Source organism: Sturnira hondurensis, unplaced genomic scaffold (assembly GCF_014824575.4).
Source record: "Sturnira hondurensis isolate 20B ecotype Veracruz unplaced genomic scaffold, ASM1482457v3 Scaffold0004474, whole genome shotgun sequence".
NCBI classification, from domain to species: Eukaryota; Metazoa; Chordata; class Mammalia; order Chiroptera; family Phyllostomidae; genus Sturnira; species Sturnira hondurensis.
The window spans coordinates 10,582,640-10,654,728 of NW_028077105.1; positions in this window are offsets into that span (position 1 = coordinate 10,582,640).

A 72,089-nucleotide genomic window follows, 5' to 3' on the forward strand; every position below is an offset into this window, starting at 1 on the left:
TTTTCATCTCCAATTTTCATACTATTAAGATTCTTTTCTGTAGATAGCCAAAATACTTCAAGTATCTAGGGAAATGTAGCAGAGTTTCAAGAGTTTGGCACTAAGCTGGAGAGCTTATTGTATGAACTACCTTGGTCCCTCCCTTAGCATCTCCAATTTTTTTAGCCTTATTGCATATAAGCCAAGCAGGCTAATAAATTAGGTTGGGAATACATTGTCCAGAGTATTATAGTAGGAATCATTTTTCTGGTATAACATATAGAGAGAGAGTTCAATAATAATTGCTATAATAATGTCCTCAATACAATCCATGTACCTAAACAGAATAATACAGTATTATTACCTAAGTGTAACTTAGGTCCAAGTAGCAAAAAAGCAGTGAGTTTACTGGGAGTATATCTAGAGGTTCTAGTGTCAGGAGGAGGGAAAATGATATGCGTATTGAGTAAAAGACAACAAGGAAGCTACAGAAGACTGGGCAGCAGGAATATGGCTGCAGTCATGCCTCAGAAACAATCTGATACCAGGCTACTTCCGCTGCCGCAGTTGTAACGAATATGACCTCCTGCTTTCCTGATACTGATATGTGAGTTGCTTAAGATTCAACAAGCAAGAAAAGAGCATCTGATTTACTGAACTTATCTTAGGTGTCCACTCTGTGGAGAAACAAGGGAGGAATAATAAGTCTGTTTGGCTTCTGTGATGGTTAATTTTATGTATTAACTTGGCTGGGCAGCAGTGGCCAGATATGTGGTCAAATCTTATTCTGGATGTTTCTCTGAAGGTGTTTTTTTTTTTTTAACAAAATTAACATTTAAGTGGGTTGTACTTTGAGTAAAGCAGATTATCCTCCGTAATATGGATAAGCCCCTCACCCAATCAATTGAAATCCTTGATAGAACAATGACTGTACTCCTCCCAGTAAGAAGGAATTTGGTCAGCAGATTGCCTTTGGGCTTAAAATGCATTTTTTCCAGAGCCTCCAGCCTGCTGGACTAGTCCATTAGATTTTGGATTCACCAAAAACGCAGAACAATGTGAGCTAGTTCCTCAAAGTAAATCTCTTTCTCTCTGTGTCACACTCACACGCACATGCTGTTGTTTATATTTCTCTGAAGAACCCTGACTAATACAACTTATTTTGTTGGAGATGGCCAAAACCACTGAAAATTTCTACAAAATGAGAGATTACACAAATAAACTGGGATTACTCATAGGAATGGAGGGACTTAATGATGAACAGTCAAAAAGCAAGAAATGTTCAGTATATAATATTTGAAGATAGTGTCTAAATTCTGAGGGAGAAGAACTCAGATATATGGAGTTAATGTGAAAATAAGTCAAAGGAGAATGTTTGCTAAAGGGAGGGGGAGAAATGAATTGGATAATAGGAAGGAGAAAGTTATTCTACATCAGGAGAATAACAATGGGCACATGATCTCCTATTGAGGTGGCAGTAACATAATGTACGGAGGAAGTCATGCTGTGTCAGACCTTTGTAGAGCCTGAAGTCTTCTACTTTCTGTCTCTGAGAAACCAGCTGCCACGTAAGAACTGCAACTACCTAGACACCGCTGTGCTATGAAAAGTCCAAGCCACATAGAAAGGCCCTGCAGAGAGGGCAGGGGGAGGAGAGGGAAGTGGGGAGGGGCAGAGAGAGAGAGAGATTGAGAGAATACACACAAGGAGCACCTAAATACAAAACATGAGCAAAGAAGCCTTCCAGGAATGTGCTATTTAAGCTGATGTCAAGCTCTTTTGGGCGCCCAAACTTCAACTCATAAGCCAAATAATATGGTTGTTTTGTCATTATCGTTTTGGGAAGTCTGTCAATACAGTGGTAGATTCCTGTGTTGATATAATTCATTTGATGTGGTATTTTAAAAGACTGGAAATCTAGAACAAAAGTCAGCTGAACAAATGACGTTCCCGAGGATGAAGTTCAGAGGTTACAAAGGGCAAGGACTGAGGTTGAGAGATGCCGGTATTAGTGATAATGGTAAAAAATACCCATTATGTTAGTGAAGGGAGTAAAAGCATTAGAAAGATCTACATTGCACTGGAAAACACATTGCCATAGAAGCCCAGGATACCAAACGGCACAGTGGGGACCAATTTATGCAGCAGAAAGAACAAGGGCTCAATGAAGACAATTCCTTTTGTCAAAGTCAATATGGATCTTGTATGGAATAGTTATATTACAGTGAATAATGACACTAAAATGAAGCAGTAATGAAATTTGGTTTTGATAAATGTTCAATAGTTTAGTTATGATATTTTAGAATACTATCAACTATAAATGAGCCATTTTAAAACAAAACTAATGTTTTATCATTATAAATTCATTTTTATAAATGATACATTTTATAAATAAAACATGTATACAAATATATTTTATGTGATAAAATAGTATAAAATTTATTTAAAAATTTAAAATTTATAGAGCTTATAAAACAGAAAAAGAGTATTAAAAGATGAAATTTGGATTTATGGTTCAAATTTATGACCTGTCTTAAATCAAATCAGTAGCCCATTCATTTGAATAATTTGTTTTGGTACTGCAATCTTGAGCTTCTCTGTAGTACTTTCACTTGTCCAGTGTTACAGAAGTGGACATGCACAGGTATAAACAATTAAAGAGACCAGTGCAAATTTATGAACTTCCTAGTGACTGTCACATTTGCAAGAAGTTCAAAATATACAGAGATGGCAAAAGAAGCTTTACAACAAAGTCTGCATAAAAAAATTTTACTAGGAGTCAAGATGAGTACTACAGTTTCTCCAGTAAATTAAAATATGCCACCTACTGTATTATACATTTTCTAGTTTTTATAATTGTCAAAAATATCTTGAAAAATTCTTTCCTATCAAACATTCATGTGACTCTTAGAAAACCTTCTACATTGACTTCTGTGGAAAATGTACTGATTCAGGTTATACAAACAGAAATCTTTAAGGCACTTCACTGTCATCAAAATTATCTTGGATAAAAAGTAATTTCATTTGGGTAGAAAAATTGTGTTCTCCATGCTCTAGTCTATGCTTATTTTATCTTTAATCACTTATAGTTTCACTACATTTCCAATAGATATTTAATTTTTTTCTTGTGAAAATTAGGGCATTTCTTTCTGTATTATCATCTTCCTATAAGTTTGCCTTTTTTGGAAAAAGACCTCGATGGCCAGCTCTATGGCTCACTAAGTTCTGCTCAATACCATGCAAGGACAATGGGATAGTCTTTCAGTTTGCTTATATTATTAGGTATTATGTCAGTATTAAAGATATCAGAAGGCATTTTAGCCTCATAGATGAGGCAGACAGTATCTAAATAAGTACTGTGACACCTGTTAGTCTCAGTCATGACTTTGGGTATCATTAACAAAGAAGCATGTTGGGGCTCGAGTGGAGGCTTGACCATTTCTACTTCAGGGTTGGAATTGCCCTAATTCTGCTGATATCTGTGTAGTATGGACACCTCTGTTTTGGATACAAGAGGAAGAGAACTGTTTTGAAGCTACAGTTTGTGAAATGTAACACCATTGTCCATTCTGCTCTTAGTGCAGTTGTTCACTCCTAACCATGTATTTATCATCTTTCATTGCTAACTCAACATATTTCCTCTCTAATGGAACCCTAATAGCTTTATGTGGGAGGGCTTGTTTTCCCAATTTAACTGTAAGCTCTTTGGAGACAATGGGTAATGTCTTGTAATTTTAGTTGCTATTTTGTCCAGAGTAGTATGGGACCTATAGTAAGAATACAGTAGAGATTAATGAGATTAATTAATTAATTAATATAATGTTTATTGGACTCCTGTGCCCTGCCAGTGGCTATGCTCAGTACTATGTGCACAATAGTGATATGGCACAGGTTCTACTCAATACATTAATAAATTGTAAAAGTAGAAAGTATATATGCATATATGTGCTGTGATTATAGAATATAGATACACTATGTATATACTATATGTGCATATATGTATATTATATATAATGTATATACTCTATATTATATGTATCATGTATATATTACATAATATATTGTATACATATACTATGTATAGTGTGTGTGTGTGTATATATATATATATATATATATATATACAATATGGACACATACACTATTGTTGACCTTTCTTTTTCTCTATCTAAATAAAAATAGTGAGCTTTAAAATGTACTTGGATTTCAAACTTATTATTTATTTTATTGTAGATAATCTAGTGTTTTCTGTTAATTTACTGAAGAACATATATTATCAATAATATAAAACATGGAAAAATTTTTAAGATTTTTAAATTTCTATTATTATTGTTTAATCTACAAATAATGCTGACAAAACATTTATTAACACTCTGTGCCTTAGTTCTTAATTGTTACATTATCAATTTTCTGTTTTCTAAGAAGCTAGTTAGAAAATGGTTCCCACTGGGATTTGTCATATTTATGCTTTAGAAGTGGAAAGTAATTTAAATTAAACCTTAATGCTAGTGAGGTATTCAGTTCTGAGTCAAAAGTTACTTTAAAATCGGCATGCTCTTAAGTCTCTTGGACTACAAGCCTTCCCTTAGGCCTCTACATCAGGAATATTTCTTCTTAACACAAGCTGTGGTCCAGGATTTCCCATTAATCAGCATGTAACAAGATCATTAATTAAGGCTCAATGGAAAGTAAAAGAAGAGAGAATTAAAACCTGGAAAGTTTGGTAAAATAAATTTGGACTGCATGTTAAACCTAATGTTTCATTTTCTCCTTTATCTCTCAGAATCTCTCAACTTCTTGCATGAAACAGAGTTTTCTTCCCGGGTTTAAGCTCTGAACTTCTAATAAATGGTATATTCCCTTCAGCATAACACTAATTGGGGAATTCTTAATGGAGTTCTCAAAAAAGCTGAACTATAGACTATTGGAAAGACAATCAATTTAACCTTTTATAGTAATAGATCTAAATATACTGAATAGTCAGCCACATAGATAATTGTCTTAATATTGGCAAATGCAATTTCCCAGGCAGGAACTAGGCCTGCCCTGGCTGCGCTTGGACTATTCAGAGGGTGCTATAAGGCTTCAGGAAGCCATGGTAGCGGGTGGGGTGGATTACTGTGAATTCCAGTTGCTGGCATCTGAATTACTGCAGCTGTTGCTTCTTTGATCTAGAACCCTGAAATAAATCCAGAATCTGAAGGCTATGCTATTGTTAAGATAAAGAAAAAAAGAAAGGAGATCATTATTATACCCATTTTCACTAGTGAATATCTACTTACAGGAGAATGTTGATTTTATGGGAATTTTTGCTTATCATGAAATATATATATGAATCAGTGGTAATTTATTTTTTCAACTGTGGACAAGCTTTTAATGAAATTTCAAATGCAATAAGTGATTACAATGTGGAGGGGATAAATACACCTGCACAGGATAGCTGTCCTTATTTTTTTTATAGCTGTGGTTTAGATATGTAGGAAGAAGTTGTGTAGGCTTTCCAATGGAATTTAAATTTCATGATGCAAAACAGACAGCATTTTGTAAAACTGCTATAAACAATTAGTCTTATAAGGGATACTGAATAAAGAAATAACAGTGAGGAAAGTTTATTTAGAACAGAGAATCAGACATAACTGAGGAATGTTAACTTAATGAGCTAAATATTTTCTATTCTTGAAGTCATAAATAGCAGCACATACAACTTCTGGCTTAGGTTACACTGTACTGTGATATCTCAGTGAGAAGTCATTCAACACATTAGCATCTATAATTTTGTGCATATTAATAATGATTCTTTCTCTCTGAATTGTTTATGATAGTATAGATTTAGTCACTGCATTTATAAAAAAGAGAATGTCATCGATTTGGAGTTGTCTTTTCCTGGTTAAAAAATATTTTTTATGTTTAGAAATGCTGACTATATTTTTGAAATGAAGATTTTATGCTTCAAAATTCAAGTCAGTGAATTCTCACATAGGATAAGAGTCTTTGTATAAAAATTGAAGGGAAGTTAGTGATTATGCCGTCACTGTCAGCAACATATATTTAGTGATAAGAATTTGTGACTTAGCCCTGGCTGATGTAGCTCAGTGGATTGAGCACGGGCCTGCGAACCAGAGGATCGCAGTTCGATTCCCAGTCAGGGCACATGCCTGGGTTGCAGGCCAGTTCCCTGCAGGCCAACTCCCAGCAGGGGATGCACAAAAGGCAACCATACATTGATCTTTCTCTCCCTCTCTCCTTCCCCTCTAAAAGATAAATAAATAAAATTTATTAAAAAGAAAGAAAAGAATTTGTGACTTAAGTTTTCAAAATTTGATACCCCATTGCAACTTACTGAAGGTAGTTACTTTCACATTCTCCCTAAAATGTCTGTGTTTTAAGGAAAAATCTTTATCTAAACCAGAGTCCAACAAAAACTGGGGACATGGTCCAACTCGCAGGTATTCCATATTTCAGTTCCAGAGACCTCTTTATGTGTGGGCCATCTCTATTTCAAATTCAACATTTTCCTCAAACTGAATTCTTCATCTTTTACTTACAAACTGGCTACTTCTTCTGGCATACACTATTCTAATTTATAGCACCATTATTCACAACACCCCATCCTCTGCCAAAGTCAGTAACCTGGGAGTGATCCCAGACTCCTCACAGACCTTCATTCCATACCAAATCAGTCACCACACCCTGGAGATAAAACCTTGGGAGAGCTCGTGAATCTATCTGTTCCATGTCAACTTGGGTAATACTGCCTTAGGATAGGTCTTTATTGGGTCTGACCTGGGTTATTACCTTAGTCTCGAACAGTATGTTTCAGAAACCATTGCAGATGGTTTTCGGAATTTCAGATCTACACTATTGCAAGAGTGGTTTTTACTTTTTAAATAAATTATAAAAATTATTCTAACATTCTCGTGTTCATAGAATAAGTTATAAATTCTTTAGCAGTATGATAAAAGCCCTCATGATCTGGCCACTGTTTCTCTACCAGTTTTGCAATAGGAGAGTAATATGATGAACACGGAGGGGAGTAGTAATGTGATGGACACTGCCTTTACCCCCGGCCAATTCTAGGTTCTCATCCTGACTTTGCCACTTACTGTCTAACCATGGGGAAAGTACTTGGGTTTTTCCTGGATAAAATGTGGGTCAGTGTACATAACCATGGTTAGCATGAAAGGAAACTATATATGTGGTGCATTCAGTCCGTAAACAATGCTCAATACATTTTACTTTCCTCTCATTTTATTCTCTTCACTCTATGGTTCTGTGTGCTGCAATGCACGAAACACCTTGAATCTATTCTTTGGTTTCATCTATTTCATGTGTTAAGCCTTCTAAAAGTTAACTCCTTCTCCCTGCTGGAATGTTCATTCTCATTCTAGAAATTGAGATGGATGTGATGTCATTTCTTCTGTAAAGCAACCCCTAACATCTAAGGCAAAGCTAACCACTCCATCCTCTTTCCTTTTCTACCTCTTTCCATATCTTTTTTATTTTCCAAGTCAGCTCTTATGTAATTGTATGTACTCTAATAATGAGGCACTTGGACATGGAGGGCATGCAGCCAGTCACACGGTGCTGTTTTGAGAAGCTGGCATCACACCAATACAAATTTAAAAAGCTCATCAAAGGACATAAGATGGCCGTCCAACATTGTGCAATCCTGCACTCTCCAGACTTACTGCATGACCATCTGGACCATAAGGATGAGTATGGAAAATTTGTGTGGGACTTCCTGAAAATCACTGTTTTATAAAACAAAGCCTATGAGGAAGGACTATGATACTGACAGACCTCAGTCTAAACAGAAGGTAGAAGTCACTGAAAAACAACTCTCAGCCATGACACATTTTGACACTGAGGAGACAACTGGATATTTTCTGGCATCAGTGAGTACCAGATGACTGTAGATAGCTCAAATTGCTGCAGGAAATATGTATATAGTAACTGAAAATTTTCCTGAAGGTGAAGAATAGTAAATGATGAAATATTTATTCAGGTGGCTGTGGTATTCCCTCAATACCATCTTTCAGAGATTAAAAGCGATCCTCTTCACTGACAGAGAATGGGCCAGTTGGTCCATCTCATCCAACCACAGGAGCTTATAAATGCCTTCGAATAGTGGAGACTTTACTCTTATGCAAATGTCAGCATAATAAATTTTTCTTAAAGTGAATAAACCCTTTTTATTGTAAGCAGTACTTGCACCGGGGGAGACCAAGGTTCACAGATGGATAGCATAAACTCATATAATTATACAACGTATCTGCAAATAATTCTTTGGCTTTGTGCATGTAATTTGTGTGTCATTGCCCAAACATCCTCTTTTAAAAATATAACTCAAATGTGCTTAACGGGGCATCAAGCTTTCTAGTCTTTACAGTGACATATTTCAAGAATAAGTTACAACAGACATGGAAGTAGATAGCTGGCCTTTTGTGGGGCCTAGGTGACTGAGGAGTGACTGTAAAGGTAGAAGGGACCAGTGGATTCCAGAGAGAAAATTACCATGTTGTGAGCTGTAACGTAGCATGTGGGAAGTTGGCAATCAGCCAGAGGGAGCCTGCGCTGGGCTTTACTACTGGTTTTTTCCTTCCAGGGAACCAGAGGAATGCACCTCCTGGGTGTTCTCCCTCCTTTCCTTCCCACAGATGATAGCTCTGCATGGCGACTGACCATCTGTCCACTTCCGTAATTTCGGATCTGCCTCTCTTTCCCTCCTTCCTTAATCTATAATATGGTCTCGCCCCAGAGCAGTGGCTTAGTCCAAATCAGCCTATGGCGTCATGTTATCTGCTCCTACAACATTCTTGGATTAGGGTAAAAACGGGGTAACCATTCAGGGAAAGTCCAGGGCTGCTTTTTGCATCTACATAGCTGCTGCTTTCCTACTAGAACATTGTAAGGATGAGGTCACTGGCTTCTTTTTTGTTTGTTCATTTAGTGATGTTACAGTGTTCTACTGTGAATCTAATGAAATCCTTAGCAGAAAAGAGTACTAATTGCTGAAATGAATTTTACAAAAAAAAAGAGAAGGCACTGAAATCAAATAATTATACATGTAAACACATGAGATACTATCAATAATCCTTACCTAAAGAAAATCAGGGCTATTTTTTAAAATTCTTTTTTTTTTGATCACTGATTCTTTTTTTTTTTAGTTAACTTATAAGCTTTTTAAAAAATATTCTTTATTTATTTAGCTTTGAGGGGAAGGGAAGGAGAGAAGGAGAGAAATATCAATGTATGGTTACCTCTTGTGAGTCCCCTGCTGGGAAGTGGCCTGCAACCCAGGCATGTGCCCTGACTGGGAATCGAACCGCGTACTTGTGGTTTGCAGGCCCATGCTTAATCCACTGAGCTATACCAGCCGGGGCTGGCTGACTGATTCTTAACCAGGGGAATTATCAGCCCCAGAAAGATTGTATTTCTGTGGGGACCTTTTGGAACCATTGATATTCAGTGGGTGGCAGCCAGGGATGGAAGTGTCCTTCAGTGACTGAAGAAATTCAGCCCTGCAAAGGTTTGCTTTGCCCCAAATGCTGGTGGTGCCTCTGTTGCAAAGTGGGTTACATTTAGAATTGTACCCAATGTTTGCCAGAATGGCCAGAATGAAACCTGAAATCACCTTGACTCAAGAAGATTTTGTGTAGCAGAGAAGATGGTTCTATATTCTTTTTGAGACACCAGACCTTTATTATAAAAGTGACTTCATGTTATCTAGGAACTTAAGATACAAACAAGGAATCTAGAGCAAGAGTCTGTTTAGGACTTTGAGCATTTCTACAACTCCAGTGAAATACAGAAAAAAAGAAGTATTTTTAAGAGTTAACAACTATTTAGTAAAAATTCCCTAAATCATGGTAGATTCAGAGAGTCCTATCTTTGAACAGCCACCTCAGCACTTATTACCCCTGTTACTTTAACCAAGGTACTTACTCCTGAACCCCTATTTACATCCGTAGACTCCTGTAGAAGGAGTATTACAATGGGTTGTTGGGAAAAGTAGTTCAGTGCTTAAGTCCTACCATGAATCTTGGCACTTAAAAATGCTAGCTAATAATAATAAATAATTCTTAACATTATTAATAATGTAATTATTCAGAATAAGAAAAAATGAACTCTATTATCTGAATCTAATTGATAGTCCACTAACTGTCTTATATAAAGTAAATATAGTACTTAAGTCCTGATGTGGTAATAAACAAGATAACACTTTTTGGTAATAAATAAATATTAACATCTACCTAAAATGTTAATATTTAATGATTTGGCCTCCCAAATCTCCAGCAATGAGCCGCACTCCCTGGTATTTACACGCTTGTGCCGCTCTCTCTCACAATGACTCTGGACTAGGCCTGTGTGGCCAATAGAGGACAGAAGTGACAGGGTAGGACTCTCAAGATTGTAAAAGGCATTGGACCTTCCCCCCTTGATCTTCTGGATCAAAATGTGTGTGAAGGAGGAAATGTAGTAAAGTTGAAAATTATTTTGGTTTCTGGGACTATTTCTTCCCCTCATTAATTGTATAGCTCCTTCCCACCCCAAGTGTGATTGACTTTAATGTTAAAAGCTGAGGACCTCTTAAGGGGTTAAGTTATTCAATATTGTAATACTATTCAATTATTCAATATTATAATACTATTCATTAACATCACCTACTGTGAGCTTTGTTGCTGTGAGCTTTCATTTAGAAGAATTATTGTGTAATTAGCAGCATCTTGGAATAATTCAGTTTGGGAGGGTGAGAACATTGAAACCATAGGCCCTTGCTCTATTGATCCATCATGTACATCTGTGTACAAGAAAGAGCTATACTATGTTGAAGTACAAACTTAGGGGAAAAAAATACGGTGATGACTTTTTGAATTCATATAAGACAAATAATAGTCCTATGTCATTTCTTCCTATCAATTCCAGATGCATGCAAAGATTTACCAGACTTTCCAGTAGTTGCTTTGTTGCTCATGTCTCCAGTGAATCTATGAGATCTATTGTTCTCTTAAAACAATACTCTGTTGCCCAATCGCCCTGGCGTAGCTGAAAATTTTCAGGTTCAGTGGGGGTTGGTGTGTTGGGAGGAGGTTGTTTAGTTTCCCTGAATGGTACTGTATTTTAAAGTTCTTTATCGGAAACTTAGCTGATGCAGATTAATTTTTAGTTATTCCTAAAGAGATGAGCTAAAAACTTATTTAAATAAATAAGAAGAATGCCTGAGAAAGGGCAACTTTCAATTTACATATTTAGGAACTTTTCCTCATTGCAGCCCTTGACTTGAGAGTTTGACCATTCTACACTGCCTCACTTATAGCTCGTGCTCTGATTCATAGGAATAGAATATGAGTTCTTTTCTTCATAAATCTGAACTATGGTAGTTTAACTGCTCCATAAACCTTTTATAAGGTAATGAATGAAAGGCTAAAAAACTGGGAAAACTCTTTGGGGAAATACTGGTTGATAAAATGGATTATCCCACATAAACAAAATAGTGTAGAAAAATGTGAAATTATATTATATGTAATATAAATTATTAGTGTTTCATAGTAGTTTATATGTATAATATTAAACTCTATTATAAATATCACTTTATAATAATGTGCTGTGATTCTATATTTATATTTAATTAATAATTAATTTAACATAATTTATTATTTTTTATCTTTCTTAATTTTTATTTTTTAAATTATTTTATTGTTCAATTACAGTTGTCTGAATTTTGCCCTCACCACTGCCCCCCAGCCAAACCCACTTCCCTCCCTTGGTTCCACCCTGCCCCTTGGTTTTGTCCATGTGTCCTTTATAGGGAATTCAGGTGATAAGAAAGTAAAACTTTATTGTCAACATGAAGGTGATTCCTTTGAAGGTAGAAACAAGTATGCAGGCACTATTTTCTCCATTTGTGTCCCTAGAGCTGTATTTGCATTCTGGAACATTGGGGCAGGTAGAGCCAAGGCACTGGGAGAGAAGGTTCAGCAGTCTGACCCTTACTGTTTGCCTGTGTATGCAAGCAAGAGCCCCCGTCCCTTAGGGTACTCAGTGTTGGCAGACAGTTCTCAGTGTCTTCATTTCTGCAGGGTCCTTTCAGTTCTTAGCACAACTGAGATTTGCACAGGTCTGGTCAAAGTGCTAGAACTATTAACCAGTTCACTTTAATTGCCTTTGTGATTGTGATGCTATTGTTGACACTTTCATCATTATAAGGAAACTTAAGAAATTGTGACTGTGAACAAGAATGAAAGGTCCTCAATACTAGGTGCTGAAGAATATTTTGAAGACTAGATTGTACAGAAATAGAAACAAAACATATTGATGATTATTGTTATTAGTTTATCTTTCCTATTCAGAGTCTAGTATAATCTGGGGAATATGAGTTTCACTCATCTTTCTAAAAATTCACAAGATAAAAATGATGCATATATAATAGGTAAGAGGAGGTTTTCATCAGGCTTCTAGATCTCAATCAATTCCTTTTCTTAAATGAGAGATGTCATTTTGTTTATTTATTTATTTTTAGAAAGAGGGGAGGGGAGGAAAAAAGAGAGGGAGAGAAACATCAATATGTGGCTGCTTCTCACACATCCCCAATTGGGGGACTTGCCCGCAACCCAAGCATTTGCCCTGATTGGGAATTGAACTCTTGACCCTTTGGCTTGTAGGCTGGCACTCAGTTCACTGAGCCACTCAGTTCAAAAGCTAGAGCTCAATTCCTTTTTTAAAAAATAACTTACTTAGTCCTGTCTTCAAACCCCACAACCAAATCTTCAGAAACTCATAAAAATGTATAGTGCTTCAGAAGAGGAAGACACTCAGAATATGAACAAAGAAATGATCAGTTGACAGGTGACAAGCATTGTGAGAGACAATAGTTTGCCTTTCTTCATCCCCTTCCTGGTTATCTTTCCTGTCACAAGAGAAACCAAAACACCCGAAGGAATCAGGTTACCGTCATGTATACCACTTACTGTCATTAAGTAAGTATTCACTTAATACTCCATACTTCATCTAAGATGGTGCCTGAGCTATCATTCACAGCGCATGTTGTTTGAGCTGTTTCGCATGAACACCACATTGCGGAAGTGTCTTGGTCACTATGAGGCCTAGTCGTCTAACGCAGGAGTTTTCAATCTTCATTGTTCTTGTCTCAGAACCCTTTGTTCAAAAGGCCAAGATGTAAACCAGATGAAAACAGTTGTTCTGTTAGAAGCAGACACACGAGGGGGCTCATCATGCTGCTCCTTTGCTCCTCCGAGGGCTCTGAGGACACTTACTCTGCGGCAATCCCAACGTCTTTATTAAAACAAAAACACTGTGGGTTTTCCCCGAAAGGAGACTCTTCAAGTGGAAAGGCACAACTGGCAGACTCTGCCTCTGTTTCCTCTAGTTTCACATTTGCCTTAAGATGTGCACATTTTAGACCAGCTCCACAGGCATGATGAGCTCCTATTAAGTCATCGGCTTTTGGATTCTCCTTACAGACATGATAAGCTATGATTTCCTTCTACTAAACACTGAGGAGTTAGTTATTCCCCCCAACTATAGGTTGTGGATGATAGAGACTATGCATTCAGTGGCATAATCTTGTTTCTGGCACATACTGGACATTCAATTAATATTTGTAAACTGAGTGAATAAGAGAATAACAGTGGATAACAGTTATTGGATAACTGATATCCTAAGTGGATAACAAAAGGAGATAGAGTATAGAGAGTTTAAGAAATAGAAAATAAGTGCAATCAAAGAGACCTGTACTGTCCTAAAGCTGTGATTAGCAATCTTGCCACTAGACTCGTGAATTTGTCTCACCTCATTCTCCATTTTGAGTCAGATGACTCAAGAGGTCCTCACAATTTCCCTGGGCTCTTACAACCTATCTCACAGCTGTTTCATTTAGCAACATCTTGAAACTACCCTTTGGGTATGTGTTATATGCTGTTCTTTGTGATGTATCTTGATATGCCTATGATTAAGGCAAAGGTAGACTGTGCTTTCCTGTAGGTAATGGAGGGCTGTCCTTCCATAAAAATACACAGGGTTTCTGTGTATTTTTATTTGCTTGTTTTGTCTGAGAATTGCTAGAAATAACCTCATGAGTCATATTAGTCCCTGCCCCATACAGAGTAACAAGCTTTACATGAGCAATCCTTATACGTAACCATGCAATTCATATGATAAGAATGGTGCATATAGAGTAATAGGAGCAAGTGATCCCCTGATGTTCATAGAAAGCACTCAAAAAGAGAGGAGGGTGGTTGGAGGGTGCAGTGAGCTGAGTAATGCCCCTCCCCAGCGATATCAGGTCCTAATTCCCAAGACCAGTTACCTTATTAGGAAAAAAAAAGGTCTTTGCAAATGCAATTTACTTGAGGATTTCAAGATAGGGAAATTTTCCTGGATAATCATTGCGGACTCTAACTTTAATTACATGCGTCATTATACAAGAGGCAGCAGGAGGTTTGACACAGATACCAGAGAAGAAAATGCAGGTGCTGAAAGAAGCAATGTGATGACAGAGGCAGAGATTAGGGTGGTGAGGCCACAAGCCAAGGAATGCCAGCAGACACCAGGAACCAGAAAAAATAAGGAACTAATGCCCGTAGAGTCTCTCAGAGGGAGTGTGACCTTGCTGACACCTTGATTTGGCCTAATGACACTGATGCTGGGATTCTGGTTCTGTGAGCGAATAATTAATTTCTGTCATTTAAAGTCATCAAGTTTGTGGCAATATGTTTTAGCAGCCACAGGAAACAAATACAGAGGGGGATTCACTCTTTTTCAAATTCAGTGTTGTATGTTCCTCAAGTATTGCCTAGAGTTTCTGGGTTCAGGAACATATGATATCAGTATTGCTAGTTACAATGGAACCTCAGTTCTTGAACCTAATTTGTTGTGGAAAACGGTTTGTAAACCTCTTTTCTTTGTCACTCGAAAGGCACGTGACTGATCCTACAGGTCTCAGCAAAGTGTTGACAGGTAGAAAATCGACAATTGAAGTTTGGTTAGATGACTGAGACACCTTTTTTTGTGAACAACTTAGTTGAGAGTTGGTTCAAGAACTCTCAACTTGGTTCAAGAACCGAGACATTTGAGTACCGGGGTTTGACTTTCTCTCCTTGTGGTTGAAATTTATCCAGGTTTCTAAACCTTAGAGGATGAGGGAGACTTTTGAGAAGCCAGATCACCATAAAGAGCAATTCTAGTCTGGAAAACTAGGAGAAAAAAGTATAAAGAGCAATTCACTCTTTAGAGTGAATCTAAAGAGATCATGCTGAGGGCATCCAACAGGGTTGAGGACAAATAATTAGGATTATGTAGTGGACAGATTTCTGGCATCCTCCGTTGGATAGCTCCTGTGTTGGTGAACTTTGAGGAATTAGACCTTAAATGCCTTAATTCAACTCAGGCCAGTCCTCTGATAGAAGCATGAGCAATTTCTGCTGCTTACTAAATATGCCCAGTAAGTTCAGGGGCAGGAGCAGATAACCCCTCCCATGAAATGTAGCGTTTTATTTGCCCACAGGTCTTTGTGGCCTGTTTATCTTGAGCTATTCAAGCATATAGCTACATTCTCATGAGTCTTTCCATGACTGAAAATCTTTTCAAGAGGCCAGATAGGAGTAAAGAACTCAGCCTTTGCCTCAAAACAGGAAAAGACCTTGGACTTTCTTTAGAATTGTGTTCTAGCCAGACTTGCTGTGTATGTTATAGATGTAAAATCTCCTCTAAGTGTTCTGCTTAGTGGAAAGTACAGAATAGATAGTTTGACATTTTAAAGCCTCTGTGCATATGCTTTAAATTCTCGTTGTGATATCTAATGACTCCATAGCTCTGGAATTCTGAAAAATGTGTATAAGTTTTGAGATGAAAACTCCCCATTCTGACAGACTTCCCCAAAGGCTTTAACTCATTTATACTTTCTAAGGGGCCCCTCTGTATTCGTGGGAATATGGGACCCTCCAACTTGTAATGTAACTTGTTAATGTTTTTTCTCAGCTGAGCGTACGTTTTTATATTTACCAGAGAAATGACTGTGTTGTCATCACTGCAGTGCTGATGAGTGGGGCTTAGTCTTAACCATGATTCTGCAGGATGTTAGATTTCCTCCAGCTTTTGAAGTTCATAAAATTACAGCTTCCAGCAATGTTTTAATATTTCTCTAAAGAAATAGCAAAGCTATAAAACTCATGTTTGTTTGATTCTGTTCCATACTGCAGGCCTTCAAAGTTCAGCATCTCCAGAACTCCAACATTCCCCATTCTAGAAGGTCAGTGACTAATTGGATCCTAGCACTACGGAAGCACTTGCAAAATAGCAGTGCACACCAAATGCTTCTTTCTAGTGATTCTGAAAGTAGTTGAAACATAGATTTGCCTCTAAAACAATAGTGAAGAGCATGCTTTAGGTGAATAAAGTCTTTCGCTTGTGAATCATTTTGTTACATTCTGTTTAGAAGGGGTTAATTAAAGCTATATATTTCTGGAAAAAAGGGCCAGACAGAGGTAGCGTAGCCCCCTAGTAAGACCCACTAAAGCTTTTTATTTCCTCATTCATTTATTAGTGAAATATTTTCTTAGTGACTAATTTATATTAGGCAATATAACACACTTTTGCAGAATTCAGTGGAATAATATGTCTGCATCAACCTCTTCTGTTAAGGAATTTACAGGATTTAAGCTCCAATAAGATACTAGTATAAGTAGCAAAACATAATTTTTTACATTTATTTGGCTCTATGTGTCAATGCATGGGCATGAACATATCTATTTTTCACAATAATCATCTAAGGCAGATACTAATTTTCTTATTTTGTACATGAGAAATTTCAAGCCCAAGATGCTATGGTAGGTAAGTAGTGGAGCCGAGATTAAAACAAAGTGCTTTGTCTCTGGAACTCGGCCTATTCTTCATCATTATGCTAAAATGCCCTTCGGTACAATCTAGTACAAGTAGTGGCATTGCTGGGTCAAGAGCTGAAAAAATGTATTAATTTAAGAATACTCTAATGATAACCTAGACTAAAACAAAATCAAGATGTATAAAAAATAAGAAAGAGTAGAAAATATTACAAAAAAGTAATTTAAAATATTTGGTGATTGCTGGGAAGAGGGTATTAAAAGAGAGACTAAATGGTAATGAGAAATGTAATAAAGAGTAAACCGATCAATCAATCAATCAAATCCAAAACTAAAAATATAATAAAAATAGTTGGTACCAATAGAGGGGTGAGTAAAGGTACAAAAAATTCTGAAGTGGGTATGAAGAAAATGGTGTTATCATTAATACGTGTAGGCAAAGAGAGAATTGGTCCTGCAGTTACCTGGTTATTGCTTGTATGTACCCACAGACCATAACACAGCAGTCTTCGATGGGGAGTTAAAGGAATCATTGGAACTGGAATTAGGCAAAGGTCAGCTATGGAGATGATCTCTGCTGCCTAAACACATTGGCTTAGAAGAGAACAAACTCCTGTTAGTTATTACAGAATCCAGCAAACAAGAATTTATGTACCTACAAAGGACCATCTGACATGAGTTTCCTTATTTACAACTTATTAACGTTAGCACATGTGTCGTCTCTCTCTGAAATGCCTTTTCCCAACTGCTCCACTTTGTTCATTAACTTAAAAACAGAGTTGGAATATTGCCTCATTGGTGGATTTCCCCCATTTCTCTGGTTTCCCGCTCACTTTCATCAGAGTTCCCTGTGCCATCCTGGAACTGTATGTTTCTCATGCCTCCGTCCCTGTCTTCTGCACTCCAGCACAGGGGTTGCCACTTAGGCATAAGAACATTTGCTAAACGAATGAGGTGTTTCAATTGCTATCCTCTCTACTTCAAAATTTCTATTTCTCCACTCCTTCCTCTTTCCTCTCTTCATTCAAAATTAATCAACTCTCTCTATCACTTTTTGATATCTATCCACAATATGTACTGTTATCGCAAACCCTCTATTTTTCTTCTTTAGTATCATTGAACAATTCTATACTTATATACAGCTGATAGTCTTCTCCCAAATTAAAATATAGTTCTCTTGATTTTACTACCTTTTTCAGTTATTCTTCTAAGTCTCTCCTTTCTTTCACAGTTAAACCCTTAGGAAGAGTTGTTTTTACTACTTTTTTCAGTTCCTTACTACTCACTCCTTAAAAACCCAGGACTTTGTCTATTGTTCTGATGGCTCTATGAAAATAGTCTTCTCAAAAGTCACCTACAATCAGTCCACTAGTTGGCATATCCAATGGCTTTAACTCTATCTTAAACTCAATACATCTCAATATTCGACTGTTGAAAATCTTCACCTTATTGGATTTTTTTGGTAGGCTTTCTTCACATTCTCCCACACTTAACATCTATTATATGACTACGTGCTAGATGTATCATAAATGTTAGGGTATTTGACTAATGCAGATTCTTCTCCAATATCTTCTTTAAAACCAGAATACCATCCAAAATCTTTAGCCTACATTCAAACACTCTAGGAGTTATTCTCACCAAATATTTTTTTTCCTACTGTCTTTTCAGTCCCTCTATATCCACTTCACCAAGACAAAATTCATTACAACTTATACCCACTGAATACATTCCTACTCATAATTGAAATAGTAATAATTTTATTTTGCTAGGACCACTACATGCTTATGCTATACTGGGGGCTTATGTATATTATGTGATTTAATTATAAGAACAACTTTGTGTTGTATAATTATCCCCACTTGATTAGTAAAAAACAGAGGCTCACATTGGTTCAATAGCAAAGATTACTGGCGTATAATGCACAGAGGAGCCACAGGTAAATCGATTTGCACATTTACTTAACTCTTGTGCTGACAATGTTACCTCCGTCTTCACTCATTCTTTTTCTTTTGCCAGATTGTCCTTATCCTGCACTGAGATACGGAGTTATCTAAATCCTAACCATTTGTGAAAGTCTATTTGGAATGCTATCTCTTCCAAGTACTTTAATTATCCTTGATTTTTTGGGGGGGCTGGAAAAAATTTTCCTCTGAATTCTTGTAGCATTTAACAAAATTATGAGTAAGCTTTATTTTTAGAGCAGTTTTAGGTTTGCAGAAAAATCAAACATGAAATACTGAGTTCCCACAGACTCCTCTTTCTTCCCATACATTTTCTTTTCTTTTCTTTAAAGAGATTTTATTTATTTATCTTTAGAGGGGAAGGGAAGGAGAGAGGGAGAGAAATATCAATGTATGGTTGTTTCTCATGTGTTCTCTGCTGGGAACTGGCCTACAACCCAGGCATGTGCCCTGACTGGGAATCAAACCATGATTGTGTGGTTTGCAGCCTGTGCTCAATCCACTGAGCTACACCAGCCAGGGCTCCTCACATACATTTTCCACTACTATAATATCTTGTATTAGTGTGGTACATTAGTTACAACCGATGAGCTAATATTACATTATTATTGACTAATGTGCATGGTTTAGATTCTTTGTGTGTTACATCCTATCTATTTTGACAAATCCATAATATTATATATATATATAATATGTATATATATATAATATATATATAATATGTATATATACAAAAGCAGGCAGAATACTTTCATTGCCCTGAAGATCCTTTATGCTCTGCTGACTCATTTCTATCTCATGGCTGAACTCCTGGTTACCACTGACATTTTTACTGTTTCCATAGTTTTGCCTTTTCCAAAATGTCACATGATAGGAATCCTACAGTAAGTAGCCTTTTCAGATTAGCTTCTTTGACTTAGCAATATACATTTAAGCTGCCTTCATGTCTTTTCATGGCTTGATAGCTCATTTTTGTGCTAAATAGTAGTCCATTGTCCTTATCACTACAGTTTATTTACTCACTCAATAAAATTTTGTAGTGCTAAATAATGTTCCATTGTCTATATTACCAGTTTATCTATTTAATTATAAAGTACCATATAGTAAATGTTATGGGAATTGAGACAATGTAACTGCTAAATAAGATATATTTAAATGTTATAGGAATCAAGACAAAATGATTTATGAAAGATTAAATAAATAGATCAATGGAACAGAAGAGAAGAAGCAAACTCAGGAATATACCTACACAAATAAATTCAACTGATCACTGGCAATGGAACAAAGGCAATTCAGTGGAGGAAGGGCAGTCTTTTCAAGAGATGTTTCTGAAATAACTGGATGTTTCCATGTTAAAAAAATGAATCTAGACAAAGACTTTATACCTTGCACAAAAATGAACTGAAATGTCTCATAGACCTAAATGTAAAACTCAAATTATAAAACATTTAGAATGTAAAGTAGCAAAAATACCTAGATGAACTTGGGTTTGGAAATCAATTCATAGATAAAACACCAAAAGCACAATCCATGAAAAATTAATAAGTTGGACTTCATTCATATTAAAAATGTCTACTTCATGAAAGACTCCATTAACACAATAAAAATACAAAGCACTTATTGGGAGAAAATATTTTCGAAGTACCTATCTGTTAAAGAACTTGTATCCAATACATACAAAGAACTCTTAAAACTCAACAATAAGAAAACAAGCAACACAATTAAAAATGGGCAAAATATCTAACAGACAACTCACCAAAAATGATATACAGATAGAAAATATGTATATGAAAAGATGTTCAACACCGTGTGTCGTTAAGGAAGTGAAACACCACTGCATGCTTAGAAAGGGTACAGTCTGAAACCCTGACAATGTCAAATACTAAGGAGGACATGGTGCAATAGGAACTCTCATCCATTGTTAATGGGAATGTAAAACGTACCAACACTTTGGAAGACAGTTTGGCAGTTTCTTACAAGACTGAAAGTACACTCGACATATGAACCAGCAATTGGGCTACTTGGTATGTAGGAAAACGAACTAAAAACTTATGTCCACACAAAGACCTGCACATGGTTGTTTATGGCAGCACATATTAGATCAAAGGAAGTGTTGCATAGTGCAATCTTCCTTTACTTTGTTCATAATAAACGTTCACATATTTTAAACAAATATATAGACACTAATGAAACTTACAGATGGGGAAAGCACAGTGGATGATTTGATCATCAGTTAGGGTTGGGACAGTGAAAATAGCAGGGGTTAAATTTTGGTTTAGACAGATTGGGTCACATCTTTGAGTCTCCATCACCTCCTGAAAAATGAAAACATCTTTACATCACTGTAAAATGTAAACAGGTTAATATATGAAACCGCTTTGCATAGTTTCTATCATGTGGTAAGCATTTAACAGATGTTAACTTCTTTTTATAATGATAATATATTAGTATACAAACTATAAATATCACATTAATATAATATTGTTTCTTCTTTGTTTTAGGTTATCTTCCAAAGCTTTTCTCTGTCCTAGTTTTTATGTATCTTTTATTCTGCTGGCTCCTGTGACATGCAGTCTTTGACACTCTATCATTGAAATGACCTGCACCATTTTCACCTTTCTCCATGGTCAGTTCCACCTGCTTTTTCCAACTCTGTGGCTTTGTGTTTCTTTACAGAGTTGCTGAGCCTTCCTAAATATATTTTCTCCTTTCTGTGGGGTTAGATAGGAGGGTATAAATGCTCCTATCTAAGGATATAAAATATATTTAAAATATAATGAAATATAATAAAAATATAAAATATATATAATATAATAATATATTTTATTATAATTAGTCTATTTTATAATATATTTTATATATTATAAGAGCTCTTCTCTTCCCACTATAAATGCTATTTACTAAAAACACAAGAAGCAAAACCAATGAAAAAATACCTAAACTATCCAAACAGAATTTGGGGGGAAAATCACATTTTATTAAAATAGTTGTGTCTTTTGTTTAATCATAGGTATAGCAGAAGTGAAATAACCTACTTCCCACCTAATATCCCCTAATAAATACATTTAAGACATGCAAAGAACATCTTACTTATATACAAGAGTGTACAAATACTTGTTTTATGTATACAATTATTGGGTGAAATAACCATGTATTAGGCAGGTACTACTAGCATTAAACTTTGTTCCACTCATGGGAATAGTTTTAGACTTTATCCTTGAGGAGCTTATAGCCTAGTAAGGATGGCCAGATATGAATAATGTAGACTCTTTGTGTTCTGTTATGCTTTTCAATAGATTAAATTTCGATATCAGACTAATGTTTATGGCAGTGCTGTTCAAACTTTAACGTGTTTGTGAATCTCATGGGGATTTGGTTAAAAATATTCGTTATGTTGAGAGTGGGATCCAAGATTTTATGCATCTACCAAGTTCCCAGGCGGTACTGATGCTGCTTGTCTGCGAACCACGGATTTGCAAGGGTCTGGGATAGTCTTTCAGGCTAGCATTTGAATGCAAGCTCTGCCGTTCGTCAACTGTGCCATTCTAGGCAAATTACTCACCCTCTCTAAATTTCTCCAATAAGTATAAGTGAAATAATGCCTACCTCACAACATTTTGAAAAGTAATTTAAATAACATAAATCACTTGTTATGGATCTCACACATAGAAACTATAATTTTGAGCTCCCCTGCTTCCTCGGTATTTAGTAGCTTTATTAGATTCTTAAAAAGTATTTTTAAAAATACTAACTTATGACTAGAACTCATGAGTTCTAAGATTCTGCTCTTGATCAGTTATGTAACTTGAGGCAAGTTAAAACACTCTTTATATTTCCAATTTTATCATCCACAAATAAGGTTAATAAAAATGTAATACAGGAGTGTAGAAGTGATCAAATAAGCCAAAAATAAAGTTAATTTATAAATTATATATGTAAGGTATTCCATTTAGAGAAATTCTTCATTGTTAAAAATGATACATTTTTTATTTAGGCAATATGGACTGAGGGGGTCAGGGGAAGCAATATTCTGGTGACATGATTAAGTGGGGGAAAGCCAAGGTATTTAATTCTGACAGAGTTCCCTGATATTTTCCTAAATAGCAAATGTATTTTGGTTTGAAAAATCTATAAAATTTTCTCTACATTGTATTTATTACTTAGGATGCAATAAAAGCATTAGACAACTCCAGTCTAATGTTCTCTTTGACAACCTTCTAATTAACACCAATTTGGGAACAGCATGTTTACAGGCTGAATTTCATAAATAATAAAAATCACATCTAGTTTTATAGTTGTCAGAAAGTTTTCTCTAACTTTACATTTTAATTGAGTAGCAGAGTTAATTTATCTCAAAAAATGATAGAGCTGTTCCATTAGGAATGTAGAAAAATTAATAAATTTATATTGTAAAGGCCATACAACTGGATATTCACTAACATATTTGTTTTTAAAAACTAACACGATGGTGTTAATTCAAAATATAATGAAACAAAAACCTGTTTTAAGAAAACTGTTAAAGTTGTGTTAGTTTTGATGAAAATAATATTTTCAAACTACTTTTATCAAAAACCAATGTATATAAGTTGTGTAAGTAAACTATATGTAAAGTATTTTGGGTTAAAATTCATGTTTATGACATGTTCCAATGTATTATTTTTAATGTGTTCACAGTGAAAACATCCCATACAGATTTTGCCTTTCAAGGACACTTGGTGAGCTCTTTGAGAAATTACCTCAACACGGTGACTTTATAGCCACGTGGCATGGCACACCAGTGCGCTGCAAGGATTTTTAAAACGTGCAGTACCCGACTAGTGAGTCAGGGGCGCTGACCTCTTTTTCCTTAGACTGTCAAACGAAAAGAATGACAACAGCCAACGCAATAGCCACCCAGTGTGAGTGAATTAAAATCGTACCTACTTTTTGTCAGATCGGCAAAACATACATTTTTGGTGTGTCACAGAATTCTGGTGACTAGTTTATGTGTGTCATGAAATTCAAAAGGTGGAAAACCTTTGCCTTAGCGTGTTGTGATCTGCCCTGCTATGCCCGCAGCAGGTGCTGCTGATCCAAATTCTTTGGAAGGAAAGACTGTCCTTATTGATTACATGCGGCTAGAATTGAAATCTGGGAAGCTTTTTCATTCTGGGGATGCCTGTCTTCACCCTAATTTCTGTCTTGATTATGTGGTTCTCTTCCCAGCGGCTCCCTTCCTTGCTGGTCTGCTGCACACTGCACAGATGTTTCTCCTATTGCTGCTACATGGTAATTTTTCAAGCAGCCCCATAGACAGATGTTTCCAGATGTGTTCCCCTATTTCTCTGGATAGACCTTTTCTCCTTACAAAGAGCAGATCACACTGCTGCGCAGGCTTTTGATCTATTGACTATAGAAAAAACCAACAGTACTCTATTGATGTTGTGTTTTGGGGGGGCTTGGCAATAGCACACACATTAAGTATACTCTTCATTCTTTGAAACACTACTGGCAGATGTTTTCCATGGACTTCTCCACCCAATAGTTTTGATTCTCACCCCAGCTCCTCCTCCAGGGGGAAATAGATGAATGTGGCTCAGTCCTGTTTTATGTATATTATTTTGAGGTCAAAAGCAAAATTTAGTTCTTACCAAATTAAGATCTAGGTATTATATCAGTAATAAGTAATTTTAGGAAGCATATAGTTATTGAGAAAAGCAAAATTTGATTATCAACTATTATGCTTTTATTTACCCATATTTAGAAGGAAAATCATGAGCCCGCATTGTCCCAGAATATTTATTTCTTCATTCATTTACCCATTTATGTATTCACTCATCCATTTCGGTCTTGGTAATTTAGTACCTGATAATAGAAGGCAATGGATATTGGGGACACAGAGACTGAAGAGATAGAATCCCTGAGCTCAAGACCATCATGGCCCAGTTGTGGAGACCAATGAGAAAAATGCAGTGTTAGCTTTGTGATAGCAGTCTGTATGGAGTTCTGAAAGGATGAAAGGAAGGGACGACTGGGTGAGGCACATACAGGAACTTTAAGACTTCGACAAAATTTAAAACAGAGAATAAACTGTTGGGGGTTCAGAAGAACCCTTTTGTGTTGTATGAACAATAGACATTTACAAAGCAGGAGTAGGCAAGGACATGTTTTCATTAGCACTTTGAAATCAGGGAGTTAAACAGTTGAGCCATAATGTTTTATAGGGACAATAAAAATAAAATAGGTTATTATCAACAGAGATTCTCTAATTCTAAAAATTAGGTAAGCAGACACTACCTTCCTGTTGCAAATTTCATTATATACTTTTAGGTAATACAATAAATAGGACAACTAATATAAAGTGAAATATTTTTGGTAGTCCTCCATTTCCTCAAGGAAGTTATATATGCTTTTTAAAATTATCTTTTAAAGATATTTTGGTAAAATAGAGCTATGCCAATATAATTCTCACAGATCACTTTCTGCAATGAAGATTAATAGTACTGCATCTAACTAAAGGGAAAGATTAGATACAGCAAAATGGTAACACGTTATAACTTCATCTGGGAAACATTTGAACTTGAATTGAATTTGAGTTTGGTGTTTTAACCTGCTCTGCAAGTTAATTTGGAACTAGAAGGTAATTAAGGAAAAGTCCAAGAGAGAAAAGTTTTATTGGGTGTTCACATAGAATTGGAAGTGCCCTAAAATTGTGACAGCCACCTCTGAGCACCCCCCACACAGGCCTATCAGTAAGCTTGGGTTTAGAGAAAACTTTGGAAGAGTAAGTAAAGATGTTGAGCTTTCACTTAGAGTAGCACAAAATTTAACAACTAAATATTAGTTAGAAGACAACCCAAGTTGCTATAACAAAGACGCACCAACAACATTGTTCTAAATAAGTAGTTATTTTTTCACAGGATCGTATATAGGTAGGTGATGAGCTACTGAATGAGTTCTGCTATCTTTAATTTGCTTGATCAGGCATCCAACATAAGCCATTGGCAGCTCCTCAAATTGTTTCTGTCCCAGAAAAGTAGTTTTACCTTTAAGATTTCTCTAAAGTTGCACATATTATTTCCATTTACAAACTACGGGCATATAGTTTTCTATAGAGCCACACTAGCTGCAGAGGAGACTAAAAATTAAAGCTATTGTAAGGCATGATCTCACTTCATATGAGGATTCTGCTATAACATGGATGAGGGAAAGAAAGGATGCTGGGAGACAGTTGTTGCAAACTACCTAATGTGCTTCTTACTAGGACTGAAAGAAATCGTTAACAGTCTAGAAGATTCATCAGAGGCCAGTATGCCAGTACTTTTTAAGGTTTCTTTTAACCTATGTGTCTTTTTAAGGTTATTCTGATTATTTTCTCCCTGGTTTGCTTTAGACTGTGAAAAAAGCATGAAATAAAAGCATAAGGTAGCTTATATGCTCATCTGGAGTTTCAGCTGAGTGAATATTAAGTCAAAGAGGAGAGGGAAATTTTGTTGAGTGCCTATAGTATTCACTTGATTGTGTTATTGTTTCCCAGTATTTCCCTCTCATGGGGAATGGTGTATTTCCCTGAATAAGTAAAATCAGCCTTTAGCAAGTGAATTGTGTTGGATAATAAACATTAAGTTATGATGTTCTCTGTTACTTCCAGCCTGAGATTTTAAGAGGCCAATCCTCCTGTACTGTATTCTCTCTTCTCCCTCTGTCCCCCTGACTTGGAATGCTCTAAGTAGGAGTTACTTTTCCAGCCTGGGTTCTAGAGTATAAACAAATACAATGCAAACTGCAATCAGCATATAACATGAACAAGAAATAAACTATTGGCATTGTAACCCACTGAGATTTATTATTACAGCATTCCTTGGCTTGTGCTTGCTGATAGAACAGATTGGAAAGAGGGGCAGACTCCTCAAACCCACGGACACTGAAGAGAGGACAAGTAGGTAAACAGAAACGTGATTTAGGAGGAGCTATACGTTCCCACAGTTTAACCATTAAAACCTCCTTTATTTCATTCAGGCTCTTCTCTTTCTTTTTTTCTAAATTATTATTTTTAATTTTTTATTTAATTCTTGTTCAAGTACAGTTTTCTGTCTTATATTCTCAGCCCTGCCCCCCATCCCCCCCACCTTAGTTATTGTCCATGTGTCCTTTATACTTGTTCATGTGAGTCCTTCCCATTTCCCCCTGTGATTCTCTCCCCTCTCCCCTCTGGTCCCTGTCGGCCTGTTCCGTATTTCAGTGTCTTTGGTCATATTTTGCTTACTTGTTTGTTTTGTTGTTTAGATTCCTGTTAACGGTGATATCATATGGTATTTGTCTTTCACCGCCTGGCTCATTTCGCTCAGCATAATGCTTTCCAGTTCCATTCATGATGCTGCTTCTCTTTCTCCATCAGAACTCTTTTCGGCTGCAAAACACCAGATTTTGAATGACCCAATTGTTGATGCTTGGAACCTCCATAACATAAATGCTTTACTTTGTCTCTGTAATACCTGGGGTCATATCTTTTAACAAAAAAAAATCTATATCCTGCCTCCTATTTTAATTAATGCTGTTTCCTCTATATGAAATTTTGTCTAGTTCCTTGCAATCCACTCTTTATTTTCAACTAATACAAATTATATCCATTCCCCTTCAGCTCCATCAGAGATATTCCACAAATGTTGTCAAGCAGATATTATATCTTACATGTCTAAATTCAATTCCAATTGGTCTTTTTATCTTTGCTGAGGTTTTCTAGAATAAAAGCCCAAAGCAAAAGAACTAATATTTGGTTGGTAGGTGCAAGTTAAGGTTAGCAAAATGAGGAAAAAGATAAGGCCTGAGATAAGGAAGGACGGGAAGTCTAAGGTAATGTGGTTCTGCTTTGTGAATATAAAGGCATACTTAGTTGCTTGGGAAATGAGGCATCTTTGGAAAATCCTTTTAGGAACTATGACTTGTGTTGCTAGCATTATGTTCACAACGCATCTTCCCTACAAGTCAGCCAGACAACTGCTCCACTGGCTGCCTGCTGAGCAGCCCAGCACCAAGGAATAGACAAGAGTCACACAAAGTAACTGTGCCATTCACTCAGCTTTTACTGAAAGTAGGTTCACTCAAAGTAGAACATTAACATACATTCCTATCCTGCTTATACCTTAACAATTTAAGATAATTATAACACACACATACATACCGATTAATGGGGAATAACGAACTTGAGTCCCAGAGTTTCAGTCTGCAGGTCCAGGAGACAGCACGGTGGGCAAGGGAGTCTTCGGCATCTTGCAGGGAAGGATCTCCGGAGCCAGGTGGGCAGCAGGGCAGACGAAGTCCTCAGTCCAGCAGGGCAGGCCGATGCCAAGGGAGATCAGTGTGGCGTGGAGCAGCACTCTGGTGCGTGGAGCTCAGCTCTCTCCGCAGTGGTCTGGAGCCTGCCCCAGTTATACCTTTGAGAGAGGTGCACTCCACCCTTCTGGGTCTCTTGATAAGTGTCTTGGCACCCCTAGTGGCAAGTGGGAAATTTCCCCAGGAGCCTATCTGTGGGTGGCTTGCTCTGCAGACACTGCCATTCTGATCCCGTGTATATGTACCTTCGGTGTGTCTCCTTGCTAGATATATTTAGTGTTACTTAGATAGTTTCCCTGTTCAACCAAAGTGTCATGGCTTACTGGCAGCCAACTTGGTTGGCTCCATTCATGAGTGACTCCATTTTTAAAATATAGTTTGTACTATCTTGACAAGACCGAGGCCATTTTATCGGTCCTGTTCTCCACAACTTGTAACAGGAAGCATAGGAGAAAGTTAGCTTTACTTCTTCTCTTACCCCACCTTCTGTCTCTAGTTAGTTAGAGTTTGCCCCATTGGAAGTTGACCTCAATATATTTACAAATTGTGCCACCTGGCCCCTCTGGTATGATGTTGGGAATGTAAATTTTATGTCTTCCAAGTGGGCATTCAACTTAATTTGATGAACATGTGTGAAAAATTTATAAATATGATATATATTAGGTTGTAAAGAAAATCCCACAAATTTCAAAAGACAAGTGATTCAAAGTATGTTCCTTAACGTAATGTACAAGATAAGGCAATAGTTGGTTTACAATAGTTTGTGCAGATGATAATTCAATAATTAATACAAAATAATATAGGAATAAACTATGTTTCATATACAACTATAAACCTACTTCTTCCCCACCCTGTATGTATGTATCATGAAATCTAAATGTTACAGTTTTAAGTGATTTTCACATCTCATATAAGCAGTTTTTGCTGCATACCTGTGTACATCTCAATTAACTTATAATTTTTACTTCTCCTGTATTGACTAAATATAATATTAAGACCAAAAGTGCTTCACATATATCTCATTATACTATAATACTTTTTGTATAGTATTTGAATAGTATATATAGAATATAGTATCAATAGTATTACATATTACATTGAGATTTCTGTGTTGTTTGCCCTTATTATACTACAGCACATGACCTATGTGTAGTATTATGGCATGCATAGTAAAATATTTTGTGTACACATATATAGGCTATGTATGAAATAATCTTATATATTTCATGAAGATTTCTGAGGCTGTTTATTGTCATCAGCCCAGTCATGAACTAACTTCTCTTGATTGATAGGGCTAATATTCACAGTTTTGTTAATTTCTAAAATAATTTATAATATATAGACATTAATTCTTTGTTAGATATAATTTTTGCCTACATGGGCTCAGAGTTCTCTTTGTGAAAAGGTTTTAATGTAAAGATTTAATTACTTTACTAAAGAGTTATTAACAATTACTAAAAACTGCCTTAGGCATTTTTAGTTTGTCTATTTCTTCTTCTATCTGTTTTGATTGGTTACATTAGTAAGCAATTTGCCATTTTCATCTGAATTTTTTAAATTCTTGGCCTGAAGTTGTTTACAATGTCTGCAGAATCTGATATTGGTTATTTGTTTTTCTGTCTCTTTATTTTTTTAAAAAATAATCTCAATAAAAGTTTATCAAATTTATTTTTGTTTAAGGATAACTTTTGGTTTTATTGATTCTTTTCATTAATTTCTTTTTTAATCTTATTCTTCTACTCTTTTTACCATCATTTTTTCATTTTTCAAGTCTCCTGAAAAAATGATTAGCATATTAATTTTCAGAACAACTTCTTTAATGAACATATTTGGGGGATACATTTTTCCTAAAGCACTGTTTTAGCTGAATCATGTAAGTTTTATGAGACTTCCATTGAATAATAACAAAAATAAACCATGACACAACACTGGCCCTGATGGTGTTGAACGATGGGGCCATCACCAGCAGCTACATGCCCAAACTGGTTTTTAAGGTCGTAATTGTATATAATAAAACTCACTGGTTTTAGATGTATGGTTCTATGACTTTTCCAAATGTGTAGTCATCTAAGCATTGCTACAAGAAACATTTAGAAGATTTTCGTCACCCCAGAAAGTTTTCTGCGCCGTCTGCTCTAGGCTCAGTGTCTGCAATGAACCACAGTCCCAAGAGATGCCCTTCACAGTCTGACTCCTGTTACTATGTCACAGTTTGCGTATAAATCAATTGGTTATAAATCCTTCTGGCATTTCTTATATCATTTATTTAAAGTGGTAGATTTTATTTTAGGGTAATAGGTTATTTCACTCATGTATTTTGACCATTTTTTATATTAAGATGCTGACACCAAGAAAATTGAGACCTTTTTGTTAACATTCAAAACAGAACTAATAATGTTGTGTTTTCTAAATAACAAGGGAGACTCTCTTTCCTAAAAATAAAATTACATTATATTGGACTCCTATCTCATCTAAGCCCGTGTTGGCTCTCTTCAACGTTTCAAAGTACACTGGGAAACCATAATGTAGGCTATAGATTTCATTACCTGTTTAAATAATTGTGAACAAAATGGGTAATCGCTGTGGGAATAAATAAAATATTCCTATTTAGGTGAGTTTTACCTTAGTCAATTTTTACCTTGGACAATTTGATTGAAGAAGAAATGTAGCCCTCTAGTATTTATTTCCCTTGCTTGCATGTGTTAAAAGTTGTCAATAAAAAGATTTATAAACTGCTTAGTGCCAGAACTGATAACAATAAACTGTAATTAAGCCAATATTGGTAAACAAGTATTATTCTTCAACTACTCATGTAAATAACACTTTACTATTGTTTCTAAAGCCCTGCATTTAAATTCTTTTATCTTAAATTAATGAGATTTTAATCTGAGCCATCAGCAGCCCCTGAAATTTGAGGTCTGTCCGGAAAAAGCTCAATGATTGTTAATATAATGAGAGTGGTTTTGCATGACATTGATTTAACCTGGCAGCCAAGGAGAGTGGACTGGAATGTGCATGTGTGAACAATGATGGCTTCACTGTCCTAGTCAGTGGGGGCAGTAGATGCTGTTGAGTGAGCGTGTGTACTGGGTGGTCTTCGCATATAAAATGACTGAGCAAGTAGAGCAATGAATCTGCATCAAATTTTGCGCTAAGCTTGAACAGTCCTGTTGGGAAACTATTCAGATGATACAGAAGGCCACAGCTATGGGTTATGACTGGTGATTGGCAGCTTCATCATGACAATATGCCAGCTCAGGCATCATGTCTCATGCAGAATTTTTGGTGAAACATCAAATCACCCAGGTGACTCAGCCCAGGTTTGGTGCCCTGTGACTTCTGGCTTTTCCCCAAATTAAAATCACCTTAGAAAGGGAAGAGATTTCAGACTGTCAATGAGATTCAGGAAAATACAATGGGGCAGTTGATAGCCATTGGGGTGAAGTCCCAAGGTGCCTATTTTGAAAGGGACTGAGGCATCATCATCCTATGTATAATATTTCTTGTATTTCATATCTTCTTCAATAAATGTCTCTGTTTATCATAGTACATAGTACATGGCTACTACTATCCATAGTACATGGATACTTTCTGGACAGACTAGAAATTGTCTCTGTGTTTATATTTCACTGATTTCTTTTTTAAAAAGATTTTATTTATTTATCTTCAGAGGGAAAGGGAAGAAGAAAGGGAGTGAAATATCAATGTGTGGTTGCCTCTCGTGTGTCCCCTGCTGGGAACTGGCCTGCAACCCAGGCATGTGCCCTGACTGGGAATTGAACCACGATCCTTTGGTTCGCATGCAGGCCTGCCTTCAATTCACTGAGCTACACCAGCCAGGGCTATTTCACTGATGTTTTTGAGAGGCAGGGAAACAAATAAAACCACATCATTATAATTATTGCTATTTACATTTATTTGGCAGGAGACAGAGATATTTGGTGTCATGCACTGAGTGGGATGACCCCCATTAATAGATAGTTAGCTCCCATCCTGCATGACTTTTGAACATATCTAGAAAAGACATAAATGAAAATCAGTTTATAAATATTTGACCCTTAATACAGCCATTCAATGCATGAATACAAGCATTTAGGACATTTTTATATGTGCTGAATTTTCCAGGAATTATAGATTAAAATTAAATTAAGATATTTAAAATATGTATTGTTTTTGAAAATTACATTACCAACTACATTGCCACTTCAGTATTTGAAATGGCAACAGATCCCTTATTAATCTTTTTTTGTTCCTGTCCCATTTATACAATTTTATTCATTACAAGTAGGTGAAGAAATGAGATCTGATGATCTCGTTTTGTCTTGTAGGGTAGTCACGTTTGAGCATTTTCATATTGAACTCTATATTTGCTTGAAAAAATTCCTTTTATTTTGTTTTCCCATTATGTTAGAAATAAGATTTCATATTATATTTTCTTAAGTAGATGCATTTAATTAAGTTATATTGTCTGTGATTACTTTTCAGGAAAGAAAGGGGGCATTGTTAAATATTTACTTCTTAAAGGGTTATTGGTCTGTTGGTTTGAGGATCACTGTTCTAAGCTCTCCAGAGAGTAGAGACCAGATTTTTTAATGTTTATTCAATCTTTTTAGTTTGTATCTTTCTAGGAATTTTTCTATTTTGTTTGTTATCTATTATGCTGGCATATGATTCTTCACAATACTCTCTTATTCTTTTTATTTCTAAAGTTAGGAGAAATGTTCCTTTTTTCATTTCTGATTTTAGTAATTCGAATCTTCTCTTGATTTGTCTTTTGTTTAGGTTGATTTTTTCAATTTAGTTGATCTTTATTAAAAAACAACTTTTGTTTTCAATGATTTTCTTTTTTTAAATCTATATTCTGTTTATTTCTATTCTTTTTATTTTCCTTCATTTGCTTGCCTTGGGTTTAGTTTACTCTAACTTTTCTAATTCCTTGAGGTGAATGATTTTGATCTTTTTTCTTTTTCAATGCAGACATTTATAGCTATAAATTTTCCTTTGAACATTGTTTTCCAATAGCCCATAATTTTTAGTACTTCAGCTTTCCTCTGCTATTGATTTCTAATTTTATTCCATTGTGATTAGAGAACACACGTTATACGATTTTAGTCTTTTTAAATTCATTGACATTTGTTTTATGGCCTGTGTATCATCTATTCTGGAGAATATTCCATGTGCACTTGAGAAAAATGTGTATTTTACTGTTATAGGTGATATATTCTACAGATGGATGATAGGTTGGTTCATAAAGTTGTTTAAGTCTTCTATTTCTTGCTAATCCTTCGTCATTCTAGTCATTATTAAAAGTAGCATATTTAAGGCTCCAACTATTATTGCTGGATTGTCTATTTCTCCTTTTTATTCAGTCAGTCTTTGCTTCGTATACATTGGGGATCTGTTGTTAGGTGCACATGTGCTTATAATTGTGATGTATATATATATATTTGATGATTGCCCCTTTTAGCCTTATGAAGTGTCCTTTGTCTCTGATAACAGTTTTTACTAAAACTCTATTTTTGATGCTAATAGTGTACTCACTCTATTTTTGTATAATAATAGTATAGTCCCTACAATTATATTTTGGTTACTGTTTGAATAGTACATCTTCTTCCATCCTTTTACTTCCAACCTATTTGTATCTTTGAATCTAGAGTGAGTCGCTTGTTGAGAGCATAGAATTGGATCATATTTTATGCATTTTACCAACCTCTGACTTTTGATTAGAGAGTTTAATTCATCCACATTCAATCTAATTACTGATAAAGTAAGATGTAAATCTTCCAATTTGCTATTCATTTTCTGTATGTATTATGCCCCCCTGAATTCTTCCATTAATTCTTTTGTCATATAGACTTTTTCTACTATACCATTTTAATTCCTTTGTTGTTTATAATATACTTTTGAGTTATTTTCTTAGTGACTGCTTTGAAAATTACCGTAACATTTTAATTTATATCAATCTAGGTCAGAGTAATACCAACTTAATTTTGACAGTACACAACAATTTTGCTCCTGTATAGCTCTATTTATTACTTTTTATGCTGTTATAGTCTCATATTTATAAATGTGTGCCCATAAATTTAGATTCATGATTATTACCTTTTTCACTTATCTTTTATAATAGGAGAAAAAGACAAAAATACATGAACACTCTGTCTTATATTTATCTATGTAGTTAACTTGTGCTTTTTATTTCTTCATGTGAAATTGAATTGTGGTCTAGTGGCCTTTCACAATTTGAAGTGGAATTAAAAACAAAAAGTCATGTGACTATCATATATGACTTAATATTCTGAAAGCTCAAATTTAATCAAATGGGAACATATTCATAATATATTAACCACTGAGTCAGTTAAAAATCAGCATGCACATGCTGATTATTTATTTATGTAAGTAATACTGATATTATTTATGTTAAAAGTGAGTAGATTTTATACACACAGAGAAATTAAAAAACAGACAAGAAATCTGTATGTCAAATTGTTAACAATGTCTATCTCTGTGTAGTGAAATTAATGGTGATTTAAAAATTGTAAATAGTGATTTTTAACAGTATTGACTACTCCTTAGTAATTTCTTATTCCTCAAGTAGACTTTCACAGGGAAATTAAGAGAACATGGTGTTGAAAATAACTGGTTCTGGCAATTCAAAATTGGATTTTAAACATTTGATTTTCCAACCAGAACTCAGCCAGAATGGAAGCTTTTTAATACTTTTTTATATAGTCTGAAATCCATAGAGTGTTAAACACACATGAACGTGATATAAATATTTGTTCAGGATATGGATCAGTGACTTAATGACTCCATGAATGAATATATGAATAAACAAAAGAAAATGACTATAGTCTCTACATACCTTTCTTCTGGAGCTACCCGAGAGAAATTGCTTATGAGAACTCTAATTGACGCTTCTTAGTTGCCATTCAGGAATGAATGATTTATTGCTTATAAAATAGTATGAGATACTAGGTGAAAAGCCTTATGTAAATGTGAAATATTATTTTATTCATTGTGACTTTTAGAATGATCTGAAAGGTTTATAACATATTGTGATTGCCAAAAGCAGCTGACAAACCTAGTTAGCTTGGTGTGTTTGCTTTTAACAAATAAAAGTGAAATTGAGAGAAAAATTATATTCAAAGTTATTCCATATAAGCTGAGACTTACCAGACTTACCAAGCCAAATGAATAATATTTACTTTCATTTAAAATTATATAATCCAACCATAGAATGTTTACATAGCAGAATTAAATATAGTTATTATTAATTTATACCATGGGTCCATGATTAATGTTTTTCTGCCCCAAGACTTTATTTTTTTTCTTCCTTTTCTCAAACATGTTTGGCATTTAGAAGTTTTAAAGTAATTTCCCCCTTTGGCTTCACCTGGGGTCTCTGCTGTCCCAGAACCTCCTCCTGACCTCAGTGTTGTGTTTTCATTTAAAATAGGGCATGTCTATAAATGTCAGCAATACAGGGCAATTAGAAGTTTGAAAAGGGCTGTAACATAAACCAGCATTATAGTGAAATGGATATTGCCTTAAGCTGCCTGCAATTCACTTGCTGTTGGAAAGACAATATCCTGCCATTCTCCCATGGTGGCCTTCAACTGAACACATTTGGCTGAGGATTGACCCATTATTAAGATAAGTCTCCGCCTGGCTTGAAACAATGAAGAAACACAGAGTGAGTGAAGCCAGCAAATTGGGCTGGTAGTTAGCCAGCACTGGGCAGAAATGTGACACTGGATTAGTCCTTAATAGCTGTCTGTGGTGTTATCTGTGAAATCCAATGCTGTCTTGATTCCCAGGAATTGGACGATAGGTGCGTGCTGTTTGGGCTTGCCCAAAGTTTTCAGGGTTTTGAAGGAATTGCTCTCTATGTATTTAGGCGTGTGTTGGTGTTATTTTTATCTTTACCACTACCGCCACCACAACACTGCCACCATCATGAACAACGAAAGTCCAGCAACTTCTGACATCAACTTACTTTTATTCAGTTTCATTTCCTCTGTTGTTAAGAATCCAGGCCACAAAAACAAACTGCTTTTGTAAAGTTAGAAAATGGAATATGTTTTCAGACACGTTATATCATATTGTTCCAATTTACCCACTTCCAAAGATGCCCGACCTTTGCGCTCTCACGGCGCTGTCTTGCGCTAGCTGGAGGCCTTTTGACACACTGTCAGCTGGCTGTAGCTTGCCTCATGTGACCTCAGAGCAAACTTTCAAACAAGATAAGGTTGCTGTTGAAAGTCTCTCCTGAGCTTGCACACTTGGTTCTGCCTGTTCTGGTTTTTGAAGGATAACAAAATGCAAAAGCAAACGTGTATTCCTTTCTGGATCTATCCACACTGGGTCAAGATATTTTTGTAAGACCAAATGAGCTCTGGTGGTAAGGAGAGGGGACAGTTTAGGGTACAACCTACAAAATTGCCTGTTCTTTTGCTGTTGGGGCAAGTCACTTTAATTAAATGTATCTCTGGTGAGGTGTTTCCATGATCCTGCCTTTTAGCTCCTAACAACATTTCATCTCGTCAAACTCAGCTTTGTAAAACTCATAGGCAAAGCCGAACTGAAATGAGGGAATGTAATTGAGTGTAGGAGGGAAGCCTATATCACTGCTCTGCTTGTAAAAATCAAGGTTTCTATGCAGGCTATGAGCTACAGTTTTGGCTGTCTTAGGAAAGACTTTTAAAAATTCTTGCTGTCAACAGGCTTTTGAGGTTTTCCAGACTTCAGGAAAAGTTAAATAGACCATGAAACATGTAAGAAAGTATGCCCAGGGCATGAGAGTTGGGAGAAACTAGAATGGTCTGTCTACAGAAGAAGTTGACTAAATCTTTCTTGCTGGAAGATTCAGTGAAATGTGAAGGGCTACACCATTTTATCTGAGATATCTTAAGGGACACCAATGCTGGCATGCCTAAGGTATTTTAAATAGTGACTGTCTCTAAGTAAGTGTGTGGGTTTCAAGTGTGTGTGAGCTTCCCCCTGTCAAGCTCATTACTCTATTCTCGGTTGGATTTAGGTGCTTTATCTTCACTTTCTTTGCACACTTTTCCGTATAATTAACTATAATTGTTTTCAAAGAGATATGTAATACCCTTTTTACAGTGAGCACACTATAGAAACACTTCTAACTATGTGAAGACACTAGGTCTCAGAAACAACTGGAATGGTGTGTATACTTCAGAAACCAAGATGGTTCCTGCATCACTGACACCGGCGAAATTGCTGAAATTGTAGATAGAAGCTACCTCAATTGAATTGTTTTCACTGTCAGCCTGGCTCTCTATAGTCTCCATCACCCTTCAACACATGCCCAGTCAACTCCTACTTCCATTCTTTGCAGCACCTATTCCAAAGATTTCTCCGATATTTACAAACTCTCTGCCCATGGCTGCCCCCTAGCCTCATTACCATAGACATAGAGCACACTCAGAACTTGCTCAGATTTTTGGCTGCAAACCAACCTATCACTCCTGTCATTATTCCTGCCTCTAAAGGAAAGGCAGGTTTCAACTCTCCAAGTTTACAAGTAGGTTTCCACCCGCATACTTGCTTCTTTCCCATTCTTGTTCATCAATTGCTTCCTCTTTTCCCTACATGGTTGGAGGTGTATGTGAATTGCTGTTACTTCACATCCTTGTCAAATTTGGCACTTTAATCTTTTAAAGTTATAGCTATTTTGGTATGTGGTGGTATCTGTGTTTTCCATTTGCATTTCCCTGAATAACAGTGAAGTTAAACACATTTCTACAATGTCTATTGGCCACTTGGATTTTTTTGATATACCTGTTCAAATATCTGCCCATGTTTTCTCTCTTTTCTCAGTCTGAAATTCCAAAATATTATTGGTAGTCTTTCTTACCATGTGCCCTGTACTCATGTATTTTGCATAGTTTATGCTCTTATTCTGGCTATTTCTCCCTTGATCCTTCTTTCAGATTATTAATTATCTTTTTAATTGTGTTCATGTTCTGTTAAACCTACCCATTAGATTATTTAATTTTGCTCTAATATTGAAGTTTGAGAGTTTCTTTCTGTATGTTTTTAATATTTTCTTATTCTATCATCAAATTTTATCTTGTCTCTTATTTCCTTGCACAATATTTGCAGGTATTTAAAAAATTATATCAGTGAATGCCAGTATCTGTGGTCACCAGGGGTCTTTCTATTATCTAATTGTTTTTATTGCTACTTTGCTTTTGCTAGGTTCTCTTGTCTTCTACCGTTTATGGTTATTTTCAATTATGTGCAAGATTTGACATTTACATGCTGTCACCTCTTAATGGTGTCACTGATTTTCCAAATTTTAATTCTCTTGTATTCTCTCTCTGACTCTTTGTTCCCAAACTAATCAATAACTAAATTATATTGCTTTTCCTTCTCTAACCTTCCTCATTGTTTATAAAAGTTAGAGAATAATCGGCAAATTCTTTTGGTAACAGACACTGAAGCTGTTCTGTGTGATGAATGACCTGATGTGAATTACTAAACAACTTGGTGCTTCTCTTTCCCTTTCTGCAAATTAGGCGTAATAATAATACATACCCAAAGTAGACTGCAGACCTAACTTCCCCCTTCCTCCTCTCTCTACTCTCTGCTTTGTCATGTGACTTTGCAGCTACATTCATCAGGAGAAGAAGTGGATTTCCGTACTTTAGAATCTGGGCTAAACTCTGACATGCTTTGGTCAATAGAATGAAGAAACTATTAGGATAATGTGTGCATGTTGAACCTACATTTAAGAGGCCTTGAATGCTTTTGTTCTCTAAATACTTGAGCCAGCTTTCTGGGGAAAGAGACCAAGTGTTGCAGAAATGAACCTTTCCAGCTGCGGCCATCTTAGAGTAGCCAACTCACCAGGCAGCCCGGCCATTGACCAATGAGTACATGTGACGCAGGTCAAGACCAGAAGAACTGCGCACCCGTTGGTTTACGTACTGAATAGATGGGTCATGTTTTAAGGCTCTATGTTTTGGGTAATTACCCAGAAAAAAACAACTGATTACATTATTTTATAGGGTTGTAGTGAAGAAGATATGAGTTAATATGTGCAAAGTGCTTAGAATACTGTCTGGCATAGAGTGTGCATTATTACAATGTCATTTGCATTATTAGTTCTTTGTCTCTCTATCCCTACTGCCCAGTGTTTGACTCTCACCACCTATTACTTCTTAACAGTTTCTTCTTAACAGTTTCTTCTGCTGCTTGTCTCTTCTTCAAGTCTATCCCCTCCAATTGCCCCTTGAGTGCTCTTCTAAACTACAAGTTCAATCATGTCAATTTCCTGTTTAAAGTATTACAATGAATCTTAACTAGTTACATTTAAGTCTCAACTTGTTTGGTTATTTAAGGCCTATCAGTTTTTATGTCTTTGTCTATTACCCTGATTTGTGTATGTCTTCATTCATTCCTGTTATATTGATTACTAGTAAAATAAATAAAAGTAGGACAGAAAATATTTTTTACAGTGCAGAGATAATTATTTTATAGTTGAATCAAATGTGGTGCTTGTGGTAAATTCTATTAATATTGTGCTAAGTGGAAGATCAAGAATGTAATAATAATTCCAATATTTATTATATTAAAATAAAATTTGATTTATAGTATCTTTTAAATAAACTAATCCAAGATAAAATACTGTCAGTAAATTGTTCATATTAGATTTATTTGCACCATAAATGTAACGCCCAGTGCATTAATATGGTCAGGTCATGAAATGTTCAGTCTTAGTTTCCAGGTATAGTTCACTTCATTATTGCTGACTGTTACATTAAAAAAAATCTGGGAGTCTTTTTTAGAATATGACTACTCTATTGCCACTCAAAAACCACTGAAAGAAAATTTCTCCTGGTACAACTAAGGAATCTGTGGGGTTTTAAAGAAACTTTGGCTGATAGAAAAATTTTTAGTTATTCTGAAATCTCTCTGGAACACAAAAATCTTTGATTGAGAATATATGGAATCTGGGACTGAAATTCTCTTTCAGGTGTGAGCACTTCTATGTTGATTATTTTCTTACTTTATCAACTATAGATTTGTTAATGAGTTAGTTAACCATAGTCATATATCTTAAAGGTGTAGTAAAAGCACAATATTTTCCATGGTTCCTGACTTTTTAAAACATTTGGATTTATTTTAAAATTCATAGTTGCTGGAATTAGAAAATGTCCCCAACAGTCATCAAATTATTTGATACCTGGAGCCTTTTTTGTTTCATCTTACTAGAGGTCAATCTAGCTCTGTTTCACCTAACTTGGTGGGTAAAAACGCCTGGGAATTTCATGCATAACTGAAATCCTTGGTTTCTAAAGTTTTCCAAACATTTTAATAGAACATAATCTCTTTGATTGTGACATTAAATGCAGAAGTGATTACAGGCCAATATCAGATGAGTGTTAAGCTATCAGTTTATACAACCTAATTATAATAGGTGTAAATTCAAATTGAGTGTGTCAAGTTGAACCTGCCAAATTTTTCTTTCCTAAGAAGAGCCTCTTTCATTTAATATAAGCCAACATTCCCAGAACACACAAAGGAGATCATGGAAGAAGCTTTTGGACAATGTATAGGTCAGTTTGGAATTTTGATTCTAACTAGTTTTCCCTTACGTTAAATGAGGATATTAAAAGTGACCAACACAGCCCAATCAATGGGGCTTAGTTGGTTGGAGCTTTGCCTCATGTACCAAAGGACTATGGAATCAATTTCTGGTCAGGGCATATGCCTAGGGTGTAGGTTCTGTCCCTGGTTGATGTGTGGAGTGGAGACAACTATTGATGTTTCTCTCCCATCAGTGCAAATAGTTCCAGCTCTATCTTACTGCCCTGTACATGTTAGTTATTATAATTCAGAAATTATAATGTCAGCTCTTATCATCAAGCTTGAAATGTCATTTTGTCTCACATAATGGTTTTTTAACTTACAATGATTTTTATAATTCTATAGTGGAATTGACATTCCACTAATAATGAAAAGATAAAAAATGAGTCAAAATTGATCATGAACAAATTAAAGTTTAGGCAGTCCCTTTAACTATTCCTAGTCCCCAAATAAGGACGTGTGACGCTTTAAAGAGCTAAGATGGCATGAAGTAAGTAAAAATTAATCTGTAAACTCCATTTTTAAGTATATGGTATTTTATCATCATCATTTTAATCACTTAATTTCTCATTACATATATAAACAAAAATATGTAGAGTTATTATAGAATCATTTAGAGAATTTTTACATCAATTGCATCAAATAGTTTTTTAAAATTTTTTCCTCTTTTTTAATTTAATTATTTTTCAAGTATAGTTTTCTGTCTATTACTCCCTCAAATAGTTTGAATAGTTCTATGCAAGGAGCAGAATTGGAAGTACTTCACAGAGAAATTCAAGCCACTCTCATTTACAATAATCTTCCACTTCAACAACTATTGCCTAAACTTTTGTGTTATGTCACTGTTGGCTGTTACATGTAAGATATACTGCTATTTAACTCATTAAGTATTTATGCTTGTTGTCTCTTAATTAAACACAATACAACTTGGAAGTAGGGACCATAATTTAGAGTTCATATTTTCTTCATTTTTCCAGTTCAGTTTTGGGTAAATAAAACATATTAAGAGTGATGGTAAATGTATTTATAATAAAAATAATTTATTATCTTTATCTTTCACCAAAAGAAAACATAATCTTAAGAAAATAAAAGTAAGATAAATAAAAATAAGTGACCTAAGCTCTTCGTAGTCTATTGTCTTAATGTTTGTGTTAGTCATCTGAGATAAAAGTTGAAGGGTAAGGGAATAGTTTATTGAAGATCGTCTGTTTCAACTTTCTTATTTTTTCTAAGAGATGGAATTCTTGAATTATCAGATGCACTTATTATTACTGCTAAGAGAATAAGTTCAAAGATAGGATATGTGTTGTTCTTGGATTAGATGCTATTTTAAACTAATTTATGACCTGGATCACCCTTATTAGGAACAACATTTGAGTTGCTCTAGCTTGGTTCTCTACATTCCTAAGGATTGTGATTGAACTCTGTTAGCAAGCACCTGCTTATATACTATTTCTTCTTTTATTGAATGATTTTGGAAAACACATATGATATTTTTTAAGCAAAGGCCACAAAATCCATTACCATAAGCAACTTTTATATAAAGGATTGGGCTTGAGAGTTCTAATAATGAGACAATTATGCATATTTGCTTTTTTATATTAAACTATCAAGGTATAAAATAACAGTGAGAGAGAAGCAATGCATAATCGTAAAGCTCTTCTCTTTTAGAAATAGCATTTTAAAATTTACAAAGCCTTTCTTCTTACATTATCATGATGAACCTAAAAATAACGTGCAAATTGCACAGCATGTCAAACTGTGAGGCTGGAGCTTGATTCTACATTAAATGCAAGAGATGTAGATGGCATCAATATTGCTTTGTTAAAGCTCATGATTTCTTGGAGATTTCTGGTCTTGATCGGAGAAGAAATTTGTAATTTTTAAAAAATTGGGTATAGTTGCCTATTAGAGTAGTAATCTGAGAACCCATGCTTCAAATATTTTTCTTTCTTTGCATACATAAAGTAGCAGAGCATGACTCCATATGGGTTGGTTCCACTTTGTATTTTGGCTTTTGTATTCTAAAATGGAGTAGTTTTCTTTGGCAGACTCAGCAGTAGAGTAAGACTAGAGTAGGTGAAGTCCATGTATTTTATTTTCTTAAAGGGAGAGTGAGATTTACACAGTGACCCAGATGTGTGCTCTCTGAACTCCAACTGTCTGTGTTCAAATATGCAACCCAAAGTGAACAGGGTTTAAAGAGACCCCTTTGGATACCTTGAGGGTATTTCTTGCACAGTGTTTTGGCAGTGCGCGCTTCTGGTTGAATTAGATTTATTGCTGAAGCACTAAATCTTCATTATACATGACAACCTTACTCCCCTGCCGCCCTGGCCCCTTTCTATTCACAGTGTTTTATTTTTTTAATTCCAATATCTTGTTTCTTCCCCTTCCCTAGCCCCAAGATCCCAAAATATTCTACATTCCAGTCTATCTCAGAGAAATTGCATTAAATTTGTGAATGTGTCATTCCCAGATGTCAAAAAGTAGAAAACAAAGTAAAGGTTAAAGATGTCTCATCCAATCCATCAGTATTTAGCTAGGCGTGCACTGGAGCTTTTAAAGGTGATCTATATGGCTGGATGCCTGACACCACTCTCTCACTGAGAAGCACACAAACAGCCTGGCTCGGTGTAGCTACAAGTGAGTATAGAAAAGCAATGCCATCTTTGCTGTGTGGTTCTGGCGCTGTCACGTTTCCGTCCCACACTGCACGTAGACCACTGTAAGGAGTTCGCACAAATACTAACTGGACTTATTCTCCCGTTGAACTGCTCTGGAATGTTCAGTAACTTAAAAACGATTAGACCCCATGGACACTAGAAGAAGCAGGTAAATTCAGAAATATCAAAAAAGCTAATTTTCTTAATCCTAGCTGTATAGGAAATTCTACCCATGCCCCAATTGGTTAGATCTACTATTTGCTTTGTTTAAATGTTGTAATATTGTTATATATAATTTTTCCATCTGCTTATCCCCATAACAGTGAATTAGAGCAATAATAGCAATCATGTATAAAGTCAGCAAATATTATGCTGGCAAACTATATACAGATATTACATCAAAGGCATTCATTTATTCATTCACTTATTTATTCACTCAATAAATATTGTTGAGTGTCTACCATGTGCAGACACTGTGAGATACATAATTGAGAACAAGATGGGCAAAGCATGCCCCCTCAGTGCACTTACACTAGGGGGTGAGAGTTAGAACAGTAAGCAGGTGATTGTACCATAAGTGCCCACCCAGTATAAGCATAGCATATGAACTCTAGAAATACAAAGGGACACTGAGCCGTACATGTGTGTATGTGTAGCAAGGAGAAGAGTAGGAAAGAGAAGGACCATGATTAGGTAAAATTTGAATGATTAGTAGAGTTAGCCACATGAAGTCAGTGGTATCTGCTTACAGGCACATAAAAAGTTTTGAAGACGAGAATGGATGTGACTGATAGGAACTGAATGAGTGGCAGTTCTGTCTGTCTGGAGCATCCGGGAAGAGAAGAGCAAGCATGAAGATTCCTAAAGGGAGCAGGATGCTTGCAGATGTGAACTTGGCCAAGAACTTCCCCTATATGCTGTCCATAGACACTGTTTGTGGAGCTTCCTGATTCCTACAGAAAAGCATTTCCCCTGCCCAGTATACTTCAAAACTTGAAATGCCACTTTCAAGTGCTATTGTGTCCAGCTTCTATCATGTGAGAACGTGACTGAAATAGAGAGAGACAAATAGCCAGCCAGTAAATATTTTCTTATCCTATTAATAAACTGGACATCTTTTGTGGTCAAGAATGAGAGAATGTTGTCATTACATCAATTGGAAAGATTATCTATAAGAACAAGTAACACATGAGGAATATAAATGATAAAACTACTAAATGATAAAAACAAAGCTACTCTGAGAAAAAGTTAAAATATAGTTTTCCTAAACCTAAAGCAGATAAGAAATGATGATTTCTCCTAAAAGTGAAATAGGAGAAATTGTTCTCCAACAAGTAGAAGTAACACACTGTGGTCTGGACTTCTTAGGAGAGGACTTGGTCCCTGTCACGAAGTGATCAACCGGGTGGCTGTACGTCCATTTACCTGAGTTGCTGTGGATGGATTCCTACAGATGCAGGGAAATATTCTTCGTTCATGATTTGAGGACAGGTGCAGCTCAATCTCACGTAATGTCACCTCCCACCAAGGGATAAAGTCTTATCCCTTTCCCTGACCTCAGTAGCATTTGTTTGTGAGAATTTGGTCCGCTGTCCTAAAGACCACCCAATTTGCTGAGGTAGTTTTGGTCTAATGGTGGCCCCAGAACCTCAACACAGCTTGATTTTACTAACTAACTTATTTATTGTTTAAAATTTATTCAAATTGTATTTACTTCTTTGTTATGGTTTAATGTAGTAAAAGTTTATTTCTTGCTCATGTTAAATCAGAAGAGATCCATTCTCTTTCCAGTTAGTGCCTTTGTCGTCTGTTAGGGCCTCAAAATCTTCCAATGCTTCCTTCCCTCGATGACAGAATGACGATAGGAGAGAGAGAGAGAGAATGTGATCGACATTAGAGCAGGGCAGGCCTGGAACTGATGTTGGTCACCCTGTCCGTATTCACGTGGACAGAACTCCGCAGCCACAGCTGGGAAGTACAGTAAAACACCATGACAAGGAAGAGGGAACAGATAATGCTGAGAAAGTGGTAGGCTCTCCCTTACTATCATTATTTAGACTACAGAGCAATATCCCAACAACACGCCAACCAGCTATCCAGGTGTTAAATATATACGTACTGCAATGTAAACCTCAGAACTGGAAATGGCATACCTTGATGCTAAATTCTTCTTTGTGGTGGGTGGTTTGCTAAAACTGTTTCTGGTGTGATTCATTTATATACAAGAACAGATAGATTCATTGCTGTAAATTTGGCTAAGATGAAAATATGATAACCCAGATTTTTAGAAAAATGTCTCCAATTTTTTTCCCAGGCACATTTTTCCCTGTAGATTTAATAAATCTTACCTGAAATAATCTCTCATCTGTTAAACCCTTAAGTTCTTTTATAAGACACACCAGGTAAAATGGAAACTGTTTGCAATGTATCTATAAAAAAGGATGTAAACAGCACATCCAATGTTATACAATTTATAAAGTATGTTTAATGATGCAATTCATCATTACATAATTCTTCCAATTCTTTAAAAACTCTGTGAAATGCCATCTTCTTCGTGGACATTTTTTTCTGAATTTTGCACATCAAGTTTGATGTTAACTTTATTTTAATTCCTTAGTACTGTCTTCAACTTCTCCTCATACTATGTCTTGTACTTACTTTTAAACTCTTACCTGTTAACTTTTAAGACGATTAGTGTTAAGGACCTTGCATTATCTGTTTTCAATATCCTCCATTGCACATACGGATTCCTCATATAGAAGAGGCCTTCCTAAGAAATGTGTGGTATACTGAGAGACAATTGGCTTAGGAGTCAGACACGCCAGGTTTTGAGTCCTGTTTTTGCAATTCCCTGGCTCAGTAGCTTTAGGAAACTCACTTAACCTCTCTGTTACTCAGTCTTCTCACTTGTGAAATAAGAACATTAACACATACTTTACAGTTTTGCTGTGGGAATGCAAAAAGAGAACACATCTAACTACACTTGACTGTAGACAATTGCAACCTTTTCCTATGCTTTTGTAGATTTTGTCAATTATCAATTCAATAGGGGTATCTTGTGGCATTTAAGGCATAGGCTTTTCTCAAACACGCACACTGTTTATTAAGTATAATGGCTTTTGCCGTTATGATAGCCTATTAGTCTAATTTACTTCCAATAATCATAGTGTATTATTCTTGTCTAAAGGAACAGCCTCACTTTGCATGTAGTGTAGTCATGTGTCCTGTTAAAGACACATATAACCTTTTTCTTTATGCATGTGGAGACCCCCTGTAATGAAATAGAGTGTTGTTAAAAAAACAGTGATAAATTAATGAATCAACAACAACCCAATGAGCTATTATTTGCAGTAACATCACAACTATGATTTATGTCCGTGAGGTTCCTAGGTGGCAGGGCAACTGAGATTGTAAATTAATGTAGATTTAAATTGTTGCATAGGAGGTGCCTGTGGCCTTTGTTTTCTATTTTGAGGCACAACAAAGGACAGAGGGATTACATACTAGCCCAGACTCCAGCTAAGCTCACATTACATTTTATACTCTGGCCCATGTTGTTTCTGTTCTTTTTCTTTTTTCTTTTTGAGAAACTTTTGCTATTTTCTCTTGTTGCTGTGAGCCTCCTCTTGCAGGGTCATTACTAATTCTAAATTACTGAGTAATTTCCATTCTGTTACTTTCCAGGTCCAAAGCTATCTGCTCTCCTTGCATAACAGACACAATGACTTGTTCTCACTGTGGTGATCATCCAGCATTTGTACTAAAAGTAGCCAAAGGCATTTATGCAGATTATATGCAAAGGCAGTGTGAACTCTGAATAGGAAAATGCCAAAGCCATTGAAGAGGATTACGACCTGATAAAATTCAGTAGGGTTATAAAACTTTGGTTTCTGAATTTGTTGTGTATGTGAAAATTTCCAAAGAATTATCCCTATTGTGAAGGCTAAGGTTAGACTTTTAATTTTAATTTGTTTTAGATGATTATTTGGGAAATGTAAAAATAGAGCTGATATTTGTATAGATACTTTTTAAAATATTTTATGTTTTAAAAGACTTTCACTATAAGAGAAATATCTTAGTATTACAGAGAAGCTTAATAATATCCCCAAATCATCCTGGTTAGTACAATTTGGAATCAGAACAAGAATCTAAGTCTCCTGAGTCTTCCTCCATGTTCTTTCTATTGTGGAATTGTCTCTCTGGCCATTTCTGATATAAACAATGTAATTTTTTCTGTTTAACAGGAAAATTTATAAATGCAAACATGTATATAAGTATACATATATATATTCTGTGTGCATACATCTATCTACATAAGTATCTGTCCTGCAAATTATGTTACTAAAGAAGAAATAATTAAAAAGAATGAATTGAGCAGTTATCTCAGGAAGGTAGAAACAACAGATAATTGTAAAAAAAGAATGAGTATAGTTAGAAAAGGAAAGAAAAAGTAATAAATTAGAAAATGGAAAAATATTGAACTACTAAATAAATACAAGACCAAATTGGTTAAAAATTAGGTAAACAAGGAAAAGAATAGGAGAAAGCACAAACACAAATAAAAATTGACAAAGGGGAATATCTATACATTGGGAGGAATGGAAAAAGGCAGCATTTGACTTTGTTCAAATAACTTTGCACCTCTTGACAGAATGGGAGACTTTCTAAGAAAATAAGTTTCCAAAACAGTCTCTACCCCCTAAAAGTAAATATTTCAACTGTCATAAAAGCAAAGAATTTCTATTGTTTAACTTTTTTCTATCCACCCTGAAGCATTAGGCCATACATTATTTCTTTTTTTTTTAAGGATTTTATTTATTTATCGTTAGAGGGGAAGGGAAGGAGAGAAGGAGAGAAATATCAATGTATGGTTGCCTCTTGTGATTCCCCTACTGGGAACTGGCCTGCAACCCAGGCATGTGCCCTGACTGGGAATCGAACCGCGATCGTATGGTTCGCAGGCCTGCGTTCAATCCACTGAGCTACACCAGCCAGGGCTAACATTATTTCTTAATGTATGGAGCAGACCTCTCATTTATTTAAGTGCTTTAGAATAGAAAAAAGAAATTTTTGAATTATTTTTACCAAATTTTATAAACAAAGCTGGCAACATATAGCATTAAAATTAAATTAAAATTTACTGAATGTAAATTAAGGTTACCATAAAAAACCCTTATTTTAAAGGAGAAAAGCTAAAAGGAGAACTCTGAGAATTATTCTCAGTAATGTAGGACAATAAAAATATGCTTTTATAGATGTTATTTAAGATTGTCCTAGAAGTACTAGCTAATTCAAATTATAGGAAATGTAATTTGAATAAATTACATTTATTTATGAGAAATAAATAAGAGGAATATAATTGTTAAGACCAGGTTAAAGTTATAATTGTTATAGAAAATTTGATAGTACAGTATATTTGTAAAATATAAAATTTCCACACCAAGTGACTGGTGTGGAAAACTGGTAGCATTTACATATCATGTAATAAACAATTACATAATGTAACATAAGGAAGGCTCCATGACCATTTACAATAGCAACAAATAGATACAATAATTATTATACTTCAAGACTTTAGGGAGATGAAGTATATAATATCTATTGTTTCTACTGATGTTTTTCATAATCACAATTTCTAGTTTTTAAATTCTGTACTTTCTCCATAATTTTCTTTTTAATTGATCTTATTTTTACTTGTGTTTTTACATTTTATATTTTTGTAACTGTCTTTTTTCCATTGTTCAGTTTTTTTTTATTTATAGTGGATTAACATTTTGGATTTGTAGGTACCCTTTCTTAGGGTTATTTAGTTCTAAATAGTTTGAAATTTTAGTTTTGATCCTCATCGGGTGGGTTTGTTTCTCTCTCTTAGGCTCTCTCTGTCTCTCTCTCTTGCTCTCTTTCTCCTCTAAGTTTACAGATTCTCTCTCCTACGCTCTTCCCCTTTCTGGGAACTCTGCTTTTAGCACCATGTTTTATATTATTGGCTCTGGGTTCCCATATCACAATTAATTCAAGATTGTGCTAATATCCCCAAGTCAGCTTCCTACAGAGTCTCTTCAATCACCCCACTGAATATGGAATACTTTTATCTGTGTAATGTGTAGGACTTTAATTTCCTGTGGTTTCTGGACTCATAAGCCAATGAACATATGGCTTTAGCTTTTATTCTCCCACCACTCTCAGCTACTTTATATTATTACCAGTCAGAGTCCAGAAAACAGAAATAACTGCAGTTATTTCAGAGAGGGCTCTTAATTCAGATAACTGTTTACATAATGAGTTGAGAAGACAAATGGGGGACAGTAAGTCACCCCAGAGATTATCAACAGTGAGAAGGTGATACTGGTCTTATTATTGGAGAGACTTGAGGACAAGCTGCCATTATTAGAGACCAGTCACCAATCCCACTGGACAGACACTGGGACCAGCCTGAGGCAGGGGTGGGGTTGGGGGGGGACTCTGGATCCAAGGGGGAATGAGTCTGGCAGTAGAGTGAGCCCCTGGAGGACACAGTCCCAGTCAAATACCAGTGAAGCCTGGAGAAGGGGCAAGATACCCCAGCATTTCTTTTCTCTTGTTATCCAGTTTCTTGCCATTGCTTCTCATTGGCTAATGTTGCCAAAGCCTCTGTCAAGAGAACCTGGGAAATGTGACTACATGCAATGTAGACAGAATGAAGGTAGGAAATGAGATGAGGTGCAAACAGAAAGTTGACCATCACACCCACGTGCATGTGGACACACTAGTCTATAATGGTTTCTTTTTCACTAAAGATCCACAGAGATCTCTGCCTTAGCTTTCTTGAATTTAGCTCTATCATTTAATTAATTTCTTCTTTATAACTGCTGTGTTTGGAATGAGATGGGGAAGGGAGAACATGATCTCAAAACATGAAAGCCCGACATAGGCTTAACCAGGGAGGGCATATTCTTGCTTTAGTCCTGGTGTTTTACTTTATTACTATATTTTAAGGCAGGTTTTCTGAGAGAAAAAAGCATAAGTCTTCAATACAGTCAGAATTATCTGAGTTTCAGCTTCACGTAAACTGTGTCATTATTTATGGACAAGTTAGTTGATAAATTTCCTTATCTGTAAAATGGGAGTGATAATACAAACCCTAATATTTGTTTAATGATTAAATAAAAAAGAATATTTAAAGTGTCATACTGTGAGCCAGGTATTCTGTGGGTTCTCAACACATAGTTATTATTATTGTTATTATTATCATAATTATGTTCCACCTTCTAGTTAAGTGAAGCCCTGCTAGCATTGACTTGCAGTTTCTGATCTATGACCTTCATCTGGTTTTATCAGGGGGCATTGATTACTAAAGGCTCACAGTAGAATAGGCTATAACCAAGTTAGGTATCTAACATAATGTAGTGTTTGTTTGTTTGTTTGTTTGTTGGTTTGTTGGTTTGTTGGTTTCGGTGTAATGAATATGCTCAGGCACCAGCAGAGTACCTATACATGTCATGATTTTATCAACTGAGTTTATACGTCTTGCAACATGCTAGTAATTACTTAAGAAAACCAGAGAAAGTTTTTTAAAAAAAGTTTCACTCAAAATACATTTTAAAGGCCTTTCCATATGATCAGCTGATACATTCATATTTTACATCTTTTGAGCACCCAAATTTAATGAGGAAAATCTTTCCCCCCCACAAATGTTAACTAGTGTTGACCTATACAGTCCAATGGGAAACATGGTTTTAATACACTCCTCCCCTCTCATTTTGAAACCTCATCAAAAAGTTTTAGGTTCTTTTTGTTACTTCTATCAAAGAATGGCTCAGCTGACACTTTGACCTCTATTGCTCAACTGGTCTCCTTCAGTGGGTGTCTCCTTTAATGGGTTGGTTTTATATAAAAAGGGCTATATTCAATATTAAAACAAACACCAATTAACATATTTGTTGGGTTTTTATGCTGCCAAATCATTGGTTAGACTAGCTTTCCAAGCTTGTTTTGGCATTGTCAAAACTATGTCTGAGCTACCCAGACGCTTTCCTAACTTCAGAATCCAAGTGCTTGGTTTCAATATCAGGAGGCAATGAATCATTAGTATTCATCAGACCTCATAGGGCCACATAAGTGGTGTAAAAGTTAGAAAGTTGTTTCATTGCCTAATATCTATCCTGTCCCATTTAATTCACATTTAAATTTGATTACAAGCAATGTATACTATTCTCTACATTGCTAATGAAAATATCCAATACGAAGGCTGAAATTGGATGATGTGGTAACCATCTTTCTAGTATTTCCAACATTAAAAGTCCTTTATCACTAAATGTAGTGAAGGGCTGAAATTTTTACCAGTGCAAATATAAATTATTGTGAAGGTTGTGAGGGCCTTTCTGGGCAATGAGAAATTCAATTTGTTCTTGTCAAAATAAAAACAAAAGAACAAAAACATCAGTTGGATGGGAGCTTTGAGTTAGTGGAAAGCTTTCATCAGAGATTAATTGGAGAGGGTGCTAATTAGAAAACGGTTTAACTGCATCAGTTTTGCATTGATCTGACTCTAATAAATGTCTTTTTGTGCAGCTTTAAGAATGGTGGCAGTTGTTTTAAGGTCAAAATGTCCACAGGGGGTTTGTTTCAAGTGGTGTGAAGGGACATCATAGAGAAGTGAAACAAAGGAAAATGATTAATTGTATGTTGAGGGCTTTATTCTGTGAGAATAATTTAAAAGTTTTAGTATTGTTTTCAGTACTATTTTAAAATCTCTCTCTTATGTAACAGAACTATGGTACAGCACAGTTTAACTTTATATGGGTCCACATGTATGGGCCCCATAATATTCAGTTCCGTATCTGAAATGAAATGAGAATCTTAGTTGCTGTGTCAAAGGCCACATAAATATTTATTCTCAAGATATATTCTCAAAATACTGAGAAGCTGGCCCCTAGGAGAAATGGTGAGTGTTAAGAATTATTGACTTCAGAAAAGCCACATTATTTTAAAACACAAATTTCATTTTAGACTACCAATCACACACACACACACACACACACACATACAAAATCTCTGAAAATATAGTATGACTATAGTCACAGCATGGGAGACCGATAAAATATACTTTCCTGTATTATATTAGAAAAAAATCAAATTAAAATCACATGAGTAGAAAAAATCAGAGCCTCTTTTNCATGTATGGGCCCCATAATATTCAGTTCCATATCTGAAATGAAATGATAATCTTAGTTGCTGTGTCAAAGGCTACATAAATATTTATTCTCAAGATATATTCTCAAAATACTGAGAAGCTGGCCCCTAGGAGAAATGGTGAGTGTTAAGACTTATTGACTTCAGAAAAGCTACATTATTTCAAAACACAAATTTCATTTTAGAGTACCAATCACACACACACACACACACACACACAATCTCTGAAAATATAGTATGACTATAGTCACAGCATGGGAGACCGATAAAATATACTTTCCTGTATTATATTAGAAAAAAATCAAATTAAAATCACATGAGTAGAAAAAATCAGAGCCTCTTTTTTTCTTAATCATAAGAAGTATCTTACATTTAGATGACCTATTAGTAACCACAAGGTACTGAGCATCATGTATGTGCAACACACTGTGTTTTCCAAGCTATAGTGTGTTCTTATCTGGTGTAATAAAATCGAAAGACATTAAAAAGAAAAAATACAAAGAAAAAATCCCATGGACAAACTGCATGCTTTATCAGTGATGACCCATGTGTCATGAAATTATATAGACTATAAACATGGTTGTTAGGTGAGCCTGGGAAGTAAGAATAAAAGCTGTGTAGGATAAATATACCAGCTGGTCTTATTACTTTTTGATCATTTCTTAAATTACAGAATCACCTTAACCTTTTAAATTCAACAGCAGGCAATAACATACAATTAGAAAACATGAAGAAAGAAAGGGAAGAGAAAGTCACGAGGTTGCTGTGGAAATGTGAGAAGTCTTTTATTACTGTTTTTATTTTGACTAGGCTAAGAGTTTTGTTCCCTCAAAAGATCCAGTTGTGAGAACTTGCTCTAAAGTCCCAGCTTGTTGATGGACAGGCATCTTCTCCCAAAGTAGTTGGGAAGCTGTTTTAGTAACTCTTATATTTTTGGAGAAGTCAGTGTTTGCTGTAATTTGATCCAACCTGCAACCTGTATCTCACCTGCATTTATCAATGCCAAGCCGCAGAAATGCCTGGAAGGGCCTGAATATTTGCAGCTTATGATATGCATCTGTGGTATTTTGGCTGCTTCACTGTAAAAATATTATGCCACGAAAAATACATTCTGATTTTATGTAGCAACTCAACCCACAAACATGAAGTGTTGCTTTTATTACCCTTAAATAATTTGTGGTTCCTTGAGAATGGAAAACAATAGTAAATTCATGAACTCATGTAATTGTGCTTTGGATAAAATAGCAACTTCAGTGTTGTTTCAGCATTGTTATTCTTTTCTATAACATGAATGTTCTCCTTCTATCATTATGTGCTATTTATCTATGACAATTTTAAGCAGTTATATTTACAAGCCACTTACATTTTCACTCATCTATAATGGTAGCAATGCTTTGATATATTTGATCAAAAGAATAAGAAATTCCAAAAACTATTCAGAAACTGCTAATTTTTACCAGCGTAAAGAAGGAAAGGTACTCTTAAACTTATGTTTCTGTGTTTAAATATTCAAGAGCAATTTATTGGAAATTGAGAGTTCAAAGGTAAACACGTCATGACCCAAACTATTAAAGAGCCCATGGAGGAAGACAGACATTGATACGAATGCAATTGCAATAAAGGGAGATGAGTGCTTTAAAATAGTATTATTTTAAAGTTAGGTCTGTTCTTTCAAAGTCATATATTCTTATATTAAGCCATAGTTTTGGAGTTATTAACTTGTTTTTCACTATACTATCTAGATAATTGTTTGGCCATATCATTTCCAATATCAGTACCTGTATAGTGTCAACCACTAGAGACAAGTTGTGTGTAAAGGAAGCATTTTAATGTAAGGAATCATACTGGTCCCACTGGTGACTTTATTATTTTGGTAACAGGCAAAAATATTGGCTCCCAGCTCCTCCTCTCTGCCCTGTGCTGCGAAATGACTCCTTTCATGGTTAGAGGAGTAAATNTGGTAGCAACGCTTTGATATATTTGATCAAAAGAATAAGAAATTCCAAAAACTATTCAGAAACTGCTAATTTTTACCAGCATAAAGAAGGAAAGGTACTCTTAAACTTATGTTTCTGTGTTTAAATATTCAAGAGCAATTTATTGGAAATTGAGAGTTCAAAGGTAAACAAGTCATGACCCAAACTATTAAAGAGCCCATGGAGGAAGACAGACATTGATATAAATGCAATTGCAATAAAGGGAGATGAGTGCTTTAAAATAGTATTATTTTAAAGTTAGGTCTGTTCTTTCAAAGTCATATATTCTTATATTAAGCCATAGTTTTGGAGTTATTAATTTGTTTTTCACTATACTATCTAGATAATTGTTTGGCCATATCATTTCCAATATCAGTACCTGTATAGTGTCAACCACTAGAGACAAGTTGTGTGTAAAGGAAGCATTTTAATGTAAGGAATCATACTGGTCCCACTGGTGACTTTATTATTTTGGTAACAGGCAAAAATATTGGCTCCCAGCTCCTCCTCTCTGCCCTGTGCTGCGAAATGACTCCTTTCATGGTTAGAGGAGTAAATTAAGCACTTGGTGTCAGAAGGAGGATCACTTGGGTACACTCTTCTTTTTTAAAGCTATCCACGAGAATTATTACCAATGGGGCCTGTTTCTTTTTTATAGCTTTCTGGGAGAATTACTAAGCTTTCAAAATGCCTTGGATCTTTGCCCTTATTTAGAAACTGTTTTATGTGATATTTTAGTCATGGATATAGATATAAATAACTATAGACAAAGACATAATATATGTTTATTCAGTTAAATTGCTCTTTATGTGATATTTAAGATGATTTGCCCTTTGTTATGGAATTCAGCCATGTATGCAACACTTTTGTTTATATCCCTTGAATAATTATGCCAGTAAATCTGGTAGGTGGGGTCTTTCCAATGCTGGTTGTGTTCACAAATCTAGAAATATGTGAGAAATATGCCTGAGGTGTAAAATACTTTTCACCTTACCTCCACGTACCCCCCTCATCATGCACCAATCAGTAGGAGGTAAATCTTACGAAGAAACAATGAGGAAAGATATATTTCTAAGCTTATTTTCATGGGATAAAAAATACTAATATTCAGATTTTTAGATTTATTGGAGTGTTCAGCAGGTTATTCTAGAACTTTGGATGATTTTTATTAATTTTTATGTACAATTTTCTTCATCTATATTATAGAGATAACAAATAGCCTGTGTTTAATAATCTGTCACTTAAATCAGTGATAAGTGCTATATAAATATCAATTGTAACATTTTGAAAATCCTCTGCTCTACATTTTATTATAAAACTTAAATCTTCTTCAGAAGATCCTCTGTGTGCCCAATATTTCTACGGTTGGAGTTAACATCAACTCCTTTAAATACATTTATTTGTTTTTTAATGCTCAGTAACATTTTTCTACTATAAGTCCTTCCCTTACTTTATTTGCACAAAGAACTTAAGTTCAAATTTGGAAAAAAAGCTAGCCCTACACATACCCAAAGAAGGGCTTCCAGTTTATATTTCAGCATGTAAGGGACATAGAAGTTGCCGCTCATCTTAACAACAAGTAGAAAACTGAATAATTGAAAAGTCAATGGTTCAGACCTGCCAGAGAAGTGAGGTGGCATGGTGACTGCTGCCCGCCAAATTGGAAAGATACACGGAGAATATAGAGAAACCCACAGCAGAAACCTCCACAGGAACCAATGCCGTTTGAGGAAAACTCACACTGTAGTTGATAAATTGCTAGAGGCTCAGTATGAACGAGTTTGAGAGTTAAAACATCAGGAGGACCCAGTCATTGCAGGGCACGCACACTTTTGTGAGTTTCACCTCTAGGAGCTCTACCAGGTCTTCACAGTTGGACAAAAATGCCCTCATGCTTCCAACAGGAAAAGAGGAAAAGGAACCATTTTAAAACATGCCACGGCACTCTGTTCTTCCTAAGGCCTGCCCTCAGGAGAAATTATTTCACCACACACTAACCTTCTAGGGTTTCATCAGAGCCTAACCTATCTGGGGAAGGAGAACTATCCAGCTCCAGTCAGCCATAGCCTTACACACAGGAGAAGGCAAATACTCAACTATCTCCCCCTCCAGCTATCCTATCTGACTTAAGGAAAGAAAAGAAAAATTGAGGAGTATGGATGACGTTCACAGTCCAGGAGCACAGGCTCACCCAAAGACTGGGACTTAATCATAGGACTACAGAAAGCTACCTGTCCCCACACAGTTACCACTTCCTTGGTAAGAACCTGCTTTAGCATGTTTGAAGACACCCACTGGTGTAAAGATCCTGTGCAAGCAGCATGAATGACCTGAGAGGAAATGAGGTAAGGACAATACACGGGCCAGTGTACTCAAGGTATTTTAGGCCAGGGTAAATAGTTTAGATTTCTTCTAAGTGTTAAAGGAAGACTCAAGCAAGCAGGCAGATGATTTGCTCTGATTTGTCATTTAAGGAGGAGATGCCAGCTGCTATATAGAGAACAGAATGAAGTAGAATATCAGTAAGACCAGAGAGATCACTTAAGAGCCCTTGGCAAAAGTCAAGGTGATGGTGCTGTGGCCTTGGGCAGCAACGGTGAAAGTAGTGAGAAGTTGCTTACTTTAGAAGGTATATAAATTTATAGATGATAAGACTTACTGATGAATTAGATGTGAGAGACGAGGGAAAGAGAATGAGTGACAGCTGGCAGTTTTCTGGAACAAGAAGTTGTATGGAAGTGTGGTACATTTTACATAGAAGGAGATTATAGAGGGAGCAGATTTGGAGGATAAGTAGCAGATCAAAATTCTGTATAGGTCCTTGTAAGTTTGAGGTGCTTGCTAAAGAATCGGACAGTAAAAACTCACTAACACTCTCTACACACTAGGCATTTTTAAGTGTTTTTAATACAGTAATTCACTTAATCTTCACAGTTACTTTGCAAGAAAAGTACTATTAATTTCCACCATCCCCACTTTCAGGTTTAATATTTACTTAAAGAGACAACGAATGGAAAAAGGTCTGGTTTGGGCAGTCTGTGCTCTTAGACCGCTTAATGTAATAACCCTTAGATGAACATGCCAACCAGGCATTGAAGAAAAGGAAGGGTTATTCTTTTTATTAAAAAATAGTTTAATATGACTTCCGGCCAAGATGGAGGCATAGGTGGAAATACTGTGCCACTAGTCTGTGCCATTCATACAGACTAGTAAGAGGGGCAGACTCGGCACCGGGCAGAGAGGAGTCATGGCAGGAAAAAATGGTGGTTGGCAGTCCCAGGTCATGAAATGGCAATGAGCAGACCCAGTGAAGGCGCAATGCGGCTGGCTGACTGTGGTCACACATTCAAGTGCAGATAAACCAGGCAAAAACAGGCATTGGGACAAACTGCGCAACCCAGGGCCCCAGCACTGGAAAATAAAGCCTAAAAGCATTGATTGAAAAAATTTGTGGGGTGTTGAGGAGAGACTCCCAGCCTCAGAGGAGAGTTCATTGGAGAGACCCAGAGGGTCTTAGAATATACACAGGCCCAGCTCACCCACCCAGGAACCAGCACCAGAGGGGCTCAATTTGCTTGTGGGAAGCAGCAGCGGTGACTGAAACCTGAGAGAGAGCAGAGCAAGCCCCATTTTTTCCTCTCTAATCCTGCCCCTGCATACAGCATCACAACCCAGTTACGTGGGTTGCCCTACCCTGGTGAACACCTAAAGCTCCACCCTTCACTACCTAACAGGTGCAACCAGACCAAAAAATTATGGCTCAAACAGAAGAACAAATCAAAGCCCCAAAGCCAATACTTTTAAGAGACAAGGGATAGCTAACCTATCAGATGCACAGTTCAAATCACTGGTGATCAGGATGCTCACAGAAATAGTTGATTCTGGTGGCAAATCAGATGAAAAAATGAAGCCAGCACTAAGTGAGATGAAGGAAAATGCACAGGGAACCAGTAGTGATGGGAAGAAAACTGGGATTCAAATCAAGGGAGTGGACCAGAAGAAAGAAACAACCAAACAGAAAAGAATGAAGAAACAGTTCAAAAAAAATGAGAAGAGGCTTAGGAACTTCCAGGACATCTTTAAACGTTCCAACATCCGAATTATAGGGGTACCAGAAGGGGAAAACTTATTTGAACAAATAATAAAAGAGAACTTCCCCAATCTGGCAAAAGAAACAGACTTCTAGGAAGTCCAGGAAGCTCAGAGAGTCCCATAGAAGGTGGGCCCAAGGAGGAACACACCAAGGCACATCATAATTACATTACCCAAGATTAAAATGAGGGAGAGAATTCTAGAAGCAGCAAGAGATAAGGGGACAGTCATCTACAAAAGAGTTCCCATCAGACTGTCAGCGAATTTCTCAAAAGAGACCTTGCAGGCAAGAAGGAGCTGGAAAGAAGTATTCCAAGTCATGAAATGCAAGGACCTACATCCAAGATTGCTCTATCCAGCAAAGCTTTCATTTAGAATGGAAAGGCAGATAAAGTGCTTGTCAGATAAGATCAAGTTAAAGGAGTTCATCATCACCAAGCCCTTATTATATGAAGGGTTAAAGGGACTTATCTAAGAAAAAGAAGATAATATGAACAGTGAAAGGATCGCAGACTCACAGTTATTAACAAAAACAAAAGAAAACTAAGTGGACAGGTAAAACAGGAACAGAAACACAGAAATGGAGATCACATGGAGGGTTAGCAAGAGGGGAGTGGGAGGAGGAGAGAGGGGGAGAAGGTACAGAGAATAAGTAGCATAGATGGTGGGGACAAAATAGACAGGGGGAGGGCAAGAGTAGTGTGGGAAATGTAGAAGCTAAAGAACTTAAGACACATGAAGATGTACTAAAGGGGGGACTATGGGGAGGAGGGGGTGTGCAGGGGGGAGTGGAATGAAGGGGAGAATGGGACAATTGTAATGGCATAATCAATAAAATATATTAAAATAGTCTAATAAATTTGATACTTTTATAGACAGAAGAAAAATGACTAAAGTGATACACTAATAAAAATTGAACTATCCTTAAAATTATTATTGGAACTTGATTTCCTAGAGACCTTCCCCTCAAAACTTTATGGAACAAATGTTCCCTATGTTATGTGTACTTGAAAATATAGAAAAGTAAAATATGTTATTATCCTTTTCATATTATGAAACATATTCATTTTCAGTATCAAAATTCAAAAATGTAAAAATAAACAAAGGGGCACCCTCCAAAAATGAATTGTCTTCTGGAGAGTGGGCCCCTTGTAGTACAGACCTCCCTCTGCTCCGTGAATGTTCTAGGAACCCATCTGTACCTGTGCACCAGCTGGTGTTTTTGTGAGAGGCTGTGTCCAGCTTCAGTGAATTTTATTTGAAGACTCCTTCAATGTGTTTGTCCATTTCATGATGGGGGATTTATGAGCACATCTGCGCACACTGCATTGAGTGTTCAGCAGTTTTTGACCCAAAACGGCATGACTCCCATGTCCCACTCTCCCCATTCACCCAATCTCATCTCAAAGAGACTTTTGTTTTTCCAGATGAAAAAAAAAAAAGGCCTGAAAGGGAAATGTTTTGCCAACGTGGAAGAGTTGAAACAAAACACAGCAGAAGCACTAAAAGGCATGAAAATTGATGAGTTCAAAAGCTGGGGCAATGGAAAAAATGTCTTAATAGGTGTATTGCATCAAATGGACAATACTTTGAAGGTAACTGAAGTTTAAACATGTAAGAATAAATACATAATTTTTATATCTATATTCTTTTGGCGGGTCCCCCTCATAATTCAGCATTCTTTATGAATATTTTAATAAGAACTCTATATAGATTTTAAAACATAGTATGTAACATAGAAATAATAATCCATTGTGATTGTACGGGGTTTATTCTGAGAAGCAAACTTGTATAAGGAAAACCATTAGCAGGATAGAGTGAATTAGTAGGATAAATAATAACCATGCTATTAGGCAATTATCATGATTTAAAAAATTGATCACATAGTTATATATGATGTTACATAATCAGAAAATTTTCTTAATATTTAAAAACAGGAAAATGGAAATCTGCATGGATGGGAAATGTAGATTGTTCAATCTAATAAAAACAGAGAAATTAAGATCATGAAGTTCTCAAATGCTATGCTAAAGACCTTAAATTTTGTTCTGAGAGGTAAGATAGAACCAAAGATGAGGTTTTATTATAGGTGCTTTTCCATAGAGAAAGAACAAACAGTCCTCAGTGAGCAGTCAAACCAAACAGGTAGCAACTTGATTGAGCTACAATAGACCTGCTTATCTGGGAAGGCAGATGTTATTTATCCCAAAGGACAGCATCACAGGTTAGGCTAAAGTCAACAATCTTCCAGAGATTAAGATCCAAGCAGTTAAAAAATGCCTGAAGTAAGTAGATAACTTTGTATTCTACTCTAATCAGATGAACACACTTGAATATACTTTAGATTGGCTAAAAAGAATGAATAAAATGGGGTTCCAGAAGGCAGAAGAAATATTTAAGAAGAAACAAAATTTACAACTCCTCGATTTATACCTCAACACTTAGATATACTTGAAGAAAAATTAAATGTACAAGTTGAATCAGAATTCACACTGCTCTGAAAGCCACTCATTCACGAGCTAAGCAAATTTCCATCCTGACCCTGGCTGGGGTAGTTCAGTGGATTCAGGGCAGGCCTGTGAACCAAAGCGTCCTAGTTCGATTCCCAGTTGGGTCATATGCCTGGGTTGTGGGCCAGGTTCCTGTTTGAGGGTGCATGAGAAGCAACCACACACTGATGTTTCTCTCCTCTTTCTCCCTCCCTTCCCCTCTCTCTGAAAGTAAATAAGTAAAATCTTAAAAAAAATTTCCATACTGATCCTGGGGGCCAGGGGTTCACTTAATCATTACTGATCATGAAAAGAACTTTGTATTATTTGATATCATAGAAATGTGAAACACAGACTCGGGTCTTCTGGAATGGGAATGATTTCTGTTACTCAGACTGAGATCCCATCTCTTGTTCACTGACCTCATTCTCCTTCAGGGGAGACATTGAAAGATAATACAATGATTCTTGTCTTCCCTCCTCTTCCTTCTCTCAGCACACACACGCAGATACAACACACCAGAAAAAAGTGAGTAGAAGTATGGGTTTCCAAGCTCTGATTCACTAAAATATTTAGGCTTTAGACAAATATTCTCCACATAAAGCAAAAAAAGAAAAAAGAAAGGAAAATCTCTTTTCTTCAAGTTGAGCATAACTAATTAAGCCATATCTTTAACCCAATGATACAGATTTCCTAACAAACACCCTCTATTCTAAAGTAATATAATGATCTTTCAGCTTTTCTTCCTGCCATTGGTCTATTTCTATCTAATATAAACACTCTCATGAATGGAGATGAATACATGCATATTGAGATTTGGAAAATGTAAATAGAGTTTGTGTTTTCTATAAACATTAGTTAAAGTTCCCTAAATTCAAAATGTTACTGGTAGAACCAGGCTTCTGCCCGGCCTCTCCCTCATTCTTTTCCCTTAGGAATTTGAACAGGGAAATAAATCTTACACTGTGATCTCCTGCTTATGGAACTGGAGTGGGGTAGGAGCATGCCTGCCTATTAATTTCACCCTGACTTTCAAGTCTTTTAATTTTAATTCCAGACAATAGTTTGCATAGCTAAAGAAAGTTAGTTTTGTTATTTGTCTCTCTTAATGTAGATTTACATTGCAATGTTTTTAAGATTGTTGTTTGTCGTGTGTGTGTATGTGTGTGAGTGTGTGCGTATGTGTGCATGTATGTTTTCATTCTGGTATCCATGGGAGACCTGGTGCCATGAGAAAAATTCAAGAACATATTATTCAAGAGCCTTTAGATTGTGACAGGAAATTAACTCATATGGGCTTAGGTTAAATAAAAATCTTGGTTTTCATACTGAAAATTCCAGCAGTACCAGCTTCCATCAAGGCTAGATCCAATGCCATCATTAGAGCCAACCTGTCTTTGTATCTCAGTGCTGCTTGCTTTTTGACTGGCCTTCATTGTGCTTTTGATCCCTGATAGGAAGCTCAGATTTACTTTATCCTCTAGGCTAGCAGTCTTAGAAAGAAATAAAATAAAACTTGTCTTTCCTACTTGCTGCAGAAAAATTCTTAGGGTTACTTTGATTAGAGTGAAGAGTGATTAACCAATCACCAGTGCCAGATCCCAATACCAATTGTTCGGATCTGGGGCACGAGTGCACCTCTGATCCCAGGAGTGGGGCTGCTCCACCTGAACCGCATGGGATGAGAATGAAGGAAGTTGATTCCTCAGGAAAGTCGAGACAGTATTACAAGAATAAGGGCAACGACATTGGGTGTGCAAATCAACTCAGCAGCCTACCCTGGCTTTCCCTCATACTAGCTGAGAGGCAGGGATGGAAAACAGACTTTAAGCTGCAGAACCCATGGCAGACTATTTTCTGCAGGCCCTTCTCTCAAATCTAACTCCCACCCACGGTCATTATGATATTACTTTGAACTCACTATCCCGGTTTTTGGAAAATTCCCTGTGGGATGACTATTATATCCCAGGAGTTTTCAGATTGAGAAAAGACCACATGAAACCAATCCATGGCAATACCAGGCATTTTTTTCCCAACACCAAACTAGAGAGTTTTACTTGCAACAATCCCCAAACCTGCAGTTAAATCTGCAATATCCATAGACTTTGTTTTAATGGGAGCCAAGTGATAGGTTAATGATAGAAAATGTGGCCCCCTGGAATCAGCACGATCTCACCAAGAAAGACCCAAATTCCAGGTGGCAAATAGCAGTGAAAAGAGCCATGAGCAAAGGCTGCATGGAAAGCCAGGCTGAGAGGAGCACATGATCTAGATAATATCTGCCAAGTCGGTGACTCAGGAGTTGACGTGAGACAAGCCCTCTTGTTCGTTATTTTCCAAATAAACTAGAAGGTGACCCTTACATGCAGGAGGCTGACATTTCAGTTACACAATAATAAAAACTAGAAAATTAGAAGCAACAGCAAAAGGTACAATGAATTATTATTTTCAGATGGGAAAGCTGGGGTGGAACGACTATTTCACAGTGACTATTTTAAGCCGCGAAGACATAGCACAATATTGCAAAGTGATTTGGCATTTTAATAGGCCACAATCAAAGGTTGATTAAAAATTGGAAGCTTGGGCTTCCCTTGGATGAAAATTTGCTTCATCTGCTCTTCAGATGTAACATTTTTATCCCTGCCACCTTAATTTAATATTGTACTCATCAGTTTTCTACACTCTACCGATCCAAATTAGATTGGAGCAGAGGGGAAAACTCAGGAACTTAGTGGAAAGGAATAAAAGATAGGGACTTTTTGACCCCCATACATTACAAAAAATCAGGGATTTAATCATGAAACAATAGTCACTTAGATTCTACAGTCCAGTGTTCTCTATGTCTGTATCAGTTGGAAGGGAGAGAAAAAGCTTCAGAGTCGAGTAGATTTATCCTTGACACGTTGAGAGTTTCTAGGACCCTGTCCCAGGTTCAGATGCAAAAGATGATTTATGCAAATGTGTACTAAACAGAATAACTGATGTACTAGAAAAAACACAAATGCAGTGAAATTTTTATGCTGCAAGTGTTTCAATCAGTTGAATTTTCTGACATGACCTCAGAAAGTGCCCATCCTTCCTTGAAGCTTGGAGGGCTTATAGGTAATAAGATTATGGTTCTGCTTTCATCCTGTGTGAACTCCTTTCCTAGCAAATGTAGAGCAAAAGAACCCTTTCCACCCTCTGAATCTTTCTCACTGTAGCATTGGTACTGATCACAGACTGCTGAACTTTGGACCCGGCTAATGTGAGCAAATAGAAAGGAATCAAACTTTCAGAGAAATTGTTGACAATTTCCAGCCATCATTAATGTTCAGCGCTGCCTTGGATTTTAGCCACGTTCTTACCTTTAATCACTGGACACCCTTACGATAATGCACTACACCTGGGACTGGGGAAAATTTACCACTTACAGATGGGTTAGTGCTGCAGTTCACTCAGACAGAGTTTTGCATTTATTTTGGGTCCCAGGGGCCTTCCTTTTATAGTGCAGTTATATCCACTAAAATTATAACTTCCAAAATTCTGCTCTATTTTATTGCTCTCGCGAAGTATTTATGACCTCTACTGCTTAAGTGGACATTTTTAAAGATTTACTGCTGAAAGCTTTTAGGAGAACTGCATGAGATTGGTGTGGTCAGTGCTGAACTATTAGACTGAGTCTGTAAGAACTTTTTAATAAGATGCCAACAGTCTGTTCAGTTTTAATTTCTGTTATCTTAGAGCAAATCATGTAGACATATGGAAAGTTTATCTTGGGGAGCATCACCATCCAGTAGACTTAATAAGGATCTCATATTATGAAAATCAATGTAGTGATGTTTTCCCCTAATATAATGTAATTTCAGGTAGTCAGAGATTGCATTACTTCCTAGTATTCTAGGAATCCAGTTAGTTAATTGTGCCTTTTTAATCTTTTATTCTTATATTCAAGAGAGATCTCCCTTGTCAACTTCTTGTCCACTTTTCATATCAGTTTCTTTCTCTGCCAAGTTATTCAGCATTCCTATATAGTAATTTTGGCAGGCAGAGTTTCCAGGGAGTGTTACTGGGGAGAGTCCCAGGAAAACACAGGCAAAAGAATTCTCTTGTTCAAACAGCCTTTTCTGCCAGGTTGAAAGATTTCACATAATCTAGACTAGAACATACCAGAGAAAGGAGTACCTGTTTCAACAGTACCCAAAGGCCTGGGCTGAGAAGAGTACTGGCTCGCGGAAATCTGCATCTTTGCCACACTCTGTCACCAGAGAAAAAGACAACTGGTCATTTCTTGTTATATCCTCAGCATCTCCTGGTCCCCTCATCCCAATTCTGACACTTCCATGGGCACAAAAAGCACTGATTGTACCCTTGTTCTAAATACATAGTTATGTGTGCAAATAGGAATATTTTAAAAAGCATACTTGTTCAGCAGGACTTCTGGGGCTGACAAAATATAAAATTCTCTCTCTCTCTCTACCCCACTCCCACATGGATGGCTATGTACACCAACCCTGCATGCATATAATTTTCAATAAAGTAATTTGATCTCACAATAATTTCTAAGAAATGCTTTATGTTTCACTGACCTTATTAGCTGTGACATGATAAAATTCAATCATAGACCCCAATCCTGCTGAGTCACTTGGTGACACCACTAGTCACTCAGCTGTCCCAGCTTGAAGACAGAAAATGGCCCTTCCAGATGCTCAGGTCACCCCAGGCCAGTCTTCTCAGAATTGCATGGATTCACTGCCTTCCCCAGAACCAGAAATAGGAACTTCCAAGCATCTCTCATCTAGTCACACTAGGGAGGATAGTGGGAGGAAAGGAAGATGAAAGAGACATATTAAACCTATTTGGGCACATGATTTCTCAACTACCCCCACCTCTTCCTCTACGTCTTGGGCCTCCACCCACATTCCCTCTATTAAAGCCACAGTGAGCAACTACTTCATGAACACATCATGCTTTTGCTGCCTCATGCTCTGCAAAATATGGTTTATCTCAGGCTAGGGAGTACCCAGTTGTCTTTAGGAACTTATTCAAGTGTTAAATCCTCTGACAACACCCCTGACTCCCCAGACAGAATTCATCATTCCTCCCTCTGAGCACCCCTGGTACTTATACTCATTAACTCAGGACTTTATTGTAACGTTTCTGTGCTTTTATCAAGTTCTTCCACCAGACTACACATTTTTGAGTTCAGAAATCATGTTTTATTTAATTTTTCATTCTAGAAATCATCTCTCTCTTTTCCTGGTCCTAGTGACTAATGGGATGAATGCTTTGCCCAGGGAAGTTACTACATAACACAGTATTGAAATGGCTTGATGAATTAAAAAAAAATGGCAGAGGAACTAAAGTAAGGGAAGGACACACATGCTCTGTGGCACCCAGCCATAGATCTACATCTGTGAGCAGTCTTGAATGCCTGAAAGATGGTTGATCGGAAGTATCCAAAAGATGCCAACACTGGTAAGTCCCTTTCTTTCTCTCATTCTTTTCCTCCTCTAAACCTTAATATTAATGAATGCTGCCTTAATTCCAAGACTATTTTTTCCTGTATCCTTTCATCATCTTTTCCTGTCTCAGATCTCTGGACCCTTCCTTCAGTCTTCTCATTATGTTTAAATTTGCAGACAACCCATGGATATAAATTTATGTACTCAAAGTCCAGAGAATCTAAGAATCTGCTACCACAAGCCCTCCTGCCTGCAATACTTGACTCCAGAATAGTGAGCCCAGAGTATGTACTCGATCAATGTCATTGAAGGAAAGAAGGTGGCCAGAAATCCAACAAGTGGTGCCCAGGAGGAGCAGCCGTGGATCACACACATGACCAAAAGAAGCCCATTTTATCTCAAGTAAGTTCCCAAACTATTGTTCCTTAAGCCAATTTCCTGTGCAAATTATGTGATGGTGAGGCAAGATGACTAAATGCCATGTAGTTTTACAATAAATTCATTCATAATATTAAATGTTTACTAGAAAAAATAACTGAGGAATAAAAATATTTTAATTTCAAGGTAACAATTTTTGGATGTTTAGTATGTTGCCCAGTACTATTCTACAGGGTTTGCATAGATCATATAGTTTAGTTACCACGACAGTACATTAAAGAGGTTTGGCTATTGCTCCACTTTGCAATGGAGGAAGGGTTAAATAAGTTGTTAGATCTCAGACTAGTTGGTAAGTGGTAGAGATTGGTTTTGAAGGCCAGCAGCCTGGTTTCAGAGTCTGCCATTTTATACTGATACAGTCTCTTCAAATATTAACACAAAGTTCAATTTTAATGTAATATTATGAAAGCAGTGTTAACCGGTTAATTTATTATTTGTGAATTACTACCTAGCAGCATAAAAGCCTAGCAACATATCATTATGAAAGTACTACATAAGCTACTGTGATTTTTTTAATTAGTTAAATTTATTAGGGTGACATTGGTTCATAAGATTATACAGGTTTCAAGTGTACATTTCCATGATACATAATTTGTATATTGCACTGTGTGCCCAGCACATAGTCAAATTATCTTCTATAACTATATATTTGGCCCCCTTTATCCTATTCTACACCCCCACCACACTTCTCTCTGGCAATCACTGTACCAGTCTGTCTATGAGTTTTAGTTTTATATTCCACATAGGAGTGAAACTATATGGTTCTTAGCTTTTTCTGCCTGACTTATTTGGCTTAGCATAATATTCTAAAGGTCCATCCCTGTTGTTGTAAATGGCTGTATGTCATATTTGTTTATGGCTTAGTAGTATTCCAACATATATATGTATTGCATCTTTTTTTAATCAAATCCTCCATTGAAGGATGCTTCAGTTGCCTCCACGTCTTGGTCATTATAAATACAGGGGCACATATATTTTTGAGAATAAATTTGTTTATGGTTCCTCAAGTACAATTATCTCCATTTTCCCCACCCCCACCCACCCCAGCCATGCCCACCACCCACCCTCAGTCCTACCCTCCTTTAGCTTTGTCCATATGTCCTTTATACATGTTCCTTGACTAGCCTTCCCCCTCCCCCCCCTTATCCCCTCCTACCTCCCCTCTGGTTACTATCGGTTTGTTCTGAATTTCGACATCTCTGGGTATATTTTACTTGCTTGTTTATTTTGTTGATTAGATTCCACTCACAGGTGAGATCATACACTATTTGTCTTTCACTGTCTGGCTTATTTCACTTAGCATAATGCTCTCCAGTTCCATCATGCTGTTGTGGAGGGTAGGAGCTCCTTTCTTTGTGCTGCATAGTATTCCATTGTGTAAAGTACTACAGTTTTTTAATACTGATGGCCACTTCAGTTGCTTCCAACACTTGGCATGCAACAATATTTTCACTGATATGTCCACTAGAGCAAGGGACATGAAAGAAAGAATAAACAAATGGACTTCGTCAAAATAAAAAGCTTCCACACAGCTAAAGAAAACAGCCAAATGAATGAAAAAAAGCTGTAAAGGGAAAATACATTTGCCAATGATACCTTGGACAAGGGTTTGATCTCCAAAATACATAAAGAACTCACACAACTCCACTCCAGGAAGACAAACAATCTAATTAAAAAATGGGCAAAGGGCCTGAACAGACAATTCTCCAAGGAAGACTTATAGAAGCCCCACAGACATATATAAGGATGCTCAGCATCGCTGGCCATCAGAGGGATTCAAATTAAAACCACAAAGAGATAGAACTTCACACCAGTTAGAATGGCCATTACAACCAAATCAACAAACAACAGGTGCTCGTGAGATTGTGGAGAAAAGGGAACCCTAGTGCACTGCTGGTGGGAATGCAGACTGGTGCAGCCACTGTGGAAAACAGTAGGGAATTTCCTCAGATAACTGAAAATGGAACAGTCTTTTGACCTGGCAATTTCAGTGCTGGGATTATACCCCAAGAACCCTGAAACATCAATCCAAAAGAACCTATGCACCCCTATGTTCATAGAGAATAAATGTTTTTTAAAAAATTGGGTATGTACCCAGAAGAGGGATTGCAGGGTCAGTTGTTGTGATTTTAATTTTTAAAAATTATAAAATTGATGTATATGAAATTAGTGTTCAGAATTTCAAGCTCACGCTATATAATTTCTCAACTTCTATGATTCATATTTTATAAATGCTGAACTTAAGAAATAAAAACATTTGACTAATAAGCATAGTTTGGTTTAAAAGTTAACACCAGAATTTCTGAATCCAGATTTCTCCTTCTTCACTTTCATAAAACTATGTTGTAGAGCATTGCCTTTTATGTTGGATTTTTGTACAAGCACTAAGATCTTTAATGTAACTATAGAAGAACTTAAAACTTCAAATGACTGAGCAGTTGTAGAATGAAACCTGAGAGACTCAGTGAGGTTCGAAGGCAAATGACTGAGGCACTCTTAAAACTAATAACTAAATTGTATTTCATGGTTCTCTTATATCAGAAACTGTTCTAAGTTTTATTTATGTATTAACTCTTTACATTCTCTAAAAATTCTAAGAAGTATTTATAAGTGTTATCTTCATTTTTCAAATGAGGAAACTAAGGTTAAGATGAGTAACTTGCCCAAAGTTACATAGTAAATATTCGGGCAAGTAAGGACCAGGACTGGAATACAGCAGTCTGTGCTCCAGTAATTAAATATACTGCTTTGCTATGCCCATGACCATTAATTTATAGTCAGAAAATTTAGCCAATGTGAAATATAATTATTAGCCCAATACACTTAGTTAGTCAGACAAGTGGCTAAGTTATATCTCAGAATTTGGGACTCTTTATTCTCTGTGACAAGTAAGCACAATTTTATACAGTCTTCCAAGATATTCTGGATGTTAAAACATGAAGGTTTGGGTTTGGGTAAGAATAAAATTTTTAAAAGTTTTTTTTCCTCATAGTAGATCACAAGATAAAGAGAGTATAGTATTCAATGCTCTTTTGTCTTCAATATCATTACACCTATGCAGTTTGTGGTAAAGTATCCATTTCACGAAACTGCTTTTGACCAAATATCTTTCCTGTGAAGAACAGTTTCAAGTCACACATCTTTAATTTTGGTAGACAAGGAATGTGGGCTTTAGCAGGGTGGCAGTGGGAATGGCCAGTGCCATCTGTCAAGGCTTGTCTGGTACTCAAGGAGCAGCTCCTCTTTCCCTGAAAAGGAACATCTCTTTTTTCATTCTTACCTTATTCCCCCTTTTATTCTCATCTAGTTATTCATTCTATCCACCCATGGTCTTTAATCTTGTTCTAGCTGATCAGGCAAGTCCTCTTGGTTAGTCAAAGTCTGAGAAGACAACTGGAGCTTTGTGGGTCCTGTCAGCATTAGTGGAAGTGGGATCTGTACAGAGAAGGGGAGAGACGTATGTCATTTGTAGTAAAGATGGGATGTAACCACCGACATGCTTTTCTAACCAACAGTGCAGGGTGTTTTGAAGTTAGTAAATAAGGAGAAAGAAAAGACATGTTTTATGCCCAAAATGTGGATTAGTTAAAAATAGGTGGAAAAATTAAAAATCAATAGATAGATCATGGGTAACAGAGGGGAGAAATACTGCAAAGAGATGATTAAATAAAAAACTGTGGAAAAGCAAGAAAAAATGAAAAAGAAGGCAAGAAATACAATACAAAAGGCCCAAATTACAGGCATCTAGATTTTAAAGTTCATAGGCATCTAGATTTTGAAGTTCATTTCCATGGGTGCAGGACTGGTGGATGACTGGGGATTGAGTGGTAGGGAAGACTCTCGGTTTAGAAGATTCTGTCGTCTTTGTTTGGCCACCAAGGCAGAATTAACGGGCTTGCTGCCCTTGGGAGTCTCTTTCCTGTATGTGCAAAGCCTAGAACAGAAAAAATGTTGGCAACAGCTATTGATACTTAGAACTGTGTGCTTACTGTGTGGGTCTGAGTAGGTTAAACAGTGAACTGTTTCTGGGGTCTTGTACTGAAACCTGGGTGAAAGGAAATGTGGCCAAGAGCAGAGTTTATGAGAATCTAGCATGCGACACAAGATCTATGCTATTCCACTTAATTAGAGCAATCCAGGACTTTACCAAATGGCTTAGCATTTAAAACCTCTATTTGTGTTATCTGACACTATGCTTTGGGGCTTTTATTGGTAATGAATTATAAAGTATATTTAGTATATGAATATATATCTGCATGAGTTTACCTTTATATAAATAAAGCCAGCTAACTCAGAACAATTTTCTATTTCTTGACTAGATTACAATTCTACCTGTCTTAGCTCAACGTGCCATGAAAAAATACCACAGACAGGCTGCTTTAATCAAACCCAGCTGATTTCTCATAATTCTGGAGGCTGGAAGTCTGACGTCAGGGTGCCAGTATGGTCGGCTTCTGATGAGATCACTCCCCCCGTCCTGGCAACAATCTCACTGGGTGCTCTCCTGGCCTTTCCCTGGAGGAGGGAGTGGCAGCAGGAGCAAAAGAAGAGAGCAGAGCCCTCTAATGCCTCTTCTCCTGAGGGCACTAAGCCCCCATCATGAGAGCCCCACCCTCGTGACCTCATCACCCTAATATCCCTTTAATGCCCATCTCCAAATGCCGTCATGTTGCGGGTGAGGGCTTCAACATACAAAGTCTGGACGCACTATTAAGTCCACAGTACCAGTCTCTGAAGTGTTATCTATGCTCTCTCACGTCCACAGAACATACCACAGTGTTGTAGTTATGTATTATTGTATTGTTTGAAAAGGTAGGAATAAATAGAAATGTCGAGACAGACAATGTTGTTGTTGTTTAACCAAGAAATACTTAGGGAATAAAAAGTGTAGGTGCAACCTTGAAGAGTGAGCCAGGCCACGCCAGCCAGCGGGGGTCCAAACTGTAGCAATATAACCACCTTTTAACTTCAAAAAGGCTTTTCTTTTATTCGGTGTCTGACAGCAATGGTTTACACAGAAATGTGTATTTTTCTCTCACTCTGGAGCATTACAAGGCAGCATCTTTGATGACTCTTTGAGGACAGTC